At 46.3% G+C, this 60,948-nt stretch overlaps 3 protein-coding genes across 12 annotated transcripts in view; all 3 read left to right on the top strand.

The window, feature by feature from the left end:
* The first annotated feature begins 2,365 nt into the window (after nt 1–2,365).
* On the top strand, nt 2,366–12,187 carry LOC117966778 (signal-regulatory protein beta-1-like). 2 transcript variants are annotated; one of them, XM_059018899.1, is made up of 7 exons: nt 2,366–2,642; nt 2,930–3,271; nt 5,740–6,087; nt 6,932–7,201; nt 10,241–10,567; nt 11,307–11,425; nt 11,847–12,187. In XM_059018899.1, exons 1-7 carry the CDS (start codon nt 2,588–2,590, stop codon nt 11,865–11,867), a joined length of 1,482 nt encoding a protein of 493 aa, XP_058874882.1. In that variant the 5' UTR covers nt 2,366–2,587; the 3' UTR covers nt 11,868–12,187. The 2 variants fall into 2 exon arrangements, with proteins under 2 accessions (XP_058874882.1, XP_058874883.1); XM_059018900.1 differs by lacking the exon at nt 5,740–6,087 and having other exon boundaries at nt 2,367–2,642.
* Nucleotides 12,188–13,028: 841 nt separating this feature from the next.
* Nucleotides 13,029–29,908, top strand: LOC117969712 (equilibrative nucleobase transporter 1-like). 5 transcript variants are annotated; one of them, XM_059018883.1, is made up of 14 exons: nt 13,029–13,310; nt 15,507–15,585; nt 16,865–17,741; nt 18,340–18,475; nt 18,975–19,021; nt 19,926–20,002; nt 20,241–20,333; nt 20,551–20,690; nt 21,312–21,439; nt 21,850–22,002; nt 22,881–23,003; nt 23,590–23,773; nt 24,177–24,300; nt 24,892–29,908. In XM_059018883.1, the coding sequence occupies exons 3-14, from the start codon at nt 17,558–17,560 to the stop codon at nt 25,003–25,005; spliced, it is 1,503 nt and encodes a 500-aa protein (XP_058874866.1). In that variant the 5' UTR covers nt 13,029–13,310; nt 15,507–15,585; nt 16,865–17,557; the 3' UTR covers nt 25,006–29,908. The 5 variants fall into 5 exon arrangements, with proteins under 5 accessions (XP_058874866.1, XP_058874869.1, XP_058874867.1 ...); XM_059018886.1 differs by lacking the exon at nt 13,029–13,310 and adding an exon at nt 13,697–13,877 and having other exon boundaries at nt 18,346–18,475; XM_059018884.1 differs by lacking the exon at nt 13,029–13,310 and adding an exon at nt 13,698–13,877 and having other exon boundaries at nt 17,523–17,741.
* An 11,458-nt stretch (nt 29,909–41,366) lies between these two features.
* LOC131727503 (calcium-binding protein 2-like) overlaps nt 41,367–60,948 on the top strand; it is a 20,037-nt gene continuing 455 nt past the window's right edge. Inside the window, exons 1-7 of one of the 5 annotated variants that reach the window (XM_059018891.1) lie at nt 48,962–49,335; nt 53,965–54,183; nt 56,000–56,030; nt 56,899–57,051; nt 58,441–58,550; nt 58,877–59,024; nt 59,704–60,948. The exon at nt 59,704–60,948 is cut by the window's right edge and continues 455 nt beyond it. In XM_059018891.1, the coding sequence (XP_058874874.1) occupies nt 49,291–49,335; nt 53,965–54,183; nt 56,000–56,030; nt 56,899–57,051; nt 58,441–58,550; nt 58,877–59,024; nt 59,704–59,729 (732 nt within the window). In that variant the 5' untranslated portion in view covers nt 48,962–49,290 and the 3' untranslated portion in view covers nt 59,730–60,948. Of the gene's footprint in view, nt 41,691–48,961; nt 49,336–53,964; nt 54,184–55,999; nt 56,031–56,898; nt 57,052–58,440; nt 58,551–58,876; nt 59,025–59,703 lie in introns of those variants that run through there. The other 4 variants (XM_059018892.1, XM_059018890.1, XM_059018889.1 and 1 more) reach the window with 4 other exon arrangements.

The raw sequence follows: 60,948 nt of genomic DNA, 5'->3' as shown, positions 1-60,948 counted from the left end.
AGCAGGAGGGGCGGATCCAGATATCTGCAAAATTGGATCATCGTTTTATATGTAATAAAAGCTCCAGTTTGAAATTGTACCCACTCCCTTGGAAAACTACCTTTAAGAATCAAATACAGGCTCGGAAAACTCTCCCCAGTCAAGAGATGTGAAGATGCGCTGCCAATGCTGCAGTCACTAGACTCCCCCTGCTGGTGACTTTTTGGCGATATAATTCTGTAGTTTCTTTTTATCACACAACGTTAAATAGAGATCTAAATTCTATTATAAAAAAGATATCATGCAGCTGGGCAAGAATCAGAAAGAAGTGCATTGAATTAAATTGAGTACTGCAGTTATATTGTATTGAATTGTAGGAATGCATTGTGTTATATTGTATTGTATTGTAGGAATGCATTGTGCTGTATTGTAGGAATGCATTGTGCTGTATTGTATTGTATTGTAGGAATGCATTGTGCTGTATTGTATTGTAGGAATGCATTGTGTTATATTGTATTGTAGGAATGCATTGTGCTATATTGTATTGTAGGAATGCATTGTGCTATATTGTATTGTATTGTAGGAATGCATTGTGCTGTATTGTATTGTAGGAATGCATTGTGTTATATTGTATTGTAGGAATGCATTGTGCTATATTGTATTGTAGGAATGCATTGTGTTATATTGTATTGTATTGTAGGAATGCATTGTGCTATATTGTATTGTAGGAATGCATTGTGCTATATTGTATTGTATTGTAGGAATGCATTGTGTTGTATTGTATTGTAGGAATGCATTGTGTTATATTGTATTGTAGGAATGCATTGTGTTATATTGTATTGTAGGAATGCATTGTGTTATATTGTATTGTAGGAATGCATTGTGCTATATTGTATTGTAGGAATGCATTGTGCTGTATTGTAGGAATGCATTGTGCTGTATTGTATTGTATGAATGCATTGTGTTATATTGTATTGTAGGAATGCATTGTGCTGTATTGTATTGTAGGAATGCATTGTGCTATATTGTATTGAATTGTAGGAATGCATTGTGCTGTATTGTATTGTAGGAATGCATTGTGTTATATTGTATTGTAGGAATGCATTGTGTTATATTGTATTGTAGGAATGCATTGTGCTATATTGTATTGTAGGAATGCATTGTGTTGTATTGTATTGTAGGAATGCATTGTGCTGTATTGTATTGTAGGAATGCATTGTGCTATATTGTATTGTAGGAATGCATTGTGCTGTATTGTATTGTAGGAATGCATTGTGCTGTATTGTATTGTATGAATGCATTGTGCTGTATTGTATTGTAGGAATGCATTGTGCTGTATTGTATTGTAGGAATGCATTGTGCTATATTGTATTGTATTGTAGGAATGCATTGTGCTGTATTGTATTGTAGGAATGCATTGTGCTGTATTGTAGGAATGCATTGTGCTGTATTGTAGGAATGCATTGTGTTATATTGTATTGTAGGAATGCATTGTGCTATATTGTATTGTAGGAATGCATTGTGCTGTATTGTATTGTAGGAATGCATTGTGCTGTATTGTATTGTTGGAATGCATTGTGCTGTATTGTATTGTAGGAATGCATTGTGCTGTATTGTATTGTAGGAATGCATTGTGCTGTATTGTATTGTAGGAATGCATTGTGTTATATTGTATTGTAGGAATGCATTGTGTTATATTGTATTGTAGGAATGCATTGTGCTATATTGTATTGTAGGAATGCATTGTGCTGTATTGTATTGTAGGAATGCATTGTGTTATATTGTATTGTAGGAATGCATTGTGTTATATTGTATTGTAGGAATGCATTGTGCTATATTGTATTGTAGGAATGCATTGTGCTGTATTGTATTGTAGGAATGCATTGTATTATATTGTATTGTAGGAATGCATTGTGTTATATTGTATTGTATTGTAGGAATGCATTGTGCTGTATTGTAGGAATGCATTGTGTTATATTGTATTGTAGGAATGCATTGTGTTGTATTGAATTGTAGGAATGCATTGTGCTGTATTGTATTGTAGGAATGCATTGTGCTGTATTGTATTGTAGGAATGCATTGTGCTGTATTGTATTGTAGGAATGCATTGTGCTGTATTGTATTGTAGGAATGCATTGTGCCGTATTGTATTGTAGGAATGCATTGTGCTGTATTGTATTGTAGGAATGCATTGTGCTGTATTGTATTGTAGGAATGCATTGTGTTATATTGTATTGTAGGAATGCATTGTGTTATATTGTATTGTAGGAATGCATTGTGTTATATTGTATTGAATTGCACTGTAGGAATGAGACAGACATTATGTTAGCATAAAAAAACTGATGCAAAACATTTCAAAGTCTTCACAACCACAGTGAAATGATGAGAAAGTTGAGAAAGTTCCTCCTTTGGTACAAAATTAACTGTAGTGTTAACTTTGACACGTCGTGGAGTTCCTCTTTATCCAGGGAGGTTGTTATACAAAGCTGTGGTTTCCGTTCTGTTCAAGTGCTGGTCAGAGCTGCTGCTGTATCTGAGTGCAGTTCTGCTTGGGGAGTCTGTGCTACTGTTTCTGACACACCGGAGCACTGCTGTGCGGCTGGACAGAATGGAGCGAGGGCTACTGGTTTCACTGGTTATACTGGTCTGCTCTCCTAGCAGGGGTGAGTACAGGGCACTGGGAGGGAGCGGGTATTCTTGTATATTCTCAGTTGGAGTGGTTTACTCAAAGATTCACTGAGCTTTCACCGCAGGGTGAACTCTGAGCCACTTGAGAATTATTTATATTGTAAAAAGTAACGACTTTGTTGTCATCTACCGAGAGTCTCCATCACAAAGTTTAAAATGTTTTTTTTTTTTTTGGTTGAATCAAGTTTTAAGCTTCTGTTTTGCTCTCTGAAATGGATTTCCTGTTTCCTCTCTCTCTCTCTCTCTCTCTCTCTCTCTCTAGGGGTGTCTCAACCCATTATAATTCAGGACCCGGGCTCTGTGACTGGAATAGAGGAGGGAGAGGTCACTGTACCCTGCAGTATGACAGGGGTTCGTCCAGGACCAGTGAGATGGTACAGGGACACTGGCAGCGGCAGACAGTATCTCTACTCTACAGCCCCTCCGCCCAATGAGAGAAACGACCCCCGTGTGTCTCTTGTACATCAATACCACCCCACAGATTCATCCATTCGAATTGTGAGGCTGACTGTGAGTGACTCAGGAATGTATTACTGTGACAAATACGGAGGGATTGATGTGACTCTCATTGCTAGCGGCTCAGGGAGCAGGCTGAGTGTGGGAGGTGAGTGTGTGGCTCTCTGATCACTTCTAGTATCTTTGCTGTGGCTCCTGTAGCGCACAGACATGTCAGGTGATTCTGGTCCAGCTGAATCTACAGCAGGCATTGGCTATGTTTACATTGCAGTGGATTTATTCCCTAAAAGTTTACGGATTAAAAAATATATGCGACAAGCTCAATGGAAATGGGTACAATTCGCAAAAACGTGTCCATTTATTCAAACTTTTAAAAACCCCAGACCTTAGGGTTTTAGGAAAGTCGGTATTTTCAGAAAATGCGAATTAAGCTGCCTTAATGCGCATAACTTTAAATGGAAACAATTTTATTCGCATAAAATAAGCGAATCCCCCAAAGTGCACTGCAGCTCCTAAGGAAGTTCCTTACTGGGAGGACAAAAATGGAGACTAACAGTGACAGGTGCAACTGGGAGACTGCATATTCTGCACAGCTAGCCAGTTTATACAGAGTGATAGCGATTCTCTATTCTGGGAGACTGCATATTCTGCACAGCTAGCCAGCTTATACAGAGCCATAGCGATTCTCTATTCTGGGAGACTGCATATTCTGCACAGCTAGCCAGCTTATACAGAGCGATAGCGATTCTCTTTTCTGTTGGTTTAGGTGATCTTGGGCTGAACTGTTCTGGAGCAATATACGGGTCAAGTTTAGTGCACAGTTCGAACACGTGCGCAATGGCTTTAATTCTCCAGTTTGAACAGAATAATGTAACCTGTTTTAATATCTGTACGCCACACGTCGTGAACACCAATCTTTCCTGTACAAATACATTCCTTGCTTTTATGGCATGAATTTTATTAATATAAAAATGACTCTGATAAACTCATACATTTTAATGAATACCTTATTGTAAATATATAAATGAAATTCAGTAAGAAATGTAATTAATTACAAAGAAAATTCAGTACATTTACCATGTATCGCATTCTGACTTTCCCCCTTTTTCTTTAGAAGTATAGTCACATCAAACATTAGCCTGCATAAAACAAAGTTTGAAACCCCCTTCGTAATGCTTGATTTTACACAAACTGAAACAACTGCTCTATATACGAATGTATATAACAATCAGTCAGGTGCTCAACTTCGTGTTTATTCCGTTTATTAATAAATAAAAAATAAGAGGGAAAAGAAAAACATAAAATGAAAAGTGTGTGCTTATTAAACGTTTAACATTTCCCATCAATTACAAGAAAAGGTGAAAATGCTCCTGTAATTCATGAGATAATAGTAGGCTACCCTTATATAGGCTATAACCAAAATATCAGTTAATTAAGATTCTTATGGGGTAAACACATCAAGCTGTAGCTAGCCTAACGCACTGAATCTTACAATACAAAAAGTATAGTGTTCAAGTACACCGGTCAAATATTATGGATAGATTTTCACCCGAGAATACTTTCAGAATAATTATTTATTTTGTGAATAATAAGCTGGTGTGAAGTGATGGACAGTAGACTGCTGTTTAGTAAACTGGGGTTATTCGCTAGATGTGATACGTCATCGTATCAGTAAAATCGCATGCATTTGTAAAGTAAAATGTTGTTAATCATTTACATCTACAGCAGGCATTGTGAGCACAGCTCCTAGTGTCTTTACAGTGCTGTTAATCATTTACATCTACAGCAGGCATTGTGAGCACAGCTCCTAGTGTCTTTACAGTGCTGTTAATCATTTACATCTACAGCAGGCATTGTGAGCACAGCTCCTAGTGTCTTTACAGTGCTGTTAATCATTTACATCTACAGCAGGCATTGTGAGCACAGCTCCTAGTGTCTTTACAGTGCTGTTAATCATTTACATCTACAGCAGGCATTGTGAGCACAGCTCCTAGTGTCTTTACAGTGCTGTTAATCATTTACATCTACAGCAGGCATTGTGAGCACAGCTCCTAGTGTCTTTACAGTGCTGTTAATCATTTACATCTACAGCAGGCATTGTGAGCACAGCTCCTAGTGTCTTTACAGTGCTGTTAATCATTTACATCTACAGCAGGCATTGTGAGCACAGCTCCTAGTGTCTTTACAGTGCTGTTAATCATTTACTGTGCAGATCAGAGTCTTGGATCTCCACTATAGACTGTATTAAATAAAAGGGCTGTTTTGAATACGACCCCTAACCCTAACCCTATCCACTCTCTCCCCTCCCCCTCTCCATTATCTCCTCTCTCTCCTCCACTCTTTTCCCCATCTCTCCACCCTTTCTTCTCTCCTCTCCACCCTGTCTTCTCTCCTCTCCTCTCCCTCTCTGTTCTCCCCCTCTCCACTCTCTCCTCTCCTCCTTCCTATCCTCTCCGTCTCCTCTTCTCTCTGTCCTCCCCCTCTCCACTCTCTCCTATCCTCTCCCTGTCTCCTCTAACTCTCTCCTCTATTCACTCCCTCCTCTCTATCTCTCCTTTCTCCTCTCTCCTCTCCCTCTCTCCTCTCCCATGCTCCTGCCCTCTCCTCTCTCTCCAGCGCTGCCTCCACTCATTATAACTCAGGACCCAGACCCTGTGACTGGCACAGAGGAGGGTGAGGTCACTGTACCCTGCACCCTGTCCAGAGTGGGTGCTGCAGGACCAGTGAGATGGTACAGGGACACTGGCAGCGGCAGACAGTATCTCTACTCTACAGCCCCCCCTCCGTCCAATGAGAGAAACGACCCCCGTGTGTCCAGAGTATATCCAGACCACCTCGCAGATCTCTCCATTCGAATTGTGAGGCTGACTGTGAATGACTCAGGAACGTATTACTGTGAGAAATACAGAGGGTCTGTTGAGACCCTCATTGCTAGCGGCTCAGGGAGCAGGCTGAGTGTGCGAGGTGAGTGTGTGGCTCTCTGATCACTTCTAGTATCCTTCACTCCTAACCCTGCAGAATCACTGATGCGTTACGGACCGCGCTGCCTCAGAATAACATTGAGGCGCCGCTGCTTTGCAATTCTGAATGTACTTGATCTTCAGTTCTGGACGGTTTGCAGGGAGTTTGCAGGGAGTTTGCAGGGAGTTTGCAGTGAGTCTGCAGTGTGTTTGCAGTGTGTTTGCAGTGAGTCTGCAGTGAGTTTGCAGTGGGTTTGCAGTGAGTTTGCAGGGAGCTTGCAGTGAGTTTGCAGTAAAGGTACTTTGTTAACAGCTGGGAGTAAACTTTGTATTTGCACAACATCCTGTAGCAGAAAAACAAAATGCTGTGAGCTTGAGAAAGCCAGCCGCAGATAATATGCCTGTGTGCTGAGTTACAGTACAGTGCTTAACACACACTCACAAGACACAGGCTACACACACACTCTGACTCGTATACACACAGCTCTACCCACTCCACCACACAGCTTCCCTCCCTCCCAGTCCCTCCTCAGCTCTACCCACTAGAGCCAGCCTCCCTCCCTCCCTCCCAGTCTCTCCTCAGCTCTAACCACTAGAGCCAGCCTCCCTCCCTCCCTCCCAGTCCCTCCTCAGCTCTACCCACTAGAGTCAGCCTCCCTCCCTCCCTCCCAGTCCCTCCTCAGCTCTAACCACTAGAGTCAGCCTCCCTCCCTCCCTCCCAGTCCCTCCTCAGCTCTAACCACTAGAGCCAGCCTCCCTCCCTCCCTCCCAGTGCCTCCTCAGCTCTAACCACTAGGTTTCCCAGTATTCCTTGTAAGTTTGAGGTTATAGTTCTGTCCCATTTCCAGAGAAATTTCGTCCCCCTGTCATTGAGGGTCCGCAGAGGAGAGTTTTAGCCGGGAATGCCGTGGCGTTAACCTGCCGGTCAAACGGACCTCCGGGAACGAAATTCACCTGGAAGAAAAACAACAGAACCGTCCCTGGAGAACAGAGCAACACCTCCTCACTGCAGACTGCTAAAGAAGACATCAGATCCACTGTTACCTGCGAGACTACAGACCCCAGAACACAGCAAACACTGTCGTCTGAACCCTACAGCCTGGGAGCAAGCATCACTGGTGAGTCTGTGCATTGAACTGGCTGGCTCTCAGATCCCAGTACAGTACAGTGCTGTTAGACTAGACTAGACTGTATTGAACTGGCTGGCTCTCAGATCTCCAGTACAGTACAGTGCTGTGAGTTCACTAGACTAGACTGTATTGAATTTGCTGGCTCTCAGATCCCCAGTACAGTACAGTGCTGTTAGTTCACTAGACTAGACTGTATTGAATTTGCTGGCTCTCAGATCCCCAGTACAGTACAGTGTTGTGAGTTCACTAGACTAGACTGTATTGAATTTGCTGGCTCTCAGATCCCCAGTACAGTACAGTGCTGTTAGTTCACTAGACTAGACTGTATTGAATTTGCTGGCTCTCAGATCCTCAGTACAGTACAGTGCTGTTAGTTCACTAGACTAGACTGTATTGAATTTGCTGGCTCTCAGATCCCCAGTACAGTACAGTGCTGTGAGTTCACTAGACTAGACTGTATTGAATTTGCTGGCTCTCAGATCCCCAGTACAGCACGGTTTGTCTTCTCTGAAGCAATGTTTCTTGTACTTCCCAGTTTGTGCAGTTTAATGGTAACACTCTGTACACTGGGGAAATAAAAAGCAGAACATGAAGTTGAGAGATAGATTGAAAAGGGTCAGACTCTGTCTACATGTTTGTGTGGTTCAGTGACTCACACATACAGGCTTGTGAAACACGACAGCAGTTTTATGATAAATGTGTGTGTGTGCTTATATATATTTATAGATATATATGCATCTTCATCAGCATTAATTATTTCCATCCCTTGACTAGACTAGACTGGCCTGGAATTACATTGTAACTGCAGTTTAATATCACTAGACTGGACTGGAATTACATTGTAACTGCAGTTTAATATCACTAGACTGGACTGGAATTACATTGTAACTGCAGTTTAATATCACTACACTAGACTGGACTAGATTTACATTGCAGGGCTGGTAATCAGACTCCTATTGCACAGCAGTGTCTCCCAGTCCAGGTTTTACTACCAGCTTGATCAGCCCCAGTGTGTCTAGGTAACAAGCTCAGGTGTGTCTTATTATTAAACTCCTAGTGAAACCAGGACTGGATCACACTGCAGTGCAGCGGCAGTCTGATTCCCAGCCCTGCAGACTCTGAATGCAATGGAGGATTGAGTTGTGATCTTCAGTATATGAAGCTAACATTAACATATTTCTGTCAGAGTAATAAAAATATTCTGTAACTGCGGTTCAGCATTGGAGAAGTCAGAGTCCGAGCAACGAGTAAATATTTATTCATACCCTGTTTTGAAATATCATGACTGACTCCCAGTCCATCTAGAAAGTCCCTTTGTTCTCAGCTCAAGGTTAATGTGTGGGATTGCTCTGGGTTCCTCTCACGAAAAAAAAAACATTATTCAGCAGCTTTCATTGGACTCTATGAAGCTGAGGGAGTTCATTCTATATAGAGGGGGTGGAATTCAATATGTTAACAAGGGAACATTATTCAGCAGCTTTCACTGGACTCTATGAAGCTGAGGGAGTTCATTCTATATAGAGGGGGTGGAATTCAATATGTTAACAAGGGAACATTATTCAGCAGCTTTCATTGGACTCTATGAAGCTGAGGGAGTTCATTCTATATAGAGGGGGTGGAATTCAATATGTCAACAACGGAACATTATTCAGCAGCTTTCATTGGACTCTATGAAGCTGAGGGAGTTCATTCTATATAGAGGGTGTGTAATTCAATATGTTAACAAGGGAACATTATTCATCAGCTTTCATTGGACTCTATGAAGCTGAGGGAGTTCATTTTATAGGGTGATGATGTGAAACTTTTGGCCACAGCTGTACAAAGTGAATCTAAACCAGACTCTTACAAGTTAATACAAGTCTATTCCATTCCATACCGAATTGTCCTTTAAGAAATGTGAGCTGGCTCTCCCAGTGCAGGACTGCCCTGATTCACAATGCAACCCCTGCCCTGATTCACAATGCAACCCCAGCCCTGATTCACAATGCAACCCCTGCCCTGATTCACAATGCAACCCCAGCCCTGATTCACAATGCAACCCCAGCCCTGATTCACAATGCGATCCCAGCCCTGATTCACAATGCAATCCCAGCCCTGATTCACAATGCAATCCCAGTCGTGATTCACAATGCAACCCCAGCCCTGATTCACAATGCAACCCCAGCCCTGATTCACAATGCAATCCCAGCCCTGATTCACAATGCAATCCCAGCCCTGATTCACAATGCAATCCCAGCCCTGATTCACAATGCAATCCCAGCCCTGATTCACAATGCAATCCCAGCCCTGATTCACAATGCAACCCCAGCCCTGATTCACAATGCAACCCCAGCCCTGATTCACAATGCAATCCCAGCCCTGATTCACAATGCAATCCCAGCCCTGATTCACAATGCAATCCCAGCCCTGATTCACAATGCAATCCCAGCCCTGATTCACAATGCAACCCCAGCCCTGATTCACAATGCAATCCCAGCCCTGATTCACAATGCAACCCCAGCCCTGATTCACAATGCAATCCCAGCCCTGATTCACAATGCAATCCCAGCCCTGATTCACAATGCAGTCCCAGCCCTGATTCACAATGCAATCCCAGCCCTGATTCACAATGCAATCCTAGCCCTGATTCACAATGCAATCCCAGCCCTGATTCACAATGCAATCCCAGCCCTGATTCACAATGCAATCCTAGCCCTGATTCACAATGCAATCCCAGCCCTGATTCACAATGCAACCCCAGCCCTGATTCACAATGCAATCCCAGCCCTGATTCACAATGCAATCCCAGCCCTGATTCACAATGCAACCCCAGCCCTGATTCACAATGCGATCCCAGCCCTGATTCACAATGCAACCCCAGCCCTGATTCACAATGCAATCCCAGCCCTGATTCACAATGCAATCCCAGCCCTGATTCACAATGCAACCCCAGCCCTGATTCACAATGCAACCCCAGCCCTGCTCCTTTAGAAACAGGACGCACACTAACCACAGCTTCCTGCTCTGTGTTTTGTCTCGTTGCTCCAGTTAAACCCGACGTCTCCATCGAAGCGAATCCAGAGAGCGTGAAAGTGAACGAGTCCGTCTCCCTCACCTGCCGTGCGCGTGGCTTCTACCCAGAGAGGGTCAGTGTGTCCTGGGTCCAGCAGGGCGGCGCTGTGGAGCCTGCTGCAGAGAGGGGAGAGAATGCGGAGAATGAGGACGGGACCTTCAGTAGGAATAGTGTGCTGAATGTCACTGTCACTCAGGAGCTGAGTGGAGCCACAGTGAGCTGCAGGGTTCAGATAGAAGGACTGGCAGAGCCTGTTCACAAGGAACACACCCTGGTAGAGACTGATCCCAAACCTGATCCAGGTGAGAGACACGGAGCCCACAATGGGATGTGGTTGTGTGGCATTTATTTTGTTTCCCACAAGGTAAAAAAAAAAAAAAAAAAATCAAGAAACGTGACTTCCTGTCCTGTCAGAATTTAAAGGGGTTTCTAGCCAGTGAAAAAAAAAAAAAAAAACGTCCCCAAATCTGTTGTGATCTAGATGTGTGCAGCATTCACAGACATGCTGGTGTAGGCAGAATGTATTTGCATTTTTAAAAAAATGATAACTGGTACCGATAGTAAGTTACAGAAAGTTCTCAGTTTGCAGCCCTGCTTTCTGGAAGCCTGTTACACTGTTGCACTTCCTGGGCTGTTTCACATGTTTGCTGTAACAATGGCTTTCTTTCTAAACTGCACATGTGATCGTTAATTATTTCACTGCCCAGACAGAACTTGCGTTGTGAACTTTGGGGCTTATTTCTCCGCTGTTAAGGGCAGCTCCAGCCTGTGTGTGTGTGTGTGTGTGTGTGTGTGTGTGTGTGTGTGTCACTGTGTGTATCTCTGTGTGTCACTGTGTGTGTGGATCTGTGTGTGTCACTGAGTGTATCTTTGTGTATCTGTGTGTGTCACTGTGTGTATCTTTGTGTATCTGTCTCAGTGATTGTTCACACATTGTCTCCTCCATCTCTCTCTCTCTCTCTCTCTCTCTCTCTCTGTCTCTCTCTCTCTCTCTCTCTCTCTCTCTCTCTCTCTCTCTCTCTCTCTCTCTCTCTCTTCCAGAACCTCCCTGCAGCTCCAACCTGTTTCTCGTGTCGGTGTTTCTGCTGGTGAAGCTCGCTCTCCTGGCCGCCATCAACGCCTTTCTCTTTGTGCTTCTCAAACTGGAGCAGCGCAGACTGGTGAGAGCTTACAGGGACAGGACTATCAACAGAGACTCCTCATTAAAACAGCAACACACAGTCCCTCAGGATCACTAACTGAACCCCAGCCACACCCCATTAAAACTGTTTCAAACATGAACCCTACAATCTCTCAGCAAGCTGAACCCCAGCCACACCCCATTAAAACTGTTTCAAACATGAACCCCACAATCTCTCAGCAAGCTGAACCCCAGCCACACCCCATTAAAACTGTTTCAAACATGAACCCCATAATCTCTCAGCTAGCTGAACCCCAGCCACACCACATTAAAACTGTTTCAAACATGAACCCCACAATCTCTCAGCTAGCTGAACCCCAGCCGCGCTCTTCCAAGCTGCACCCAGATATCCTGCCTGTGGGATGTGAAACGATATTTACTGATGTGTTTGTGTTTTGCAGAAGCGTGTGGATGCAGAGTGAGGTGGGGGAGCCCTGCGCTGTGGAGAGGATTCACAGCAGAGCTGGCTGGGGCCTCTTGTTATATTAGACATCGTAAAGCTCTGCTCTAAATGCTGAGAATGCTGAAGCAGACAGTGGACTTGACTGGAGAGTCTGCGAGTCAATAGAAATGCTCTGCACTGCTTGATCTGCCTGCTGATAAGGGGAGGAGAGGAAAGAGAGGAGGGGAGAGAGGGAGAGGAGAGGAGAAGGGGAGGAGAGGAAAGAGAGGACGGGAGGGAGAGAGGAGAGGAGAGGGGAGAGAGAGGAGAGAAGGAGAGGAGATGGGAGGAGAGGAAGGGAGGGGAGGAGAAGGGGAGAGAGACAGGAGGGGAGGAGAGGAGGGAGATAGGAGAGGAGAGGAGGGAGGATTTACTTTTTGATACCCTTGTTAAACATTTCTTTCTTATTTTTTTGCAATAAAACAGTTTTCAGCAACAGTGCCTCTGTGTGTATTTGTGTGTGAGACAGCGTGTGTGTGTGTCAGTGCCTCTGTGTGTATTTGTGTGAGAGACAGCGTGTGTGTGTGTCAGTGCCTCTGTGTGTATTTGTGTGTGAGACAGCGTGTGTGTGTGTCAGTGCCTCTGTGTGTATTTGTGTGTGAGACAGCGTGTGTGTGTGTCAGTGCCTCTGTGTGTATTTGTGTGAGAGACAGCGTGTGTGTGTGTCAGTGCCTCTGTGTGTGTTTGTGTGAGAGACAGCGTGTGTGTGTGTCAGTGCCTCTGTGTGTGTTTGTGTGAGAGACAGCGTGTGTGTGTGTCAGTGCCTCTGTGTGTATTTGTGTGAGAGACAGCGTGTGTGTGTGTCAGTGCCTCTGTGTGTGTTTGTGTGAGAGACAGCGTGTGTGTGTGTCAGTGCCTCTGTGTGTATTTGTGTGAGAGACAGCGTGTGTGTGTGTCAGTGCCTCTGTGTGTATTTGTGTGAGAGACAGCGTGTAACGACTTTATTGTCATCTACCGAGAGCCTCCATCACAAAGTTTAAAATGTTTTATTTTTATTTTTTGATTGAATCAAGTTTTAAGCTTCTATTTTGCTTTCTGAAATGGATTTCCTGTTTCCTCTCTCTCTCTCTCTCTCTCTAGGGGTGTCTCTTAACCATTATAATTCAGGACCCGGGCTCTGTGACTGGCACAGAGGAGGGAGAGGTTACTGTACGCTGCAATGTGACAGGGGCTCGTCCAGGACCAGTGAGATGGTACAGGGACACTGGCAGTGGCAGAGAGTATCTCTACTCTACAGCCCCTCCGCCCAATGAGAGAAACGACCCCCGTGTGTCTCAAGTACATCAAAACCACGCCACAGATCTCTCCATTCGAATTGTGAACCTGACCCTGAGTGACTCAGGAAGGTATTACTGTGAGAAATACAGAGGGATTGTTGAGACCCTCATTTCTGGCGGCTCAGGGAGCAGGCTGAGTGTGCGAGGTGAGTGTGTGGCTCTCTGATCACTTCTAGTATCCTTCACTCCTAACCCTGCAGAATCACTGATGCGTTACGGACCGCGCTGCCTCAGAATAACATTGAGGCGCCGCTGCTTTGCAATTCTGAATGTACTTGATCTTCAGTTCTGGACGGTTTGCAGGGAGTTTGCAGGGAGTCTGCAGGGAGTTTGGAAGTCTGACGCGGTGTGTCGCCTCCCTCTTTTTAAACAGGCGTTGGTTGCTTAATGCTCTCTTACTGTCCCACAAACGTCTCTCTCATGAGTTCCTGTCTGGATGCATTCTTATTAATAACAGCAGATCAGATCGTACCAGTAAGATTTCAACACTTCCCCCTTCTCTCTCTCTCTCTCTCTCTCTCTCTCTCTCTCTCTCTCTCTCTCTCTCTCTCTCTCTCTCTCTCTCTCTCTCTCTCTCTCTCTCTCTCTCTAACATATTTTCAAACATTTGTTTTATTTTATTGTTCCGCTTTTTATCTGCTTGCAACTACTTGGCTTCTGGATTGATGAGACCCTCATTGCTAGCGGCTCAGGGACCAGGCTGAGTGTGCGAGGTGAGTGTGTGGCTCTCTGATCACAACCCACTCTGGGAGGCTGTGGTAAAGCATAGGGAAGCATTGTAAAGCACAGAGAGGTCTGGTAAAGCATAGGGAAGCATTGTAAAGCACAGAGAGGTCTGGTAAAGCATAGGGAAGCATTGTAAAGCACAGGGAGGTCTGGTAAAGCATAGGGAAGCATTGTAAAGCACAGAGAGGTCTGGTAAAGCATTTTAAAAAAAACAACCCTTATAAAAGTTTCCCATAGTAAAAAAAAACAGTGACGCTGATTCCTTTATCTTCAGTGTCAGAAACAGCATCGTCAATAACAGTGCAGTCATCGATAGCCGTTATTGTAGCGTCAAACTGAACAGGATTGTGGGACAACTCAGACTGCAGACGCTCAGCCTCATTGTAATCAGGTGGCTGCAGCACACTTTTTAAATAACTTACATTTGTTATCAACCAAGTAAAGACAAGCCACTCCTAAAAACATTGATAACAGACAGTCTAATCTAGTGTATCGAACTAACAGCACTGTACTGTACTGGGGATCTGAGAGCCAGCAAATTCAATACAGTCTAGTCTAGTGAACTCACAGCACTGTACTGTACTGGGGATCTGAGAGCCAGCAAATTCAATACAGTCTAGTCTAGTGAACTCACAGCACTGTACTGTACTGGGGATCTGAGAGCCAGCAAATTCAATACAGTCAGCTGGACAGATTCACTTCTATTAGTTCAGTGAGGAGACAGACAGTCGTCTTGGACCATAAGAGACAGGGACCGACGGGGCGAATGGACCCTGCTATTGTTATTATTAAAATATATATATATATATTTTTTTTTTAATAAATTTGCGAAACTCTCCACATTTGCCATATAAGTAAGCCGGTGTCTCTCGTGATTAGACTCGTGATGGATGACCCTATAGAGCACGTTACTGTGTGTGACTGCAGCCCCTAATTATAGCGCAGCGTTCTGTCTCTGATGAAAACACACTTCTCTCTTTTACTTTCGTGAGAGACAGGGAGGGGATGTTAGTCAGACCAGGCGCCCAAAAACACGTGGGGGGTGGGGGGGAGCAGCACTGTGTGTTCACTCTCTCTCAGGATCAGTGAGATGGTACAGGGACACTGGCAGCGGCAGACAGTATCTCTACTCTACAGACCCCCCTCCGCCCAATGAGAGAAACGACCTTTGTGTGCCTCAAGTACATTAAAACCACGACACAGATCTCTCCATTCGAATTGTGAACCTGACCCTGAGTGACTCAGGAATCTACTACTGCGAGAAATACAGAGGGATTGATGAGAACCTCATTACTAGCGGCTCAGGGAGCATTCTGAGTGTGCGAGGTGAAGGTGAGTGTGTGGCTCTCTGATCACAACCCACTCTCTGAGGCTTTTACTGACAGCAAGCATTATAATCAGGGCTTCTGATTCTCTGTGCTTTACCTCAGACTTCTTCTCTGCTCTCCTCTAAGAATTCGGTTGATAGCTGTTGAGCCCTTCGTGTCTCTCGATCACACAGCAGAGAAACAGTTTCATTTATTTTTTTCTTCTGTTAAACAACTAAATGGGTTTTTAAATCGGCCAAGCCTTAGATTGATTGATCACACCCTCTCTCTCTCCCTCCCTCCCTCCAGGGCGATCGCACTCCACTGGCATTTTAATTGAAAGTATTTGATCGGTTTGGAAGGCTTCGTGGGTGCAGGAGTTGTTGAGGTGAGTTTGTGTGTTTTGCTAGATTCTGTTTGCTTTATTTTGTATTTATTGATTGATTGATTGATTGATTGATTGATTGATTTTAGTAATTCTGTTTTTTTTTGTGTGGATCTGGTTCCTTTTAAATTATTGTACTTTTTTATTCTTTTGTTCTTTCATTCTTTTTTAAAATTATTTTTATTCTATCTCTTTTTATTCTTTCTTTTTCTTTCATTTTCATTCTTTTTCTTTCTCTCTCTCATATCACTGTTGTGCAGATTCCCTGTGTGGTTAGGGCTCTGGACTCTTGACGAGAGGGTCGTGGGTTCAATCCCAGGTGGGGGACACTGCTGCTGTACCCTTGAGCAAGGTACTTTACCTAGATTGCTCCAGTAAAAACCCAACTGTATAAATGGGGAATTGTATGTAAAAATAATGTGATATCTTGTAACTATTGTAAGTCGCCCTGGATAAGGGCGTCTGCTAAGAAATAAATAATAATAAGGGCAGTTTGTAGTTTGTGCTACATGTGGCAGGCATTTTCTGGGCGGAAACGTTTGTCATTGAGTGTGAGAAGAATCCTCAGTGCTGTTTTATTATCACAGAATCCCCTCAGTGCTGTTTTATTAACACAGAATCCCCTCAGTGTTGTTTTATTATCACAGAATCCCCTCAGTGTTGTTTTATTAACACAGAATCCCCTCAGTGTTGTTTTATTAACACAGAATCCCCTCGGTGTTGTTTTATTATCACAGAATCTCCTCAGTGTTGTTTTATTATCACAGAATCCCCTCAGTGCTGTTTTATTAACACAGAATCCCCTCAGTGTTGTTTTATTAACACAGAATCCCCTCAGTGCTGTTTTATTATCACAGAATCCCCTCAGTGTTGTTTTATTATCACAGAATCCCCTCGGTGCTGTTTTATTATCACAGAATCCCCTCAGTGTTGTTTTATTATCACAGAATCCCCTCGGTGCTGTTTTATTAACACAGAATCCCCTCAGTGCTGTTTTATTAACACAGAATCCCCTCAGTGTTGTTTTATTATCACAGAATCCCCTCGGTGCTGTTTTATTAACACAGAATCCCCTCAGTGCTGTTTTATTAACACAGAATCCCCTCAGTGCTGTTTTATTAACACAGAATCCCCTCAGTGTTGTTTTATTATCACAGAATCCCCTCGGTGCTGTTTTATTAACACAGAATCCCCTCGGTGCTGTTTTATTAACACAGAATCCCCTCAGTGCTGTTTATATTGTATTTACTGATTTACATTTATTTTTATTTAATTTTTTTAGGACTGAAAAGGGAAAGGAACCGCAGAGTTGCCTGCAGCTGCATTAGAATGTTCTAGAACGCTCTTGGAATGCTCTAGAACACAACGTAAAAGGGGATTTTTTATGTTTTATCATTGTTCATTTAATTTTTTAATTTTTTTTTTTATGATTGTGAAACCAGGTTATCAACCAGTGGCATTTCACAAGAGCAGCAGATTTTAAAAACTATTTTACAAATTATTCCAGAGTGTTCTAGAATCCAGTCGGGAACAGGGAGGGGAGCGCCAGAGTCTAGAACACAGGATAGAGAGGGGCCAGTTTAGAACCCAGTCTAGCAAGCCACAGAGAATCAGGGAACGCGATAAAAAACACAAGTCTAGAACACTCTAGAAGCAACTAGTACACTGCCAGTATCTCTCAATGATTCCCAGTACAGCCTCTGCTATTCCCAGTAGAGTGTCAGTATCTCTCAGTGATTCCCAGTACAGCCTCTGCTATTCCCAGTAGTGCCAGTATCTCTCAGTGATTCCCAGTACAGCCTCTGCCATTCCCAGTACAGTGCTAGTATCTCTCAGTGATTCCCAGTACAGCCTCTGCTATTCCCAGTGTTGTACCAGTATCTCTCAGTGATTCCCAGTACAACCTCAGTGATTCCCAGTACAGCCTCTGCTATTCCCAGTGCAGTACCAGTATCTCTCAGTGGTTCCCGTGGCGATGGCGGGGCTGGGGGCGTGTGAGCGGGTGCGGAGGGGGGTCACTCTGGTCTCGGGGTTCATGGAGTGCATTTGCTTCTCTGGCGTCCTCTTCGGCTGGGCGTCCCTCGTCTTCGTTCTCAAGAGTGAGGGATACTTCAGAGAGCGCTGCGTGAATTCAACCGACACAGTAGAGAATAACACAGGTGAGAGAGAGGAGAGGAGAGGAGAGGAGAGGGGAGGAGAGGAGAGAGAGGGGGGAGAGGGGAAAGAGGAGAGGAGAGAGAGGAGAGGAGAGAGGGCAGAGGACGAGAGGAGAGGAGAGAGGGCAGAGGGGGAGAGGAGAGGAGAGAGGGGAGGAGATAGAGGGGGAGAGGAGTAGAGAGGGGGAGAGGAGTAGAGAGAGGAGAGGGGAGGGTGGGGAGAGAGGAGAGGGGAGGGTGGGGAGAGAGGAGAGAGAGGGGAGAGAGGGCAGAGGAGGGAGAGGAGAGGAGGGGAGAGGATAGAGAGGAGATAGAGGAGGAGAGGGGTGAGAGGAGAGGAGAGAGGGTGGGCAGAGGGGAGGAGAGGAAAGGAGGGGAGAGGAGAGAAGAGGAGAGGAGGGGAGGAGAGGATAGAGAGGGGAGAGCACAGTTATTTTGTTTGCATGTTTAAAGTTGTGAATAATTAAGGTATTAGTTGATCTAATCCCCTCCCACACACACAGACTGTCTCTCTCTCTCTAACACCTGTCTCTCACCGTCTCTCTTTCTCTCCCTCCATTCCCCCTCTCACTCTCCCCCTCTCACTCTCCCCCTCTCTCAGTTCCAGACTGCAGCTCTCAGGACGAGCAGTTCTCTCTCATTTTCACGGTCGCCTCCTTCATGAATAACTTCATGACTCTGCCCATCGGATACATCTTTGACCGATTCGGTACCACGGCGGCCAGGCTACTGGGAATGTGAGTAAAACCAGTAACACCAGTATGTGCGTGCGAGTTTCTAACCCTGCTCAAACACATAATCCCTCCTGGGGCTTGACTTGGTGCCAGAGGCTTCGCTATGCATGTTAGTCGGTTACAATTTGAATAAGAGCTTTTCTTTGGCTAATCGTTGTCAGTTAGCTGCTGTTAGGGCTGAACAGGGCTAGTAATGAGACTCCTATCCCACAGCAACATCACCCAGTCCAGGTTTTACTACCAGCTTGATTAGCCCCAGTGTGTCTATCTAACAAGCTTAGGAGTGTCTTATTATTAAACTCCTAGTGAAACCAGGACCGGATCACACTGCTGTGCAGCGGGAGTCTGATTCCCGTCCTCGCTTTGGTTTATCCTCATATATAACTTTACACGGTGCTGTGTGGTTTTGGTCACAGGACCGCCCCAGGCAGGCTCCACCCTGTATGCAAATTAACCCAAGCTGATTTCAAACACCAGTTATTCCTGTTGCTCTCTCCTCTAGATCCTTTTACACCACCGCCACGCTAATGATAGCCTTCTCCTCAGCAGGTAAGACGGCGAATTAACTGTTTATTGGATCAATAACCTCTGTGCAAAGTCCCAGTCACGCCAATATAAAACCCTGCGCAGAACCACAGCAATGCTGGCAGGACCGCACTGTATAACACTGATACACAACCCTGCGCAGAACCACAGCAATGCTGGCAGGACCGCACTGTATAACACTGATACACAACCCTGCATAGAACCACAGCAATGCTGGCAGGACCGCACTGTATAACACTGATACACAACCCTGCACAGAACCACAGCAATGCTGGCAGGACCGCACTGTATAACACTGATACACAACCCTGCACAGAACCACAGCAATGCTGGCAGGACCGCACTGTATAACACTGATACACAACCCTGCACAGAACCACAGCAATGCTGACAGGACCGCACTGTATAACACTGATACACAACCCTGCACAGAACCACAGCAATGCTGGCAGGACAGCACTGTATAACACTGATACACAACCCTGCACAGAACCACAGCAATGCTGGCAGGACCGCACTGTATAACACTGATACACAACCCTGCACAGAACCACAGCAATGCTGACAGGACCGCACTGTATAACACTGATACACAACCCTGCACAGAACCACAGCAATGCTGGCAGGACCGCACTGTATAACACTGATACACAACCCTGCACAGAACCACAGCAATGCTGGCAGGACCGCACTGTATAACACTGATACACAACCCTGCACAGAACCACAGCAGCTACCCAACATGGTGTCTATATAAAGTTATAATCTGGTGCGCTGGCATTGCCCGCTGTGTTCTGGACAGAGCCTGACAGTGCTGTGCTGTACGCAGGGCAATGCTGGCGGGACTGATGTCAAATATATATTTTCTGAAGCACTGATTCAATCTCTCTCTCTCTCTCTCTCTCAGCATCCTCGCTGCTGCTGTATCCAGCTCTGTGTCTTTTGGCTGTCGGAGGGATTTTATTTCTAGTCACCAATATCCAGGTCTGTGTCTGTCTGTCTTTGTGTGTGTGTGTGTCTGTGTGTGTGTGTGTCTGTCTGCGTGTGTGTGTGTGTGTGTGTCTGTCTGTCTGTCTGTCTGTCTGTCTGTCTGCCTGTCTGTCTGTCACTCTTACATTTTCACACACATCTAGAGAAGCGCTCGTCCGATTGTGATGAAACTCGCTCGGGATCTTCTTGAGCTCACAAGTTGATTTCTGAATTTTTTGGTTTTGTTTTGCAGGTTGGGAATCTGTTTGAAAAGCATCGCTCCACCATCATCACTCTCTATAACGGAGCATTCGATTCATCATCCGCAGTGTTCCTGATCGTGAAGGTGAGAGAGGAGAGGAGAGAGAGGAGAGGAGAGGAGAGGAGAGGGGAGAGAGGAGAGAGATGGGAGAGGAGAGGAGAGAGAGGAGAGAGAGGAGAGAGAGGAGAGGAGAAGAGAGAGGAGAGAGTTTCAATTTGCCATTTATAGTCAATAATTTTGTCATTTTCTCCTCCCCTCCTCTCTCCTCCTCTCCCCTCTCTCCTCTCCTCTCCTCTCTCAGGTGCTGTTTGAGATTGGTATCTCTCTCAGATCGATGTTCCTGTTCATCTCGTCCTGCAGTGTGCTGCATCTGCTCCGGACGTTCTTTCTGCTCCCCCGAAAACACATCCCGTACCCCCTGCCAGAGGACTTCACCTACGGGTGAGTGAGAGAGGACAGGGGGTGCTGCACCCCTCCCAAAACACAACCACGCACCCCCTACAGGGCAATTATTCCCAGCGCTGCTTCTTCTTATCACTGCAGTCACTCAAACACAGTGTTTATTCAAACTCTCACATTAGCATTAACTCTGGAGTGTCTGTAGTTCAGGAGCTGCTCTTCAGTTTTAGCTGCGCTGCCATAGATATTGTATTGTGAATCGGTACAGCCCTGGCTAGGACTACATCTCCCAGCATGCCTCTGCACCCGCGGCAATGGTGAGGGATGCTGGGAGCTGTAGTTCTTTAACTGCAATGCGCTGGGCTGGGCTGTATTACATTGTTTTTCCTCAGTCTGTGTTGCTTTGACTGTGAGTTCAGGAGCTGCTCTTCAGTTCTAGCTATGTCAGCCAGTCTGTATAGTAGTAAGAGCCAGCGCCCTCTAGTGCACAGCCAGTGTACTGCCAGCAAAGCAAAACTTGATCTAAAGTGACACTAGCTGGCGCTGGCTCTTGTATAAAGACACTGGGTGATCTAGCCTGTGTTACACTTGTCTATCGCAGTGCCCAGCAGCTGCCTGGTCTTGCTGTCTTGCTGTTCTGAGTGTTAACTCTTCGTGTTCCAGGGTGTCTTGCGAGACGTCCCAAAGCTTCACGCCGACCAGGGAAGGGGGGGAGGGGGCAGGCCCTCGAAACAGAGCCCCCCAGAGGACCACGGAGGTACTGCAGCCAGCGGAGGAGCCGCTGAGAGAGGGTGAGGCGTGGTTAATCCCTGCACTGCCACTGCAGATCACTGCCTGAGTAACAGAGTGTGTGTGTGTGTGTGTGTGTGTCTGTGTGTGTGTGTGTTTCTGTGTGCGTGTGTCTCAGTGTTTGTGTGTGTTTCTCTGTGTGTGTGTGTGTGTCTCAGTGTGTGTGTGTGTTTGTCTCAGTGTGTGTGTGTGTGTGCGTGTGTGTCTCAGTGTGTGTGTGTGTGTGTGCAGACAGACTCCTATCCCACAGCAGTGTCACCCAGTCCAGGTTTTACTACCAGTATGATCAGCCCCCAGTGTGTCTAGCTAACAAGCTCAGGTGTGTCTTATTATTAAACTCCTAGTGAAACCAGGACTGGATCACACTGCTGTGCAGCGGGAGTCTGATTTCTCTCTCTGTTTGTTTGTTCAGGTGACGCTGAGATGTCGTTCCGAAGCTGCGTTCTCTCCTGGCTCTTTTGGTGGCAACTGCTCTGGCTCTCTGTGATGCAGCTCCGTCACTATCTGTTCATCGGCACCCTGAACCCCATGCTGAGCAGACTGACCGAGGGGGACCCCGAAAAAAGTGTGTACAACAATGCCAGCGCATTAGAACTTTATATAGGCACCATGCTGGGTAGCTGCTGTGGTTCTGTGCAGGGTTGTGTATCAGTGTTATACAGTGCGGTCCTGCCAGCATTGCTGTGGTTCTGCGCAGGGTTGTGTATCAGTGTTATACAGTGCGGTCCTGCCAGCATTGCTGTGGTTCTGTGCAGGGTTGTGTATCAGTGTTATACAGTGCGGTCCTGCCAGCATTGCTGTGGTTCTGTGCAGGGTTGTGTATCAGTGTTATACAGTGCGGTCCTGCCAGCATTGCTGTGGTTCTGTGCAGGGTTGTGTATCAGTGTTATACAGTGCGGTCCTGCCAGCATTGCTGTGGTTCTGTGCAGGGTTGTGTATCAGTGTTATACAGTGCGGTCCTGCCAGCATTGCTGTGGTTCTGTGCAGGGTTGTGTATCAGTGTTATACAGTGCGGTCCTGCCAGCATTGCTGTGGTTCTGTGCAGGGTTGTGTATCAGTGTTATACAGTGCGGTCCTGCCAGCATTGCTGTGGTTCTGTGCAGGGTTGTGTATCAGTGTTATACAGTGCGGTCCTGCCAGCATTGCTGTAGTTCTGTGCAGGGTTGTGTATCAGTGTTATACAGTGCGGTCCTGCCAGCATTGCTGTAGTTCTGTGCAGGGTTGTGTATCAGTGTTATACAGTGCGGTCCTGCCAGCATTGCTGTGGTTCTGCGCAGGGTTGTGTATCAGTGTTATACAGTGCGGTCCTGCCAGCATTGCTGTGGTTCTGTGCAGGGTTGTGTATCAGTGTTATACAGTGCGGTCCTGCCAGCATTGCTGTGGTTCTGTGCAGGGTTTTATCTCAGTGTATTGATGGTGTCTCTCTCGCTCTCTCTCTGTCAGTCAGTCGCTACACCAACGCCTTTGCGTTCACTCAACTTTGTGGGGTTCTCTGTGCCCCCTGGAACGGGCTTATCATGGACAGACACAAGAGAGGGGCGCACAGCCAGAGGGACCCCCAAAACGGTGAGAGAACGAACCCCGTCTTTATACAACTGTGTGTGTGTGAATAACTTTAGAAATCCAAGACACTGAGAAAGAATTGAATTTACACTGAAGACGCTGAGAAAGACTTCTAGTGGAAACGTTTGCCATTGAATTTACACTGAAGACGCTGAGAAAGACTTCTAGTGGAAACGTTTGCCATTGAATTTACACTGAAGACGCTGAGAAAGACTTCTAGTGGAAACGTTTGCCATTGAATTCACACTGAAGACGCTGAGAAAGACTTCTAGTGGAAACGTTTGCCATTGAATTTACACTGAAGACGCTGAGAAAGACTTCTAGTGGAAACGTTTGCCATTGAATTTACACTGAAGACGCTGAGAAAGACTTCTAGTGGAAACGTTGGTTGAAGCATTAGTAACAGTCTCAACTGTAGAACTAGCCTGACATCTAGTGGCGGTTCGTTGGAATTGCATTAACAAAGTTAATTTCAGTTTTTCTGAATGTGTTTTGTAGTTATAGATATCTGTGTGTCTGCGTGTCTATCTCTGTGTATTCCCAGTGCTCCCACAGTTCCCAGTCCTGAACCCCTCTCTCTCTCTGTCAGGTTCGGCGCGGTTGGCTGACCTGCGCTCCTCGATCCTGTCTCTCTCTCTGACTGGTTTCCAGTGCGTTCTGTTCTCCGTGTGCGCCGCGGTCCCAGTCCTCCCCCTCCAGTACCTCACCTTCATCCTGCAGGTGCTGAACCGCTCCTTCCTGTACGGGGGCAACGCGGCCTTCATCATCATCGCGTGAGTACCGCTCCGGAACACACAGCACCACTCAGGAACGCACAGCACCACTCCGGAACACACAGCGCTGCTCTAGAACATTCTCCCCGCTCTAAAATGCACAACAGCGATCTAGAATGCACATCAATGCTCTAGAGCATTCTGCTCTAAAACACTTTCCCCTGCTGTAGAACCATGGATACGCATTAATAAACACAGACACTGCAGTCTGCACCAATACCACATATTATCCACATATCACTGCTCTAGAAGACAGATTACTGCTCTAGAACGCTGCTCCACAACACAGATCACATCTCTAGAACACAGATCGCTGCTCTAGAACACAGATCGCTGCTCCGGAACACAGATTACTGCTCTAGAACGCTGCCACATATCTCCTCTCTCTCCCCCCTCCCTCCAGATTCCCTCCCCGTCACTTCGGGAAGCTGTATGGTCTGGTGATGTCACTGTCTGCTGTCGTGTCTCTGCTCCAGTACCCCTGCTTCATCCTGGTCAAGGGGCCGCTGCAAGGGGACCCCCTCTACGTGAGTCCAGACACCCCAATACCCTGCCCTTCTATTAATGAATTCAGCTTGCCTTATATGAATCAATCCTCATGTCCTATATTAATACCCCATGTCCTGTCCTGTGCTGTATTAATGCCCCTGTCCTGTCCTGTGCTGTATTAATGCCCCTGTGCTGTATTAATGCCCCCTGTCCTGTCCTGTATTAATGCCCCTGTCCTGTCCTGTGCTGTATTAATGCCCCTGTGCTGTATTAATGCCCCCTGTCCTGTACTGTATTAATGCCCCTGTCCTGTCCTGTGTTGTATTAATGCCCCTGTCCTGTCCTGTGCTGTATTAATGCCCCCTGTCCTGTCCTGTGCTGTATTAATGCCCCTGTCCTGTCCTGTGCTGTATTAATGCCCCCTGTCCTGTCCTGTCCTGTATTAATGCCCCTGTCCTGTCCTGTGCTGTGCTGTATTAATGCCCCTGTCCTGTCCTGTCCTGTGCTGTATTAATGCCCCCTGTCCTGTCCTGTCCTGTATTAATGCCCCTGTCCTGTCCTGTCCTGTGTTGTATTAATGCCCCCTGTCCTGTCCTGTGCTGTATTAACGGCCCCTCTGTATTTTCCAGGTGAATGTGGCTCTGATCGCTGTCACTCTGCTGGCGTTTGTTCATCCAGTCAACGTGTACCTGCACTGCCGCCGGGAGACCAAGCAAAGAGAGACTGCCGCCCACACACACTGAGACACACACACACTGAAACACACACACTGAAACACACACACTGACACACACACACACTGAAACACACACACACACTGAGACACACACACTGAAACACACACACTGACACACACACACACTGAGACACACACACACACTGAGACACACACACACACTGAGACACACACACTGAAACACACACACTGACACACACACACACTGAGACACACACACTGACACACACACTGACACACACACACACTGAGACACACACACACTGAAACACACACACTGAAACACACACTGAAACACACACACACTGAGACACACACACTGAAACACACACACACTGAAACACACACACACACTGAAACACACACACACTGAGACACACACACACTGAGACACACACACTGAAACACACACACACTGAGACACACACACTGAAACACACACACACACTGAAACACACACACTGAAACACACACACACTGAAACACACACACACTGAAACACACACACACTGAGACACACACACACACACACACTGAAACACACACACTGAGACACACACACACTGAAACACACACACTGAAACACACACACACTGAGACACACACACACTGAGACACACACTGAAACACACACACACTGAGACACACACACACTGAAACACACACACTGAGACACACACACTGAGACACACACACTGAAACACACACACACTGAGACACACACACTGAAACACACACACACTGAGACACACACACACTGAAACACACACACACTGAGACACACACACACTGAAACACACACACACTGAGACACACACACTGAGACACACACACACTGAAACACACACACTGAGACACACACACTGAAACACACACACTGAAACACACACACTGAGACACACACACTGAAACACACACACACTGAGACACACACACACTGAAACACACACACACTGAGACACACACACACTGAAACACACACACACTGAGACACACACACACTGAAACACACACACTGAAACACACACACACTGAAACACACACACTGAAACACACACACACTGAGACACACACACACTGAAACACACACACACTGAGACACACACACACTGAAACACACACACTGAAACACACACACTGAGACACACACACTGAGACACACACACACTGAAACACACACACTGAAACACACACACTGAGACACACACACACTGAGACACACACACACTGAGACACACACACTGAAACACACACACACACTGAGACACACACACACACTGAAACACACACACTGAAACACACACACACTGAGACACACACACACACTGAAACACACACACTGAGACACACACACTGAGACACACACACACTGAAACACACACACTGAAACACACACACTGAGACACACACACACTGAGACACACACACACTGAGACACACACACTGAAACACACACACACACTGAGACACACACACACACTGAAACACACACACTGAAACACACACACACTGAGACACACACACACACTGAAACACACACACACTGAAACACACACACACTGAGACACACACACACACTGAGACACACACACTGAAACACACACACACTGAAACACACACACTGAAACACACACTGAAACACACACACACTGAGACACACACTGAAACACACACTGAAACACACACACTGAAACACACACACTGAAACACACACACACTGAAACACACACTGAAACACACACACACTGAAACACACTGAAACACACACACTGATACACACACACACTGAGACACACACACTGAAACACACACTGAAACACACTGAAACACACACACACTGAGACACACACACACTGAGACACACACTGAAACACACTGAAACACACACACACTGAGACACACACACTGAGACACACACACTGAAACACACACACACTGAAACACACTGAAACACACACACACTGAGACACACACTGAGACACACACACTGAAACACACACACACTGAGACACACACACTGAAACACACACACACTGAGACACACACACACTGAGACACACACTGAGACACACACACACTGAAACACACACACACACTGAAACACACACACTGACACACACACACTGAAACACACACACTGAAACACACACACACACACCGACACACACACACTGAAATACACACACTGAGACACACACACACTGAGACACACACACTGAAACACACACACTGAGACACACACACACCCCGACACACACACACTGATACACACACACACTGAGATACACACACTGACACACACACACTGAGACACACACACACACTGAGATACACATACACACTGACACACACACGCACACACACAAGACACTGACACACACACACTGAGACACACACACACTGAGACACACACACTGAAACACACACACTGAGACACACACACACCCCGACACACACACACTGATACACACACACACTGAGATACACACACTGACACACACACACTGAGACACACACACACACTGAGATACACATACACACTGACACACACACGCACACACACAAGACACTGACACACACACACTGAGACAGACACACACACTGACACACACACACACAGACATGTACACACACACACACTGACACACACCCTGCAGCCCACAGCACTCCCCTCTGCTCAGGAATATAAAGATATCAACACCTGTCAACAGCCAGCCTCCTGTGAAACTGATTTACCTGTCAAGCGAGCCGATAAACGAACCGCGAAGGAACTCAAACCTGTCAAGAACCACACGTCATGCTGAGCTGCAGACCAAACTGGAGTCCTGTCAAGAGACACGACACTGCAGATTCAAACTGGAGACCTGTCAAGAGACACGACGCTGCAGATTCAAACTGGAGTCCTGTCAAGAGACACGACACTGCAGATTCAAACTGGAGTCCTGTCAAGAGACACGACGCTGCAGATTCAAACTGGAGTCCTGTCAAGGGACACGACGCTGCAGATTCAAACTGGAGTCCTGTCAAGAGACACGCCGCTGCAGATTCAAACTGGAGTCCTGTCAAGAGACACGACGCTGCAGATTCAAACTGGAGTCCTGTCAAGAGACACAACGCTGCAGATTCAAACTGGAGTCCTGTCAAGGAATGTGTTTTAGCAATACTGTGAATGTTTGATATCGTCTTACAATCAGAATAGTTTATGGGTTCACCAACGCCTTTTTTGTGACGTTTTTAACCATTTTGTGCGAAGGGTTTCTAGTTGCTATTCAAGTGACAGTGTGTTTGTATTGCTTGTAGATTATTAGCTGTACAACAAAGGGAAATGAGACACGTGTTTACAGACAATATACAGACCAGAGGATCACAGGGTTACCAGAGACTACCAAGTGTTAGCAAGGGCTACCAACATCTACCAACATCTACCAACATCTACCAAGATCTACCAACATCTACCAACATCTACCAAGATCTACCAACATCTACCAAGATCTATCAACATCTACCAAGATCTATCAACATCTACCAACATCTACCAACATCTACCAAGAGCTACCAAGATCTACCAACATCTATCAAGGGCTACCAAGATCTACCAACATCTACCAAGATCTACCAACATCTACCAACATCTACCAAGAGCTACCAAGATCTACCAACATCTATCAAGGGCTACCAAGATCTACCAAGATCTACCAAGATCTACCAACATCTACCAACATCTATCAAGGGCTACCAAGATCTACCAGCATCTACCAAGATCTACCAAGGGATACCAAGATCTACCAAGATCTACCAACATCTACCAAGATCTACCAAGATCTACCAAGGGCTACCGATGGCTACCAGGGGCACCCCCCAGGGGCCACAGACCCAGTGAGTTCAGGCTGGTTTCACAGGCCCCTCTCCATTCTGGTATCTATTGGGAAGGTCTGTGAAACCAGCCATGTGCTCTGAATGTATTAACTTTCTTTTTTTATAAAGCTTTATTGGAAACGCTGTGAAACGTAACACAATATAAATATGAATAATAATAATCTGCGTGATACTAAATAACTAAGGTCATTTTACATTATATTTGTTAATATAATATATATATATATATATATATATATATATATATATATATATATATATATAATTTTAATTCAATAACTCAAATGGTGTGTTTTAACAATGTATTTTTCTATTCTCAATATTAGGTCACCTCCTTAACCCATTAAAATGAATTTCTCATACTTTGCTTCGATAAAGAAATCTGACCACAAGCTGTGTGTATCTAATTTGATAGGTTAAAATGTAGACTTCACTTTTGCTGTTTACACAGTTCGAGTGAGTCATCATAACAGTCTGTGTTTTGTTATTTTTTGTATGGCAGTCACTCAAACACTGTGTTTATTATTATTTTATTCATCAGTCTGTGTTGCTTTGACTGAGTTCAGGAGCTGCTCTTCAGTTCTAGCTGCGCTGCCATAGTTATTGTATTGTGAATCGCTACAGCCCTGGCTAGGACTACAGCTCCCAGCATGCCTCTGCACCCGCGGCAATGGCGAGGGATGCTGGGAGCTGTAGTTCTTTAACTGCAAAGCGCTGGGCTGGGCTGTATTACATTGTTTTTGCTCAGTCTGTGTTGCTTTGACTGCGAGTTCAGGAGCTGCTCTTCAGTTCTAGCTGCGCTGCCATAGTTATTGTATTGTGAATCGGTACAGCCCTGGCTAGGACTACAGCTCCCAGCATGCCTCTGCACCCACGGCAATGGTGAGGGATGCTGGGAGCTGTAGTTCTTTAACTGCAATGCGCTGGGCTGGGCTGTATTACATTGTTTTGCTCAGTCTGTTTTGCTTTGACTAAATTCAGGGGCGACTCTGTGGTGCATTTTATACTAAATATTAAAACTTTTTTACAAAGTGTTTGTTATTTTTTTATGTGTTTTTTTTTTTTTTGTTTTCGTTTTGGTTCTTTGGGTTTGAAACCCGTCTCTCCAGAGGAAGGGGCGTCTTTAGCTGCTGGATTTTTGAGTTCAATCAAATCAAAAAACAGCAGAATGAAGCGGTGAAACCCGACTGTGCTTTTCAAACTACCCCTTACCTGGAAATAACGAACATGCAAAGAGAAACACGGGGCTGCAAGGGTTAAATTGTGTTTTAATTAAACAAAATCAATCAATCAATCAATCAATCAATCAATCAATAAACAAGAACGATGGGATACAGTGAAGTCGTAGGTTTTACTTCCAGCTTGATCAGCCCCCAGTGTGTCTGGGTAACAAGCTCAGGTGTGTCTTATTATTAAACTCCCAGTGAAACCAGGACTGGATCACACTGCTGTGCAGCGGGAGTCTGATTATCATCGTATTACCATCCCTACACTGTTTACATGTTATTGGCGTTGCCCGCCAAAAATTAATAAAGAACACAGGCTGCACGAACTCTGAGGAGCGCGAGCTGCCAATTCAAACTGGAGGAGTTCCAGCTCGAGCTGCGAGTTTCAACGGCTGAAGCGCCGCGACTTGAATATTTTAGCGCGGTTAAAGGTTTTAAAAATAAAAACAGACATGAAAAATATACAGTAAATAATATACGGCAGTATAAACATATGATAGAAGTCTCGTTTACAACAGGAGGTTGTGTGAAAAATGTTAACCCGAATATAAAAAATGGTCAAGATTATGAAGAGGAATCTGTGGGGAAAAAAGTTATCAGCTAAGTTTAAAACTATATTTATTATTATTATCGTGTTACGGGTGGCTTAATAGATTTTTTTTTTTTTTAAATATGAATTAAAAAAAATACTTCAGGTTTGAATTTTTTATTTTGATCAATTGCGATGACGTTGATTTAGGTCAGCGGCCGTTATTGTGTTTAAATGTAATTTTAAAGTTGAAATATGAATGAAAAAAAATGTTATATTCTGGTTTGGTTTATGTTTTTTGGTAAAATGTGTGGAAATTGATTTCTTATTAAGCCAGTTTATTTATTCAGAAGACGTTTTTGTTCCCCGTTCCCTGGCAACGGCGCTCTTTTCCTGACGCATGTTGTTGTGAGGATTGTGATCGGGGCTGACCCGGTGATATTAGGCACTGTTGGCATATTCGCGTTGGCTGCTTGGGGCCACTCGTGTCAAACTAAGAGAGACGTGGCTGTGAGGAGGTACATGATGCTCCTTTTCACACACAGTGACAAACTGAGAGGCAATACCATTGAGGATTATATTCAGACAGGCAGCAAGGAGCTCCAGCAGCTTGTTGAGAAATGTGGGAACAGGTATCATGTTCTCAACACTGAGGACAGGAGCGATCGCACAGGTCACACAGCTCCTGGACAAGATAGACAACATGGTGAAGGGAAATGAAGGCAGCTACTACACCAGTGAGATGTACCGGGAAGTGGAAGAAACAGAGAGAGAAGTGAGGATAAGGAAGAGGAGAGAGGAGCAGACTGACAGGGTGGGGTATGAAGAGAGCAAACCGCTAAAGGAGAGGCCAGGAGAGCTGGAGCTACAACTGCAGCTGAGGAGAGAGAGGGAGAGATCCAGAGTGCTGGAGAGGGAGCTGAAGAGAGAGAGGGAGAAAAGGAGAGAGCTGGAGGAGGAGCAGAGGAGAGAGAAAGAGAAGAAAGAGTTGGAGGAGGAGCAGAGGAGAGAGAAAGAGAAGAAAGAGCTGGAGGAGGAGCAGAGGAGAGAGAAAGAGAAGAAAGAGCTGGAGGAGGAGCAGAAGAGAGAGAGAAAAGGAGAGAGCTGGAGGAGGAGCAGACGAGAGAGAAAAGGAGAGAGCTGGAGGAGGAGCAGACGAGAGAGAGAAAAGGAGAGAGCTGGAGGAGGAGCAGAAGAGAGAGAGAAAAGGAGAGAGCTGGAGGAGGAGCAGACGAGAGAGAAAAGGAGAGAGCTGGAGGAGGAGCAGACGAGAGAGAGAAAAGGAGAGAGCTGGAGGAGGAGCAGATGAGAGAGAAAAGGAGAGAGCTGGAGGAGGAACAGACGAGAGAGAAAGAGAAGAAGGGGTTGGAAGAGGAGCTAAGGAGAGAGAAAGAGAAAAGGGGGCAATTGGAGGAGGAGCAGAGGAGAGAGAGGGAGGAAAGAGAAAAGGGGGAGCAGAAGGGAAAACCTCCTTGGCATGAATATCTAAGGCCATCGGGAGTAGTAATTGGAGTATCATTAGGGGCAGTAGCAGGGGCAGTAATTGGGGCAGTAGCTGGAGCAGCATCAGGACCAATAGGATCTGCAGCAGGAGCAGCTGTAGGATCTGCGGCAGGAGCAGCTATAGGGGCTATACTGGCAGCAGCAGCAGTAGGATCAGTGACAGGAATTGGGGGAGGAATACAGGCAGTGAGAGAGCCACACAAAAAACATTACCTCTAAATTCTAAGACATATTGGATTTCAGAGAGACAGTATTTTGGAAAAGGCAGAGACTTTTTTTTTAATCGTTTGTTTAACGGCATCGTAGATTCTAGACAGCTTGAAGATGTTGTGTATGATCGATGTCAGGGGTTCCCCACCCCGGTCCTGAGGGGACCCCCTGTGTGCGTCTGCTGGTTTGCATTCCAGCTGAGCTCTCAATTACTCAACCAGACCTTTAATTGAACTAACCATTAGCTTAGTTAAGCTCTTCAAAGAGGTTTCAAGTGAACTGTAAAATGTAACTTGAAATCTGTAACTGGTTAGGAGCTGAGAACAATGAAATAGGTCTAATTAAACAAATTATGAGTTCAATTAAGGGTCTAGTTAAGTAATTGAGAGCTCAGTAGGTCAAAGCAAGCAGACATAGGGGCTCCCCCCAGGCCCGGGGTTCAGATCTCTGTACATTGTGTAAATGCTACATAACAACTTTAAATATTTTGTACCTACAATTAATTTTTTTTTTTTTTTTTTTTTTTTTTTTTTTTTAGACGCCCTTATCCAGGGCGACTTACAATTGTTACAAGATATCACATTATTTTTACATACAATTGCCCATTTATACAGCTGGGTTTGTACTGGAGCAATCTAGGTAAAGTACCTTGCTCAAGGGTACAGCAGCAGTGTCCCCCCCCTGGGATTGAACCCACGACCCTCCGGTCAAGAGTCCAGAGCCCTGACCACTACTCCACACTGCTGCCCTAATTAAGAAATAAAAGCAACTAAAAGTGATTTAATTGCTCAGTGAGTTTCCAGTCAAACCGTTGCATGCTCCAGAATATTATATCTATAATTTACTGCGTATATACAGTCATGTAAAAACGTCATCTTTAACTGAATTCCTATTTTCTGCATGAAGCTGAATCCATGCTTGTAACAGGGCAGGAGAAAAGCACTGCACGTAATACAAGGTGATTTAAATGCATGGGGTGTATTATTATTGCAAAGGGAATGCATTGTCTTTGTTTTAGCACGGGGAGAAACGTATTACAGGATTTAAATGTATGTTTGTGTTTGATTTCAAATGCAGTCTTTTGCTATCGCTGTTGGTCTGGCAGGGGCGATTGTTAGCAGTTCATCGCTGCCAGACATCTCGTGAAAATGTGGGTTCATTATAAACGGAGTCGCTGTCGACCACGAATCAGTTTATTGCTGTCCTGGAGATGGTCCACGGTATAAAAACCTGCAGCTTTGCTCGTTCGTGGTGGGTGTTCAGGATGGAGGAACCGAGTGAGAAACGAAACACGAAGGAAAGGAAAATCAACGGTACTCGTTTATCAGTTTGGTGTCAGTTTGTGTTTGTGATTTTGTTTTTTGTTCAGTTTTTTATACTTTGCTCTGTGAGCAGTGTTTTTTTTTTTTTTTTTGTTCAAATCTTTTTATTTTTGTTTAATAAAAACGGCTCCGCAGAGCGCTTTCACGCCGAGCACCCTGCCTGTGTCTCGTCTCTGTCAGCTGTCTGGTCTGGGAACGTCAACCCAACGAGAAAGGAGGTTACTGCCTGAGTTACAGAAATAGAAATCAAAGCTATTCAAAGTGAATTCTTCCTGGGGGTCCCCGAGTGGCTCACCTGGTCACCCGGGTGGTGTGCAGGGCGAGTCACGCAGCGCGGGTTCGAGTCCTGGCTGTGCGCAGTGGCCGGGCTTCGCTGTTAGGGAGGCAAATCCGTCAGGGACTGTTTCTCCTTCATCGCGCTACAGCGGACCCAGGCTCCCAGCGAGCTCAGAGCGGACACTTGCAGGGCTTGTGCTCCAGGGGGCGCTAGCTCGCTGACGTCCGCTCTGTGGAAGAGGAAGCTGGCTCGGGCGTGGGGATCGGAGGACGCCCGCTGAACCTTCGGGTCTCCTGAGCAGCTGTGCGGGGAAGGAATTGCTGTCGTGAGGAGGGAAAAAGTGATTGGACAATCCAAATTGGGGAGGAAAAATATGGAGTAAAATAATTGGACACGCTTAATAAAACAATGTAAAATAAATTCTTATTGCATGTACTCCTGTTTAGTTAATATGGAATGTATTATTATTTAGTTCTTAGCAGACGCCCTTATCCAGGGCAACTTACAATTGTTACAAGATATCACATTATTTTTACATACAATTACCCATTTATACAGTTGGGTTTTTACTGGAGCAATCTAGGTAAAGTACCTTGCTCAAGGGTACAGCAGCAGTGTCCTCCACCTGGGATTGAACCCACAACCCTCCGGTCAAGAGTCCAGAGCCCTAACCACTACTCCACACTGCTGCCCATGTATGTACCGATTGAAATGTGTAATATAAATATGAACGTCCCTGCTGAGCTCACCAGGTAATAGGACACAATAATGCTCTCAACAAACAAGGCACTTGAGGCTCTCTCACCCTGTATCAATTTAAACACTGAATGCCACTGACAAGCTGTTACAATAGAGACTCAATATCAATGACGTAAAAGTCATTGTTAATATTGGACATGACCACTAGATGTCAGTATACAACCAAATAAATAAAGTACACGAAGCCACAGTGGGTTATGATTAGAGCTTTCAGTTTTCGTTTTTTCTTTATTTTCCATCTCTCTCCCTCCCTTTAAGCCTTAATTAATAGTTTTTAAGTCTTAACTGAATACCAGATTGATTCAATTAGCGACGCGCTGCTGGAAACTTAACACAGTGGAAATTAATACGCTGACTTCGTTGATCGGAGCCAGAACGAAATGCAGGTTCAAATAGAATCAGGTGAGATCAAGGCGCGTCGTTTGTGAACTCAATCAAGATATACGAGGGTAAAAAGAAACAACTTCCTTTGGTAATTGGTGTTTGATTAAGAAAGCGAATCAGCTCAAAATATGTTTAAAGGGATCAAAAATAAAACCCTAAAACTAGAAGCCCTAGTTATGATTATGAAGGCATTTACCTGGCTTTGAAGGAACAGCGCCCTCTTCTCTGACCTCATGCAATTGCAGTGCCTTGACGCCCGCACATTCCCACCTGGACTGCAGCGGCCAGACGTCTTTGATTTTGTACTTGGGCATGAATGGGAAACGGAAAGCCTCGATTCTCCTCGCTCTTCACTCGCAGACCCCGGCATCACGGAGCATTGAGCTCACACTGCAGGACAGGCTCCCTTAAAGGATCATCATGGAAACAATTCATATGAAAAATATAAACCACCCAGAGGATAAGATTAAGCCCTCATCAGGAGAAATGTTTTGTTATAAAACTTCACTCACAACAAACTGTAACCACTAGAGCCAGCCTCCCTCCCTCCCTCCCAGTCCCTCCTCAGCTCTAACCACTAGAGCCGGCCTCCCTCCCTCCGTCCCAGTCCCTCCTCAGCTCTAACCACTAGAGCCAGCCTCCCTCCCTCCCTCCCAGTCCCTCCTCAGCTCTAACCACTAGAGCCAGCCTCCCTCCCTCCCAGTCCCTCCTCAGCTCTAACCACTAGAGCCAGCCTCCCTCCCAGTCCCTCCTCAGCTCTAACCACTAGAGCCTCCCTCCCTCCCAGTCCCTTTCCCTCTCCCCTCCTCTGTCCCGGGGGGTGTTGAGGTGTAATTCAGGGCAGTGTTGGAGAGGATTACCTCTCATCATCATCATCATCATCATCATCGTTGTTGTTTCAGAATATTAAATAGAGAAGAGTCGTCCCTTTTAATCCTCTCCCATAGACGAGACCGGGGCCGGATTTCATCAGTTTATTTATGAGCAAAGTGATTGAGGTTTATCATTGCGTGTGTGCGTGTGCGTGCGTGTCTGTACTGTACTGAGCTTCACTGATCCCCTTTCCCTGTCTCTGGTGGGGCAATTTTGTTTGCGTTTATTAGTTACGAAACAGATGGGAGTCCTGTACTATGAGAGACAGGGACAGGGGGGACGACTGGACACTGCTGTTAGTTCAGTGAGGAGACAGACAGGAGTCCTGTGCCATACACACACTCGCACACATACTGAGACACACACAAAGAAACACACACACACACTCACACACTGAGACACACACAGACACATACACAGAGAGACACACACTCACACACACACTGAGACACACACATACACATACTCAGAGAGACACACACACACACATACTGAGACACACACAGACACATACACACAGACACATACACAGAGAGACACACACTCACACACACACACACTGAGACACACACAGACACATACACAGAGAGGCACACACACAAAGAAACACACACACAGGCACATACATACACACACACACACACACTGCAGTTTTTCCACTGGCTGGTGTCTGGTATCTATGGAGGTCATCTGGGTATGTTTCCTAACGAGCCTCTGATGTTAAATATGCATCAGCTACAGCTGCCATTAACCACCCTGAACCCGAACTCAAACCCTCTTCTGTTTATCTGACTCTCCCTCGCCGCTCACAAAACACGACTCCTGCTCTTAAAGAGGAAGCAGAGGGGTTCAGAAAAAACCAGCGTGGCGCGTCCCCCAGCTTCCCTATGCTTTACCAGACCTCTCTGTGCTTTACAATGCTTCCCTATGCTTTACCAGACCTCTCTGTGCTTTACAATGCTTCCCTATGCTTTACCAGACATCTCTGTGCTTTACAATGCTTCCCTGTGCTTTACCAGACCTCTCTGTGCTTTACAATGCTTCCCTATGCTTTACCACACCTCTCTGTGCTTTACAATGCTTCCCTATGCTTTACCAGACCTCTCTGTGCTTTACAATGCTTCCCTATGCTTTACCAGACCTCTCTGTGCTTTACAATGCTTCCCTGTGCTTTACCAGACCTCTCTGTGCTTTACAATGCTTCCCTATGCTTTACCACACCTCTCTGTGCTTTACAATGCTTCCCTATGCTTTACCAGACCTCTCTGTGCTTTACAATGCTTCCCTATGCTTTACCAGACCTCTCTGTGCTTTACAATGCTTCCCTGTGCTTTACCAGACCTCTCTGTGCTTTACAATGCTTTCACTGTGCTTTGTTACACTTTGCTGTGCTGTTACTACGAGACACTTTAATAAGGGCATTGGACTTGGAAATGCTGACGCTGTTTCTCTCTGATTTAGTTCTCGATATTCGACTCTCTCTCCTCTCTCCCTCCCTCCCTCCCTCCACCCCAGCAATTCAATCCTCTGCTTCCTTCCTCATTGATTATTAACACAGCAAAGCTTCATCCTTTATCTGGTGTTGTTTACTGCTTCATAAACCAGAACAAAATCACAGAGAGAGAGAGAGAGAGAGAGAGCCGATGACACCCTGGCCGACCTAACCCTCCCTCCCCCCGGGCGGCGCTCGGCCAATTGAGCGGCGCCCCCTGGGAGCTCCCGTCCTCGGCTGGCAAAGGAAAAGCCTGGACTCGAACCGGTGACCTCCAGACTCCAGACTGCTCTCCACGCGGAGTGCCTTTACTGGATGTGCCCCTATGCCCTGTTTTTATTTTCATCGTTCACATCCTGGCAGCTTTTTACACTTAGAGCTTTAAAGTCTGTTTCAGAGCTCTTTTTGAAATGCCTGCTCTAGTGCTCTGGTGGGTTTGAGATCTGTCCTCTAAATCGCTGCAGGAAGAGCAAATAAAACACAGAACAGCAAGCGCTCTGGCTTTCCTGTTCCGCGCCTCCTCCGGGATCGTTATCGCTGCCTGTTTTGACAACGCGGGCAATGATCCAGACGCTGTCAGAGCACTGGAGCAGAGGCATGCTGGGAGCTATAGTCCTAGCCAGGGCTGTACCAATTCACAATACAATAACTATGGCAGCGCAGCTAGAACTGAAGAGCAGCTCCTGAACTCAGTCAAAGCAACACAGACTGAGCAAAAACAATGTAATACAGCCCAGCCCAGCGCATTGCAGTTAAAGAACTACAGCTCCCAGCATCCCTCACCATTGCCGCGGGTGCAGAGGCATGCTGGGAGCTGTAGTCCTAGCCAGGGCTGTACCAATTCACAATACAATAACTATGGCAGCGCAGCTAGAACTGAAGAGCAGCTCCTGAACTCACAGTCAAAGCAACACAGACTGAGCAACAAAATAGTAATGAACACCGTGTTACACTGCAGTACCGTGAACAATACGAGGAATAAAGAGACGGCTTACAGAACTCAGTGCGATTCAACATCCAGAACTACTGAATACTCCATAGAGCTGAACTGAGAAACACTAAAAGAAACTTCATGAATTCAGTGAGAAACGTTTGCCGTTGAATTTACACTGAAGGCGCTGAGAGAGACTTCTAGTGGAAACGTTTGCCATTGAATTCACACTGAAGACGCTGAGAGAGACTTCTAGTGGAAACGTTTGTCATTGAATTTACACTGAAGACGCTGAGAAAGACTTCTAGTGGAAACGTTTGCCGTTGAATTTACACTGAAGACGCTGAGAAAGACTTCTAGTGGAAACGTTTGCCATTGAATTCACACTGAAGACGCTGAGAGAGACTTCTAGTGGAAACGTTTGTCATTGAATTTACACTGAAGACGCTGAGATAGATTTCTAGTGAAAACGTTTGCCATTGAATTTACACTGAAGGCGCTGAGAGAGAATTCTAGTGAAAACGTTTGCCATTGAATTCACACTGAAGACGCTGAGAGAGACTTCTAGTGGAAACGTTTGTCATTGAATTTACACTGAAGACGCTGAGATAGATTTCTAGTGAAAACGTTTGCCATTGAATTTACACTGAAGGCGCTGAGAGAGACTTCTAGTGGAAACGTTTGTCATTGAATTTACACTGAAGACGCTGAGAAAGACTTCTAGTGGAAACGTTTGCCATTGAATTTACACTGAAGATGCTGAGAGAGACTTCTAGTGGAAACGTTTGCCATTGAATTTACACTGAAGACACTGAGAAAGACTTCTAGTGGAAACGTTTGCCATTGAATTGACACTGAAGACGCTGAGAACGACTTCTAGTGGAAACGTTTGCCATTGAATTTAAGGACCTCAAAGGACCCCAGTGATTCAGCGTGGCTCGGTAACCCTTGGCAACCGCTGGTAGCCCTTGGCGACCCATTCATTCCAACACCTGACCACTCTCTCTGAGTGAAAAAGTGTCCCCTTCCCTCTCTCTCCCTTTCCCCATTCTCTCTCTCCCTCTCTCTCTCTCCCTCTCCCTCTCTATCCCTTCATCAATAAGTCATTCTCATTAAATTAAAGCTGATGGAGGACAATGGAGAGAGATAAGAGAGGAGGGAAGCTTGGCATGAATTTTACAGAAAGGGACAGAGAAAGAGAGAGAGGAGGATGGGATAGTATTGAGCTGATGCTTTTACTAATATTAAATCTACATTGTGTGTGTGTGTGTGTGTCAGTGTGTGTGCGTGTCTGTGTGTGTGTGTGTGAGAGAGAGTGTGTCAGTGTGTGTGTGTGTGTCTGTGTGAGTGTGTGTGTGTGTGTGTGTGTGTGTGTGTCTGTGTGAGTGTGTGTGTGTGTGTGTCAGTGTGTGTGTGTGTGTGTCAGTGTGTGTGTGTGTGTGTCTGTGTGAGTGTGTGTGTGTGTGTGTGTGTGAGAGAGAGTGTGTCAGTGTGTGCGTGTGTGTGAGTGTGTTGCACACCGGCAATATTTGTGAACTTAAGCGGATTTGAAACAAACAGGGTTGAGACAGAGATATTAAATTAAGAGAAATATGAACTAGGAACAGATTAGAGAGAGAGAGAGAGAGAGAGAGAGAGAGAGAGAGAGAGAGAGAGAGGAGAGAGAGAGAGAGAGAGAGAGAGAGGGCGTGGGGGGGGCGAATAAACACTAGAGAACCCAACATGGTGTCTATATAAAGTTGTGATCTAGTGCGCTGGCATTGCCCGCTGTGTGCTGGGCAGAGGGAGAGAGGGAAGGCGAGAGGGAAGGAGAAAAACGGATAGAGTGTCAGCTGAAGAAGAAAAGGAAGGTGTTTTAGGTTTGAGGAGGGGAGGGGGAAGAGAAAGAGAGAGGGATAGAGTGTCAGCTCAGGAAGGAGAGAGAGAGGGGGACAGAGGTAGAGAGAGAGGGGAGGGGGCTGGATTTAGTGGAGGGATAGTTCTTGGAGTTGGGCAGTACTGGGAGAGAGGGAGAGAAGGAGAGAGAGAGAGTCTTGAGATCCGAGAGAGAGCGAGGGAGAGGACAAGCACAGAGAAAGTTCTATACTTTCAGAGAGCGAGAGAGAGGAGGAGGAGAGGGAGGAGAGGTAGGTGCGCTAGAAAAGGGGTTCTGAGAGACAGAGAAAGAGAGAAGGGAGAGAAGGAGAAGGAGAGAGAGAAGGAGGGAGAGAAGGGGAAGGAGAGAGAGAAGGAGGGAGAGAAGGGGAAGGAGAGAGAGAGGAGGGGGAGAAGGGGAAGGAGAGAGAGAGAAGGAGGGAGAGAAGGGGAAGGAGAGAGAGAGAAGGAGGGAGAGAAGGGGAAGGAGAGAGAGAAGGAGGGAGAGAAGGGGAAGGAGAGAGAGAGAGAAGGAGGGAGAGAAGGGGAAGGAGAGAGAGAGAAGGAGGGAGAGAAGGGGAAGGAGAGAGAGAAGGAGGGAGAGAAGGGGAAGGAGAGAGAGAGAAGGAGGGAGAGAAGGGGAAGGAGAGAGAGAAGGAGGGAGAGAAGGGGAAGGAGAGAGAGAGAAGGAGGGAGAGAAGGGGAAGGAGAGAGAGAGAAGGAGGGAGAGAAGGGGAAGGAGAGAGAGAAGGAGGGAGAGGGGTGCTGAGTTAGGAAATCAGAGAGGACAGGAGAGGAGGAGAGAGGAGAGAGAAAGTAAACCTGCAAGATTGGTAGGTAAAGAGAGAGAGAGAGAGAGAGAGAGAGAGAGAGAGAGAGAGAGAGGAGACATTTGACACATCCTAACTGAGAAAGGGAGAGAGAGAGATAAAAGGATAGAGAGATATTAAACTTATCATCCTTTGGTTTTTGAGCGCACGAGAGAGAGAGAGAGAGAGACACTAAGCTCATCATCCTATTGTTATTCAGCGTGCGGTGGTGATCGAGCGAGCGAGGGAGAGAGAGAGGGGGAGGAGGGAGAGCGAGGGAGGAGGGAGGGAGGGAGGGAGGAGAGGGGCCGGGCAGCATCATGTTCATGCTCATTCGCGAGGGAGGAGGCAGCATGAACGGCCAGAGCACGGAGGTGAGAGAGAGATCGGAGAAGAAGGTGAAAGCTTCGATCAAGAAGAATGTGGAGAAGCAGCAGAGAAGGAACAGTGGAGAGGGGGAGGGGGCTCAGAGGAGGGGGTCCGGAGCCTCCTGCACCTCCTCCCGACGCCCCTCGGAGACCCCCTCCCTCAGAGACCGGGAGGGAGGCAGCGGCAAAGCCAGGGCCAAACTGAGCAGCACTTCACTGGAGGAAGAACTGGAGGCTCCCCAGTGCTTACTGCCCATCCTGGACTCTGTATTCGGACAGGTAAGAGAGAGGAGAGAGGAGAGGAGAGGAGAGAGGAGAGAGAGGAGAGAGGAGAGAGAGGAGAGAGGAGAGAGGAGAGAGGAGAGAGGAGAGAGAGGGGAGAGAGGAGAGAGGAGAGAGGAGAGAGAGGAGAGAGGAGAAGAGAGGAGAGGAGAGAGGAGAGAGGAGAGGAGAGGAGAGGAGAGGAGAGGAGAGAGGAGAGAGGAGAGGAGAGGAGAGGAGAAGAGAGGAGACGGGAGAGAGGAGACGGGAGGAGAGAGAGGAGAGGAGAGAGGAGAGGAGAGGAGAGGGGAGAGGAGACAGGGGAGAGAGGAGACAGGAGAGGAGAGGAGAGAGGAGGAGAGGGAGAGGAGAGGGGAGAGGAGAGAGAGCAGAGAGGAGAGGGCAGGAGAGAGGAGAGGGGAGAAGAGAGGAGGGGAGAGGATTTCAATGCTGGAGGGGTGTGTTGAATATTATTTAAACAGAAGGGACTGGGAGGGGGAGTTTAATTAGAAGTCGGGTCTGTTTCAATGCTGGTTTATGATTTACAAAAAAAACTGTGACTAAATTTAGACTGTGAGTAACCTGAGGGATTTTATTTCAGTGCCTTACAGACACACAGGGCTGCGTTTCAATACCTCCTCATTCATATTGCATGTCTCTGAGTGTCGGGTGTCTCTGATCGTGCTGAGAGTGTGTCTCATTCCTCTCGCACTCTTTGTAGGACAGACCCTCCCTCCTCTCCTCCCCTCTCCCCTCTCCCCTCTCCCCTCTCTCTCCTCTCTCTCCTCTCCTCTCTCCCCTCCTCTCTCCCCTCCTCTCTCCCCTCTCCCCTCTCCTCTCCTCGTCTCCTCTCCTCCCCCTCTCCCCTCTCCCTCAGTTTTATATCAGCTAATCTGTGGTGTGTCGGATGTCTCTTGTAATATGTTTCTGAGTGTCGGGGGTGTGTCTCTCATGTTAACTGATATAAGAGACAGCTGATGTAATTCATTAATTAATTCTATGCGTATCAGTTTAACAAGATCAGATTGTCAATTAAGAGATTAGCCCTCGCCTTGCCAAATCCTGATCCCCCCAGCCAGCGCTGTGTGTCTGCAACAGGGAAGAGAGACACGCTCTGCCTTGCAAAGTACTGAGCCCAAGGAAAAAAAAAAAAAAAACTTTCACTAACTTTGCTGGGGAGCTCTGAACCCCAGGACTGGGTGCAGCAGCAGCAGCAGCAGGGCTAGTGTGAGTTTGTAACCCTGCTCAAACTCCTGGCTCCTGATCATTTCAATATTAATAATAATAATACTAGACTTCATTGAGGGGAGCTCTGAACCCCAGGACTGGGTGCAGCAGCAGCAGCAGGGCTAGTGTGAGTTTCTAACCCTGCTCAAACTCCTGGCTCCTGATCATTGCAATGTTAATAATAATAATACTAGACTTCATTGAGGGGAGCTCTGAACCCCAGGACTGGGTGCAGCAGCAGCAGCAGCAGCAGGGCTAGTGTGAGTTTCTAACCCTGCTCAAACTCCTGGCTCCTGATCATTTCAATATTAATAATAATAATACTAGACTTCATTGAGGGGAGCTCTGAACCCCAGGACTGGGTGCAGCAGCAGCAGCAGCAGCAGGGCTAGTGTGAGTTTCTAACCCTGCTCAAACTCCTGGCTCCTGATCATTTCAATATTAATAATAATAATACTAGACTTCATTGAGGGGAGCTCTGAACCCCAGGACTGGGTGCAGCAGCAGCAGCAGCAGGGCTAGTGTGAGTTTGTAACCCTGCTCAAACTCCTGGCTCCTGATCATTTCAATATTAATAATAATAATACTAGACTTCATTGAGGGGAGCTCTGAACCCCAGGACTGGGTGCAGCAGCAGCAGCAGGGCTAGTGTGAGTTTCTAACCCTGCTCAAACTCCTGGCTCCTGATCATTGCAATGTTAATAATAATAATACTAGACTTCATTGAGGGGAGCTCTGAACCCCAGACTGGGTGCAGCAGCAGCAGCAGCAGCAGGGCTAGTGTGAGTTTCTAACCCTGCTCAAACTCCTGGCTCCTGATCATTTCAATATTAATAATAATAATACTAGACTTCATTGAGGGGAGCTCTGAACCCCAGGACTGGGTGCAGCAGCAGCAGCAGGGCTAGTGTGAGTTTCTAACCCTGCTCAAACTCCTGGCTCCTGATCATTGCAATGTTAATAATAATAATACTAGACTTCATTGAGGGGAGCTCTGAACCCCAGGACTGGGTGCAGCAGCAGCAGCAGGGCTAGTGTGAGTTTGTAACCCTGCTCAAACTCCTGGCTCCTGATCATTTCAATATTAATAATAATAATACTAGACTTCATTGAGGGGAGCTCTGAACCCCAGGACTGGGTGCAGCAGCAGCAGCAGGGCTAGTGTGAGTTTGTAACCCTGCTCAAACTCCTGGCTCCTGATCATTGCAATGTTAATAATAATAATACTAGACTTCATTGAGGGGAGCTCTGAACCCCAGGACTGGGTGCAGCAGCAGCAGCAGCAGCAGGGCTAGTGTGAGTTTCTAACCCTGCTCAAACTCCTGGCTCCTGATCATTTCAATATTAATAATAATAATACTAGACTTCATTGAGGGGAGCTCTGAACCCCCAGGACTGGGTGCAGCAGCAGCAGCAGCAGGGCTAGTGTGAGTTTCTAACCCTGCTCAAACTCCTGGCTCCTGATCATTTCAATATTAATAATAATAATACTAGACTTCATTGAGGGGAGCTCTGAACCCCAGGACTGGGTGCAGCAGCAGCAGCAGGGCTAGTGTGAGTTTGTAACCCTGCTCAAACTCCTGGCTCCTGATCATTGCAATGTTAATAATAATAATACTAGACTTCATTGAGGGGAGCTCTGAACCCCAGGACTGGGTGCAGCAGCAGCAGCAGCAGCAGGGCTAGTGTGAGTTTCTAACCCTGCTCAAACTCCTGGCTCCTGATCATTTCAATATTAATAATAATAATACTAGAGTTCATTGAGGGGAGCTCTGAACCCCAGGACTGGGTGCAGCAGCAGCAGGGCTAGTGTGAGTTTCTAACCCTGCTCAAACTCCTGGCTCCTGATCATTTCAATATTAATAATAATAATACTAGAGTTCATTGAGGGGAGCTCTGAACCCCAGGACTGGTGCTGCAGCAGCAGCAGGGCTAGTGTGAGTTTCTAACCCTGCTCAAACTCCTGGCTCCTGATCATTTCAATATTAACCTTGCTCAGACCGCCAGATAATTTCAGGTTGAAACATAGATTCATTTCCACGCTGTTTATGTTTTTAATGTTACTCTCGAGGATTCCTGTGCTTTACAATGCTTCCCTATGCTTTGCCAGACCTCTCTGTGCTTTACAATGCTTCCCTATGCTTTACCAGACCTCTCTGTGCTTTACAATGCTTCCCTATGCTTTACCAGACCTCTCTGTGCTTTACAATGCTTCCCTATGCTTTACCAGACCTCTCTGTGCTTTACAATGCTTCCCTATGCTTTACCAGACTCTCTGTGCTTTACAATGCTCCCCTATGCTTTACCAGACCTCTCTGTGCTTTACAATGCTTCCCTATGCTTTACCAGACCTCTTTGTGCTTTACAATGCTTCCCTATACTTTACCAGACCTCTCTGTGCTTTACAATGCTCCCCTATGCTTTACCAGACCTCTCTGTGCTTTACAATGCTTCCCTATGCTTTACCAGACCTCTTTGTGCTTTACAATGCTTCCCTATGCTTTACCAGACCTCTCTGTGCTTTACAATGCTTCCCTATGCTTTACCAGACCTCTCTGTGCTTTACAATGCTTCCCTATGCTTTACCAGACCTCTCTGTGCTTTACAATGCTTCCCTATGCTTTACCACACCTCTCTGTGCTTTACAATGCTTCCCTATGCTTTACCAGACCTCTCTGTGCTTTACAATGCTTCCCTATGCTTTACCAGACCTCTCTGTGCTTTACAATGCTTCCCTATGCTTTACCACACCTCTTATAATCAATCAAACACTGTGCTCTAGTGTAGCTGCTATAGTCAATCAAACACTGTGCTCTAGTCTAGCTGCTATAGTCAGCAATCAAACACTGTGCTCTAGTCTAGCTGCTATAGTTAGCAAGAGGGAGAGAGAGAGGGGAAAGGGGAGAGAGGGGAAGGTGGAGGGAGGGAGGGAGGGGAAGGTGGAGAGAGGGGAAGGTGGGCACGACAAAGTTGTAAAGTATTTTATCATTATTATTATCAGACAACGGGCACGCAGTTCTACACAGGTGGTGTCTGGTTCACTGGTTGGTGTACAGTGTCCTCTGCTGGTCAGTTTGTGGTACTGCAGAAAAGGCAACTTAAAAATAGTACCTTTCATTTCAATATATTATTGATACACTCCGTCCCTTTACGACTTCCTGTTATTATTATTATTATTATTATTATTATTATTATTATAATAAACGCTTAATTGACTTTTTAATTTTCAATATGTCTTTTTTTCTTTTCTGTGTTTAATATTATCAAGTAAGTTTGACGTATTTTAGTTAGAAACCTTCAGAACGTTTTTTCCACCAATCAGGACGCTCCGTCGCACAGGGGAACGTTCAGGTAGAACGCTCAGGTTTAAATTTTTTTTTTTTTTTTTTTTTTTTTTTAATCCGCCTAACGGAAGAGAAGCCTAACGGTTGAACAGGTAAATAAACAACATTTAAACTAGAGATTTAAATGCTTTAAATATATATTTTAAATAACCACACAGACACCGTTTACCGTGTTATGTCCTCTAATAAGTTTATTTTTGGTTTAAATAGCGGGCGTTGTTACAAAACGGACGGATAACGAAAACGCGCTCTCTCAAATTCAAAACATACTTTCTCTCCCCCCTCTCTTTCAAATTCAGAAAAGATTTTCTCTCCTCTCTCTTTCAAATTCAAATTCAAAAAAGACTTTCTCCTCTACATGCATTAATCTAATCTCTCCGCTCCCAATACCCTCAAATCCGTCAATAAAACACAAATATTAATATCCGCTCTCTTTAAAATAGGACGGGGGTGGAGTTCAGCCAAGAGTGAAAAAAATGGACTTTTTTTTGGGGGGGGGGGGGGGGGTTCAGAAAATTTCCCATTTTGTTAGACCCCTGTGTTTTAGTAAAAGTGACAAATTTACTGTGTGTCTGACACAGACTGATAGAGATACAGACAGACACACAGATAGACGGACGAGTTGCTGTGAGTGTGGGGGCAGTGAGACAGATGGAGCAGATTGGAGGGAGGGAGGGAGGGATGGAGAGAGGGAGGAAGGCTTTGCGATGAGAGGAGAGGTGTTCAGTTATGCGCAGAGTGAAGTGAGGACAAGAGGATAAAAACAAAATCAACTGAGAATCACAGCTGTGAGAAAGAGAGAGAGTGTGTCTGTGTCTGTGTGTTTGTCCGAGTGTCGGTGTGTGTGTGTGTGTCTGTGTGAGTGGCAGTGTGTGTCTGTGTGAGTGGCAGTGTGTGTCTGTGTGAGTGGCAGTGTGTGTGTGTCTGTCTGTCTGTGTGAGCGTGTCAGTGTGTGTCTTTCTGTCTGAGTGTGTCAGGGTGTGTGTGTGTGTGTGTGTGAGTGGCAGTGTGTGTCTGTGTGAGTGGCAGTGTGTGTGTGTCTGTGTGAGTGGCAGTGTGTGTGTGTCTGTCTGTCTGTCTGTCTGTCTGTGTGAGCGTGTCAGTGTGTGTCTTTCTGTCTGAGTGTGTCAGGGTGTGTGTGTGTGTGTGTGAGTGGCAGTGTGTGTCTGTGTGAGTGGCAGTGTGTGTGTGTCTGTGTGAGTGGCAGTGTGTGTGTGTCTGTCTGTCTGTCTGTCTGTGTGAGCGTGTCAGTGTGTGTCTTTCTGTCTGAGTGTGTCAGGGTGTGTGTGTGTGTCTCGGTGTGTGTCAGTGTGTCAGGGTGTGTGTGTGTGTCAGTGTGTGTGTGTATTTTAGTTCTTTGCAGAGCTTTTTTCTCATTTTGCTGGCAGGACACTAGCTGTGCACAAGATGGCGCTGGTGCTCACTAATATAAAGACAGGGATGTAGACTACATTATAGAAGTCTATGGCAACAAGAACTAAAGAACAGCTCCTGAACTCATAGTCCCCTCTCCTCCTCTCCCCTCTTTCCTCTCCTCCTCTCCCCTCTCCTCTCTCCTCTCTCTCTCTCCCCTCTCTCCTCTCCTTTCTCTCCTCTCTCCTCTCCCCTCTCCTTTCTCCTCTCCCCCTCTCTCTCCTCTCTCCTCTCTCCTCTCTCCCCCTCTCCTCTCTCTCTCCTCTCCTCTCCCCCCTCCTCTCCCTCTCCTCTCTCTCTCCTCTCTCTCCTCTCCCCTCCCCTCTCCTCTCTCCCTCCCTCTCCCTCTCCCCTCTCCTCTCTCCCTCCCTCTCCTCTCCCTCTCTCCTCTCTCTCTCCCTCTCCTCTCCCTCTCCCTCTCCCCTCTCCTCTCTCCTCTCTCCTCTCTCTCCTCTCTCTCTCCTCTCTTCTCTCTTCTCTCCCCTCTCCCCTCCTCTCCTCTCCTCTCTCCCCTCTCCCCTCTCCCCTCTCCTCTCCCTCTCCCTCTCCCCTCTCCTCTCTCCTCTCTCCTCTCTCTCCTCTCTCTCTCCTCTCTTCTCTCTTCTCTCCCCTCTCCCCTCCTCTCCTCTCCTCTCTCCCCTCTCCCCTCTCCCCTCTCCTCTCTCTCCTCTCTCCTCTCCCCTCTCCCCTCTCCTCTCCTCTCCTCTCTCCTCCTCTCCCCTCTCCCCTCTCCCCTCTCTTGTAATTTCCTCTGTTCTCTAGCTGGTTGTTGTTCTCCCTGGTATTAGAGCTGGATCTTTTAATCCCATGTCTGCTTGCTGAATGCTTTTTAAGCAATTGAATTTGCCAGCCTTTACACCACTGTACAGTGTCTGCCTGTCTGTCTGTCTGTCTGTCTATCAAATTCAAATTCAAACTGGCTTTATTAGCATGACAGGCATGATCCAGTGTTGCCAAAGCATTTCAACACACACCTCTATCTATGCCTGTCTGTCTGTCTGTCTGGAGGGGAGAGGTTGTTAAGACCACAGACCAAACAAATCCATTTCAGCCCTTTACCCTGTCTTGATCCCTTCTCTTCCTCCCTCTCTCTCTCCATTTCTTCCCTCTCTCCCTACCCCTGCCTTCCCCCATATTTCTCTGCCTCTTCTCCCCTCTACCTCCCTCTCCCTCTCTTTCTCTCTAATCCTAAACGAAAAAGGATTAAACTGTCCCATGCTTCTCTCCCAAATTAATTTTCTCTCGCTATCCCCCTCTCTCTATCCCCCCCCCTCTCTCTCTCTCCCTCTCTCTCTCTCTCTCTGGTAACAGACTGGTCTTTTGCTCTGAACAGCAGGATTAGACGAATGTGAAAAAAAACCAAGAGAAATAAAACGAGAGCAAAGACTGAATCGAAAGACAGCGAAACAATTGAGAATATTTTCTTTTAAACCTCAAATTCAAATTTTTGTGTTTTGTTTTTTTTAAAAGCAGGGCAGAGCAGTCAGGGTTTTATAAAAATGTACAAATCGAGACAGACTGACGGCCTGAACTGTGCGAAGTTTATATAACATAAGGGAGAGAGGGAGAGAGAGGGAGAGAGAGAGGGAGAGAGAGAGAGAGGGAGAGAGAGAGGGAGAGAGAGGGAGAGAGGGATGGGTAACTGTACCAAATCATCAATGAAGAACAAACTACAAAAGGTAAGAATTATTTCAGCAAAGTTTGTAAAAAAAAATGTGTACGCGTGTCTGTGTGTGTGTCTGTGTGCCTCAGTGTGTGTGTGTGTGTCAGTGTGTCAGGGTGTGTGAGTGTGTCAGTGTGTGTGTGTGTCAGTGTGTGTGTGTGTGTGTCTGTGTCAGTGTGTGTGTGTCTGTGTGTCAGTGTGTGTGTGTCTGTGCGTCAGTGTGTGTGTCTGTGCGTCAGTGTGTGTGTGTCTGTGTGTCAGTGTTTGTGTGTCTGTGTGTGTGTGTCAGTGTTTGTGTGTCAGTGTGTGTGTGTCTGTGTGTCAGTGTGTGTGTCTGTGCATCAGTGTGTGTGTGTTTGTGTCAGTGTGTGTGTCTGTGTGTCAGTGTGTGTGTGTCTGTGTGTCAGTGTGTGTGTGTTTGTGTGTCAGTGTGTGTGTGTCAGTGTGTGTGTCTGTGTCAGTGTGTGTGTCTGTGTGTCAGTGTGTCTGTGCGTCAGTGTGTGTGTCAGTGTGTGTGTGTTTGTGTGTCAGTGTGTGTGTCTGTGTGTCAGTGTGTGTGTCTGTGTGTGTCAGTGTGTGTGTCTGTGTGTCAGTGTGTGTGTGTCAGTGTGTGTGTCAGTGTGTGTGTGTCTGTGCGTCAGTGTGTGTGTGAGCCCCATAGCACAGCAAAATAAATAGTATTTCATTTTAGATTTGTTAGGGTGTGGAATTCAATATGTTAACAAGGGAACATTATTCAGCAGCTTTCACTGGACTCTATGAAGCTGAGGGAGTTCATTCTATATAGAGGGGGTGGAATTCAATATGTTAACAAGGGAACATTATTCAGCAGCTTTCATTGGACTCTATGAAGCTGAGGGAGTTCATTCTATATAGAGGGGGTGGAATTCAATAGGTTAACAAGGGAACATTATTCAGCAGCTTTCATTGGACTCTATGAAGCTGAGGGAGTTCATTCTATATAGAGGGGGTGGAATTCAATATGTTAACAAGGGAACATTATTCAGCAGCTTTCATTGGACTCTATGAAGCTGAGGGAGTTCATTCTATATAGAGGGGGTGGAATTCAATATGTTAACAAGGGAACATTATTCAGCAGCTTTCATTGGACTCTATGAAGCTGAGGGAGTTCATTCTATATAGAGGGGGTGGAATTCAATATGTTAACAAGGGAACATTATTCAGCAGCTTTCATTGGACTCTATGAAGCTGAGGGAGTTCATTCTATATAGAGGGGGTGGAATTCAATATGTTAACAAGGGAACATTATTCAGCAGCTTTCATTGGACTCTATGAAGCTGAGGGAGTTCATTCTATATAGAGGGTGTGGAATTCAATATGTTAACAAGGGAACATTATTCAGCAGCTTTCATTGGACTCTGAAGCTGAGGGAGTTCATTCTATATAGAGGGTGGGGTAATTCAATATGTTAACAAGGGAACATTATTCAGCAGCTTTCATTGGACTCTATGAAGCTGAGGGAGTTCATTCTATATAGAGGGGGTGGAATTCAATATGTTAACAAGGGAACATTATTCAGCAGCTTTCATTGGACTCTATGAAGCTGAGGGAGTTCATTCTATATAGAGGGGGTGGAATTCAATATGTTAACAAGGGAACATTATTCAGCAGCTTTCATTGGACTCTATGAAGCTGAGGGAGTTCATTCTATATAGAGGGTGTGGAATTCAATATGTTGACAAGGTATCATTATTCAGCAGCTTTCATTGGACTCTATGAAGCTGAGGGAGTTCATTCTATATAGAGGGGGTGGAATTCAATATGTTAACAAGGGAACATTATTCAGCAGCTTTCACTGGACTCTATGAAGCTGAGGGAGTTCATTCTATATAGAGGGGGTGGAATTCAATATGTGCAAAGAAGAGCGACCAGAATTATCCCGGGTTTAAAAGGCATGTCGTATGCAGACAGGCTAAAAGAATTGAATCTATTCAGTCTTGAACAAAGAAGACTACGCTGCGATCTGATTCAAACATTCAAAATCCTAAAAGGTATAGACAATGTCGACCCAGGGGACTTTTTTGACCTGAAAAAAGAAACAAGGACCAGGGGTCACAAATGGAGATTAGATAAAGGGGCATTCAGAACAGAAAATAGGAGGCACTTTCTTTACACAGAATTGTGAGGGTCTGGAACCAACTCTCCAGTAATGTTGTTGAAGCTGACACCCTGGGATCCTTCAAGAAGCTGCTTGATGAGATTCTGGGATCAATAAGCTACTAACAACCAAACGAGCAAGATGGGCTGAATGGGGCCTCCTCTCGTTTGGAAACTTTCTTATGTTCTTATGTTCTAGTAATTATCAACAGATTACCTTAAATAATCAGTAATCTGTAGATTACTTATATTATTATTATTATTATTATTACGAGCAAAAGTAATTTCAAAGTAATCAGTAATATATTGCTTCTGTCCGAAAGTAATCTGTAAACCCATTACATTTTGTGATAAGTAATCTGTGCTATATTGCTTTTATTAGGAACATGCCTGCTACTGATGAGATACAATTGGCAATTAACACAGAAGTGCCTCAGATTAGAGCTGTATGAAAAAACTAGGACAGCTGCAAAGCAGAATAATACAAACAGAAATAATCCGATAATGTCTCGTTTTAAATAAAAGCTTTCGAAAACTATAAAACCCTATCAAGAGATATTCCAGTCAGCAATCCCCAAACACTGTGCTCTAGTCTAGCTGCTATAGTCAGCAATCAAACACTGTGCTCTAGTCTAGCTGCTATAGTCAGCAATCAAACACTGCTCTAGTCTAGCTGCTGTAGTCAGCAATCAAACACTGTGCTCTAGTCTAGCTGCTATAGTCAATCAAACACTGTGCTCTAGTCTAGCTGCTATAGTCAGCAATCAAACACTGTGCTCTAGTCTAGCTGCTATAGTCAATCAAACACTGCTCTAGTCTAGCTGCTATAGTCAATCAAACACTGCTCTAGTCTAGCTGCTATAGTCAATCAAACACTGCTCTAGTCTAGCTGCTGTAGTCAATCAAACACTGTGCTCTAGTCTAGCTGCTATAGTCAATCAAACACTGTTCTCTAGTCTAGCTGCTATAGTCAATCAAACACTGTACTCTAGTCTAGCTGCTATAGTCAATCAAACACTGTGCACTAGTCTAGCTGCTATAGTCAATCAAACACTGTGCTCTAGTCTAGCTGCTACAGCCAGTCAAACACTGTGCTTTAGTCTAGCTGCTACAGTCAATCAAACACTGTGCTCTAGTCTAGCTGCTATAGTCAGTCAAACACTGTGCTCTAGTCTAGCTGCTATAGTCAATCAAACACTGCTCTAGTCTAGCTGCTATAGTCAATCAAACACTGTGCTCTAGTCTAGCTGCTATAGTCAGCAATCAAACACTGCTCTAGTCTAGCTGCTATAGTCAATCAAACACTGTGCTCTAGTCTAGCTGCTATAGTCAATCAAACACTGTACTCTAGTCTAGCTGCTATAGTCAGCAATCAAACACTGTGCTCTAGTCTAGCTGCTATAGTCAGCAATCAAACACTGTGCTCTAGTCTAGCTGCTATAGTCAAACACTGTGCTCTAGTCTAGCTGCTATAGTCAATCAAACACTGCTCTAGTCTAGCTGCTATAGTCAATCAAACACTGTGCTCTAGTCTAGCTGCTATAGTCAATCAAACACTGCTCTAGTCTAGCTGCTATAGTCAGCAATCAAACACTGTGCTCTAGTCTAGCTGCTATAGTCAATCAAACACTGCTCTAGTCTAGCTGCTATAGTCAATCAAACACTGCTCTAGTCTAGCTGCTATAGTCAATCAAACACTGTGCTCTAGTCTAGCTGCTATAGTCAGTCAAACACTGCTCTAGTCTAGCTGCTATAGTCAATCAAACACTGTACTCTAGTCTAGCTGCTATAGTCAATCAAACACTGTGCTCTAGTCTAGCTGCTACAGCCAGTCAAACACTGTGCTTTAGTCTAGCTGCTACAGTCAATCAAACACTGTGCTCTAGTCTAGCTGCTATAGTCAGTCAAACACTGTGCTCTAGTCTAGCTGCTATAGTCAATCAAACACTGTGCTCTAGTCTAGCTGCTATAGTCAATCAAACACTGTGCTCTAGTTTAGCTGCTATAGTCAGCAATTAAACACTGTGCTCTAGTCTAGCTGCTATAGTCAATCAAACACTGTGCTCTGTATTACCTGGCTGTGTGTATAGCTGTGTGACCTGGCTGTGTGTATAGCTGTGTGACCTGGCTGTGTGTATAGCTGTATTACCTGGCTGTGTGTATAGCTGTATGACCTGGCTGTGTGTATAGCTGTATTACCTGGCTGTGTGTATAGCTGTGTGACCTGGCTGTGTGTATAGCTGTATTACCTGGCTGTGTGTATAGCTGTATTACCTGGCTGTGTGTATAGCTGTGTGTATAGCTGTATTACCTGGCTGTGTGTATAGCTGTGTGACCTGGCTGTGTGTATAGCTGTGTGACCTGGCTATGTGTATAGCTGTATTACCTGGCTGTGTGTATAGCTGTGTGACCTAGCTGTGTGTATAGCTGTGTGACCTGGCTGTGTGTATAGCTGTATTACCTGGCTGTGTGTATAGCTGTGTTACCTGGCTGTGTGTATAGCTGTATTACCTGGCTGTGTGTATAGGGCTCGGTCGAGGGAGGAGGGGTCCTGACTGCTGCGATGGGGGGTGTGGCCTCTCGCATGGAGAGGGCGGAACCCGGCGAGGGGGAGGAGTTGGGGGAGGAGTCAGAGCGGGAGTTCGCTGAGCCGCTGTGTACGCTGGTTCAGAACTGCACCATGCTGCACGGACTCGCGGGTCCAGCCTGCATCTTCCTGCGGCATGGCTTCGGTCAGGCACAGCTCGTACGTACAGAACCATCGATACCATCATAACCATCGAGAAACACGACCCCCTCCCCCCTCTGCACAGCACACACACACACACAACCATGCATACCATCATAACCATCGAGAAACACGACCCCCTCCCCCCTCTGCACAGCACACACACACACAACCATGCATACCATCTATCCATCTGTCTGTCTGTATGTATGTTTGTAAACTTTACTAATGTATTTTTCTTGTGTTTTCCCCTTTGCAACACAACGCCTAATTATGTATTATTATTTTATTATTGTTATTTTATCACACACACACACTGAGACATACACTGAGACACACAGAGGCACACACACCCTGAGACACACACACAAACTCACTGACACACACAGAGGCACACACACCCTGAGACACACACACACACACTCACACACTGAGACACACACACAAACTCACTGAGACACACACACAAACTCACTGAGACACACACACACACACACACACACACACTCACTCACTCACTCACAGACAGATTGAGACATTTGAAACATTCCCTGGTGGAATATCCTTGCAGCTGCTGTAGGGAATGGGAAATGGGAATTAAGTAGGATTTGTCCGCTATTACTGGTAAATATTGAGATTTCAGGGAAAATCCTGCAGTGCATTAATAATAATAATAATAATAATAATAATAATAATAATAATAATCATCTCGGGGGGGGGAGGGGGGGGGGGGGGGAGTGGCAATGAAGGGGTCCTGTGGAGCTTAGAACATGACTGACTGAAAATGTGGTTTGATAAGTTACTGGGCTTTCAAAACAGTTCAACCCACAGTAAAAGCACAGCACAGCGTAATAAAGCACAGTGAAAGCACGGTGAAGCATTGTAAAGCACAGAGAGGTGTGGTAAAGCATAGGGAAGCATTGTAAAGCACAGAGAGGTCTGGTAAAGCATAGGGAAGCATTGTAAAGCACAGAGAGGTGTGGTAAAGCATAGGGAAGCATTGAAAAGCACAGAGAGGTCTGGTAAAACATAGGGAAGTATTGTAAAACACAGAGAGGTGTGGTAAAGCATAGGGAAGCATTGTAAAGCACAGAGAGGTCTGGTAAAGCATAGGGAAGCATTGTAAAGCACAGAGAGGTCTGGTAAAGCATAGGGAAGCATTGTAAAGCACAGAGAGGTCTGGTAAAGCATAGGGAAGCATTGTAAAGCACAGAGAATCAATCAATAACACTCTGAGGGAACGATGGGTAATATTGTGAAAAGGGAAAGGAGATACAGGCAGAAACAAGAGCAGCAATCTCATTGGAAGGGAGTGCTCAAGGACTGGGATTGGAAGACATCTGATCTCATTCATCACTGAGCTCCATGTGTGCAGCACGTATCCAAATCTATGAAACTGCTCACACCCACCACACTTAAAGACTAAAAGAACCAGGGTTAAAGAAAAGGGCTTCATACCAGGAGGTTCAAATCCTGTGTGTGACCCTGAGCAAGTCACTGAACCTCCTTGTGCTCCGTCCTTCGGATGAGACGTCAAACAAACGAGCTCCTATTGGAAGTGACTCTGCAGCAGCCACTGACTCCCTGTGTGTGTGTGAGACCCTGAGCAAGTCACTGAACCTCCTTGTGCTCCGTCCTTCAGGATGAGACGTCAAACAAACGAGCTCCTATTGGAAGTGACTCTGCAGAAGCAGCAGCAGCAGTTGTTGATGATGCAGAGTTCACCCCCCTAGTCTCTGGAAGTCGCTTTGGATAAAAGCGTTTGCTGAAGGACTCATTCATAATAATCAACTAAACTGTGTTTGTGTGTCTGTCCTGCTTTGATGTTTTACAGGACAGGGAGCTGCGACCTGAGGAAATCGAAGGTAAGGAAAGAATATTATTATTATTACTATTACTATTACTATTATTATCTAGGGAAGCGCTTGTCTGATTGTGATGAAACTTGCGAAGAACGCATCAGAATCGTTCCTGTCTGTCAGGCATCACTATATTTATATATAGTCCATTAGTATTTCATGTTATATTTTCAGAATGTTACATTTTTCAATGTCAGGTTTTTCTGTTAAGTATCTGGGAAACTATAAAAAGCGCTGGGTGTGGAATTCAATATGTTAACAAGGGAACATTATTCAGCAGCTTTCATTGGACTCTATGAAGCTGAGGGAGTTCATTCTATATAGAGGGGGTGGAATTCAATATGTTAACAAGGGAACATTATTCAGCAGCTTTCATTGGACTCTATGAAGCTGAGGGAGTTCATTCTATATAGAGGGGGTGGAATTCAATATGTTAACAAGGGAACATTATTCAGCAGCTTTCATTGGACTCTATGAAGCTGAGGGAGTTCATTCTATATAGAGGGGGTGGAATTCAATATGTTAACAAGGGAACATTATTCAGCAGCTTTCATTGGACTCTATGAAGCTGAGGGAGTTCATTCTATATAGAGGGTGTGCAATTCAATATGTTAACAAGGGAACATTATTCAGCAGCTTTCATTGGACTCTATGAAGCTGAGGGAGTTCATTCTATATAGAGGGGGTGGAATTCAATATGTTAACAAGGGAACATTATTCAGCAGCTTTCATTGGACTCTATGAAGCTGAGGGAGTTCATTCTAGAGGGGGATGATGATGCTAAATAGCCAGCGCCCTCTAATGGTCTGTCTCTCGAGTTTTGTTTTGCTGGCAATCCACAAGATGTGCACTAGATGGCGTTGTGAATGTGTAGTTGAGTTTTGTGTTTCAGAACTGAAGGAGGCGTTCAGGGAGTTTGATAAGAACCGCAAGGGCTTCGTCAGCTGCAAGGACCTGGGGGAGTGCATGAGGACCATGGGATACATGCCCACTGAGATGGAGCTGATCGAACTGAGCCAGCAGATCAGTGAGAGACACACACACACACACACTGAGCCAGCAGATCAGTGAGAGACACACACACACACACACACTGAGCCAGCAGATCAGTGAGAGACACACACACACACACACACACACACACACTGAGCCAGCAGATCAGTGAGAGACACGCACACACACTGAGCCAGATCAGTGAGAGACACACACACACTGAGCCAGCAGATCAGTGAGAGACACACACACTGAGCCAGCAGATCAGTGAGAGACACGCACACACACACACTGAGCCAGCAGATCAGTGAGAGACACACACACTGAGCCAGCAGATCAGTGAGAGACACACACACACACACTGAGCCAGCAGATCAGTGAGAGACACGCACACACACTGAGCCAGATCAGTGAGAGACACACACACACTGAGCCAGCAGATCAGTGAGAGACACACACACACACACTCTGAGCCAGCAGATCAGTGAGAGACACACACACACACACACACACTGAGCCAGCAGATCAGTGAGAGACACACACACACACACTCTGAGCCCGCAGATCAGTGAGAGACACGCACACACACACTCTGAGCCAGCAGATCAGTGAGACACGCACACACACACACTGAGCCAGCAGATCAGTGAGACACACACACACACACTCTGAGCCAGCAGATCAGTGAGAGACACGCACACACACACACTGAGCCAGCAGATCAGTGAGAGACACACACACTGAGCCAGCAGATCAGTGAGAGACACACACACACACACACACACTGAGCCAGCAGATCAGTGAGACACACACACACACACACTGAGCCAGCAGATCAGTGAGAGACACACACACACACACACTGAGCCAGCAGATCAGTGAGAGACACACACACACTGAGCCAGCAGATCTGTGAGAGATACGCACACACACACTGAGCCAGCAGATCAGTGAGAGACACAAACACACACACACACACACACACTGCGCCAGCAGATCAGTGAGAAACACACACACACACTGAGCCAGCAGATCAGTGAGAGACACACACACACACACACACACACACTGCGCCAGCAGATCAGTGAGAGACACACACACACACTGAGCCAGCAGATCTGTGAGAGACACACACACACTGAGCCAGCAGATCTGTGAGAGATACGCACACACACACTGAGCCAGCAGATCAGTGAGAGACACACACACACTGAGCCAGCAGATCTGTGAGAGACACACACACACACACACTGAGCCAGCAGATCAGTGAGAGACACACACACACTGAGCCAGCAGATCAGTGAGAGACACACACACACACTGAGCCAGCAGATCTGTGACAGACACACACACGGGGGGGGGGGGGCGGGACACAGACACAGTGTGTGTTGTTTCTGATGCAGTTCCTCCTCCTCTCCTCTAGGTGGCGGGAAGGTGGATTTCGATGACTTTGTGGAGCTGATGGGCCCCAAGATGCTGGCAGAGACTGCGGACATGATCGGGGTGAAGGAGCTGAGGGACGCCTTCAGACAGGTACCCTGCACCCTGACCCCTAAAACCTGCACTCTGACCCTTACGCCCTACACCCTATACACTGAACCCAGTCCACTACACCCTGCACACTATGCCCTGCACCCAGTCCACTACACAATACACACTACACCCTGAACCCTGACCCCTACACCCAGTCCACTACACATTGTACCCTGCACCCAGTCCACTACACCCTGAAACCTGACCCCTACACCCTACACCCAGTCCACTACAGCAACACCCTGCACAAAGTCCACTACACCAACCACACTACACCCTGCACACTGTAACTTACACCCTGCACCCCCTCTCTGTGTCTCTGTCAGTTTGACTCTAACAAGGACGGTCAGATCAGCACAGCGGAGCTCAGAGAAGCCATGAAGAAGCTGATGGGGCAGCAACTGAACCCCCGAGAGATCGACGAGATCGTGAAGGACGTGGATCTGAACGGAGACGGGCTGGTCGACTTCGAGGGTGAGAGAGGAGAGAGGGGAGAGAGAGAGGAGAGGGGAGAGAGAGGGGGAGGAGAGGGGAAGAGAAGGAGAGGAGAGGGGAGAGAGAGGGGGAGGAGAGGAAAAGAGAGATCGTGAAGGACGTGGATCTGAACGGAGACGGGCTGGTCAACTTCGAGGGTGAGAGAGGGAGAGGGAGGGAGAGAAGAGATTGTGAAGGATGTGGATCTGAACGGAGACGGGCTGGTCGACTGAGGGTGAGAGAGGGAGGGGAGAGAGAGGAGAGAGGTGGATGAGAGGGGAGAGAGGGAGAGGAGAGGAGAGGAGGAGATCGTGAAGGACTTGGATCTGAACGGAGACGGGCTGGTCGACTTCGAGGGTGAGAGAGAGGGAGAGAGGAGAGGGGAGGGAAGAGAGAGGGGGAGGAGAGGGGAGAGAGGGGAGGAGAGATTGTGAAGGACGTGGATCTGAACGGAGACGGGCTGGTCGACTTCGAGGGTGAGAGAGGGGGAGAGGGGAGGGGAGAGATGGGAGATAGGAGGAGAGAGAAGAGAGAGATTGTGAAGGACAGGGATCTGAACGCGCTGGTCGGCACCTGAAATCAAATGGTCTTTATTGCTGCAAATTTACAGAAATACTGAGCATGTTATATCACTATAAACCCCCATCTCTCCTCTCTCTCTCTCTCTCTCTCCTTCCAGAGTTTGTGCGCATGATGTCTCGCTGAGTCCCCAGTCTGTCTGTCTGTCTCAATCTGGGGGGGGACAAACACAGCTGGACAACGTCCAACACTGGAAACCAGGGACTGACGAGAGAGAGAGAGAGACCCAGACATGCAAAACACAATTCTGAACTTTTATCTTTAGACACAAGTATTTTATTCCATCTTATTTATTCCACATCGTGTTTCTTAACGCTGTTTTATTGTTTTTCTGTGCGGTGGGGCTGGCGCCAGTCTCACAGTCAAGAAACTGGCGCCGTGTTGGCTCCTGTAGCAGCCGCTGCTTGTGCTAAACTATAGGCATCTTGAGCCAAAATGGCCGCCGCCAGTTTGCAGTTTCCTCTCATCTGCAGCAGTGTCGAGAAGCGCCCCCTCTGGTGGCTAACGTCTGCCATTGCAAGGTAGAATCCGTTATTGTAGAACACTCTGTTTCAGGGGCGAGAGGAGAGGGATTCTGTTTACAGGTTCGTGCAGGTCTGCTCGTTTTCAGGGTCCTCTCTTTAAGCAAGATCCGTCTTTTAATATCGACCACAGCCCATAATACTCCTCAGCACCACACTGGAGACGGCAGCTGTTTACAGAGCTAAAAAATAAGCAGAAATGCACCGGATTCAACACACAGGGGAACAAATCCCAGCTCAGCCACTGACTCCCTGTGTGTGTGTGACCCTGAGCAAGTCACTGAACCTCCTTGTGCTCCGTCCTTCAGGATGAGACGTCAAACAAACGAGCTCCTATTGGAAGTGACTCTGCAGCAGCCACTGACTCCCTGTGTGTGTGTGTGTGACCCTGAGCAAGTCACCGAACCTCCTTGTGCTCCGTCCTTCAGGATGAGACGTCAAACAAACGAGCTCCTATTGGAAGTGACTCTGCAGCAGCCACTGACTCCCTGTGTGTGTGTGTGACCCTGAGCAAGTCACTGAGCCTCCTTGTGCTCCGTCCTTCAGGATGAGACGTCAAACAAACGAGCTCCTATTGGAAGTGACTCTGCAGCAGCAGCAGCAGCAGTTGTTGATGATGCAGAGTTCACCCCCCTAGTCTCTGGAAGTCTCTTTGGATAAAAGCGTCTGCTGAATGACCTAAATAATAAAGACAAGCGACCAGCTCACTTGTGGCTCAAACCTGTTGATAGAATCCCCCTCTCTCACAGACCCGCTGGGATTTCCTTACGCTGTGTGGGGCGAGTGTTCCACATGAATGAGAGCAGCATTTTAAAACTGGCAGC

Source organism: Acipenser ruthenus, unplaced genomic scaffold (genome assembly GCF_902713425.1).
Source record: "Acipenser ruthenus unplaced genomic scaffold, fAciRut3.2 maternal haplotype, whole genome shotgun sequence".
Taxonomy (NCBI): Eukaryota; Metazoa; Chordata; class Actinopteri; order Acipenseriformes; family Acipenseridae; genus Acipenser; species Acipenser ruthenus.
Note: the sequence above shows the minus strand (reverse complement) of the source record. Positions and strands in the feature narration are given on the sequence as shown.

Coding starts and splice junctions, on each gene's coding strand:
- LOC117966778 (XM_059018899.1), top strand. CDS start 2,588: ATGGAGCGAGGGCTACTGGTTTCACTGGTTATACTGGTCTGCTCTCCT. Junction 3,272..5,739: donor GAGCAGGCTGAGTGTGGGAG/GTGAGTGTGTGG, acceptor CTCTCTCTCCAG/CGCTGCCTCCACTCATTATA. Junction 10,568..11,306: donor TGATCCCAAACCTGATCCAG/GTGAGAGACACG, acceptor TCTCTCTTCCAG/AACCTCCCTGCAGCTCCAAC.
- LOC117969712 (XM_059018883.1), top strand. CDS start 17,558: ATGGCGGGGCTGGGGGCGTGTGAGCGGGTGCGGAGGGGGGTCACTCTG. Junction 20,334..20,550: donor CAGTGTTCCTGATCGTGAAG/GTGAGAGAGGAG, acceptor CTCCTCTCTCAG/GTGCTGTTTGAGATTGGTAT. Junction 20,691..21,311: donor CCAGAGGACTTCACCTACGG/GTGAGTGAGAGA, acceptor TTCGTGTTCCAG/GGTGTCTTGCGAGACGTCCC.